Genomic DNA, 72,089 nt, shown 5'->3' on the forward strand with positions numbered 1-72,089 from the left:
ACTATTATTTAGATAAGTCAAAACCGCCGATGTCCTCAAGCCACCAACAACAAGCTTACTTAAAACCTGGAGGGGCGTAAAACAGAATACATGAGTGGGCAAAAACAAATGTTTTACAAAATCGTTTTGCTTATCAACATATCTTACCCCTCGCTGTAAAACATGTATAAGTTTTCCTAGAATCAGAATATAAGCATATACATAATATATAAATATATATGAAATCATATCAATTCAATTCATGCTTCACATAATCATATTCAAATATATGTCATGCTAATATATAACAGAGTAAGCAATTCAGGTAAGAATAAATTCATAGAATATGATACGTTGGCTGGAACCCCTGTGGTAGTCTGTACGGCTAAATTCATAGCTTTAAGTCAATCTAGCCAGAGTCACTACAATGACCTATACGGCAATATACTGCACATAAGTCGGAACCCCTAAAAAGGTCTGTACAACAAGATTAGGTGTAATATAGTTATGCTTAATTTTATTCTCTCATAGTAGCCAGGCGATAAATCGCTAGTCACCTACGAGTCGGAACCATAAATAAGGTCTGTACGACAAGACTGTGCACATAATTTGGATCCAATATGAGCATATAGTGCGGGAGGTGACATAAATAAACAGGCATGTACTTCATATCTCTGACTAAATCACAATCACCCTAGGTGCAGTTTTATGAGTTCAACATCAATCAATCATATATCACACCATCGATGATTCACATAGCCAAACATAACTTACTTGAACTTACATGTGCCTCCACAGCACCACATTTATATATATATATATATATATATATATATATATATATATATATATATATATATATATATGCAACCATGAAATGCATATTCAGAATATAAAAGCATTTGGCATATTATTTCAAAGCATACTTTCCTTAAAAATGCATTTCTGGGAAATATACCAAGTATATAAATATATACTGAAAACAAAAGCCCACTCATTGGTATGTCGACGGGTCGTAACCCCCGAGTCGCCCGTGGATACGCTCGTTCTCGGGATAAGTCTCACCTATATGCGAATTAATTATAAAAACGTTATTTTAAAGCACATGGACAAAACTAGCTAATAACTTCTCATACATTGCTCAAAATGGGTATATGAATATACCATAGTGACCTACACAACCTCAGGATATCCCCAAATTTTTAGATAATTTTTTCGAGCTCCCACGCACCACCACGCGCTGGCAAGGGCACTAAAAAATGAGCCCCCACGCGCGGCAAAACCTGATGGATTCCCTAACCACCATTAGGGAATATTTTGTTAAAGCCTAACAAATTCCGTTAAAACTGACTGACGGCATCAGCATATTCTGTCCAAACTAACCGAATATGCCGTCATCTTCTCCGGCGAGTTGCCAGTCGCCTGAAAACTGGGTAAAACTTTAAAACGTCTATTCTCACTCGTTTCTTAACCATTTTTCATGAAATTTATACCAATAGAAAGCTGAAGATGAGTAGAACAACGTTATACCTGTTTAAAGCTCCAAAAATCACGAAATCTCGTCGGAGAAATTCGAGGAAACAGGACAACTTCGAAACTAGCTATCCTAACGTCTAAATCTTTCCAACGAAGCACTCCGAGCCTCCTTAGAACCTTCTAAAGCTTTCTATGGTCTTGAAATTCCATAAAAATCAACATTTTACGTGAGCATGAATAGTACCTTAAATCGGGGTTGCGGTTTCGACGTGAAAAAGATGGAGTTCTTACCTGGAACGTGTACCCTAAGACTCGTATGGTCCTCACGAACACAATGGTGGTCTTAAAATCCTCGATCCGTCACGATTCAAAAGGTTTTGGGCTTGAGTCCGTACAGGAGGGAAGAGAGAGAGTCTGAAAGATAGAGAGAGGACACGGGAGGGAAGAGAGAGAAGGTTGTGGGTGTGTGTGTGTGGTCCAAAGTCACCAATCACAACTAATAATTTTCTTACTTCCAATTGGGTCCAAAATAATAGGGACTTAACACATTGGTCCTCAACCACACATAGCCCCACGATGTCACAAACGCTCAAGGGTAAATCTGTCTTTGCACAACCACGATAATTAATTCTCGGGACGGGCTGTGACACAACTTGTATGCAAATAATAACTTGATGTGTTTTTCTTAATGCGAATGTACATCTCCACTTCCTTAAAGGGAATTTGAAACTCGATTGTTATGCCATCGTGAAGGCATAGTGGATGCTTTACCTTACAATTGAACTGATCTTCTTTCTCGATTTGATTGCTAACTATACAACTATTCAAATGGTCCTGCATCAGTCTGTATCTTCTAACTAACCCATTGGATGTTATGTTCTGTTCTTTACAGTTATATGTTATGTAATTGGTGTATGGGAAAGCTTTGAGCTTGAAGACTTGAAGAGAAGAAGTGTGTACAAAGACATGAAGTAATGAAACCTTGAAGGTTTATTTGATTTTATTGTGTTGGAAGACTTGAACTGGGATTGTGTTGGAAGACTTGAACTGTGATTGTGTGGAAGACTTGAACTGTGATTGTGTTAGAGATGTTAAAATTTCAAATTTCAAAATTTTTCATTTTTTTGAAAAAAAAAAAGGAAAAAAAAACCGAAACCGAACCGAAAAAAAATGGGCCAAACCAAACCGAAATTTCGGTTCGGTTTTAGTTTTGTCAAAAAACCGAACTGATTTGAACTGAACCCAACCCTAGTGTATACATTATGTTTGTACCATACTTGACCAATCCCGAAACTACTGAGCACCGGTCAACGTTATACCGTCAAGGACCCAGAAGAGTTTCCCTCCAACCAGGAGGCCAATCATAGCGCGACACGTGTCGACATCAGAAGCCAATCATAGTGCGACATGTGTCAACATCAAAAGCCAATCACAACACGACACGTGTCAATGTCAGAATGAAACTAGAAACTCTCTTCTATAAATAGAGATCATTCTCTCACAATATTTCCTAATGTCATTTGTACTAAATCATTCACTAGTACTCACTAAATGAGAGCTTGAACCTATGTACTTGTGTAAACCCTTCACAATTAATGAGAACTCCTCTACTCCGTGGACGTAACCAATCTGGGTGAACCACGTACATCTTGTGTTTGCTTCCCTGTCCCTATCCATTTACATACTTATCCACACTAGTGACCGGAGCAATCTACCGAAGGTCACAAACTTAACACTTTCAGTTGTACCAAAGTCCTCACTGATTTTGTGCATCAACACATTAAGTTGAAAGTATACATTAAAACATGGAAGAGGGGGAAAACAAAAGAAGGAAAACAAAATACTATAAATCTAAAAGTAATACCATATTCATCAAACCATTTCCCTCCAATTGCAATGACTATATACGTAATGGAGCAACAGTATTAAGCTGAGAAAAAAGACTTTGTATCCATACTAATCTGAGAAAAAGACGTTATTCAGAATTTCGAATCAACTCTTCCTCTTTTTCAGCATCCTCACCAAATTAATTCTCATTAAATGTTTCTAAAGAGTAATGATAGGGAGACAAAATTTGCAAACTAAATATTGTGTCATCAGGAATGAACACGTTTATCAACGATTAAGTAATAAACCAATCATCAACTTCCATGTCATTTAGTTTCCAAAATTTAGTCTACAAATTTAGTCTCCCTAACATTATCCAATCCTAAAAGCACAACAAGATGAAAAACTGCTTCTAAGTTCCATTTTCTTCGTTTGCCTTTCAGCAACTCAACAAGTATGATCAATACTGTACTAGGCCTACTATGAAATATTGAAGTTCATACAAATTGTGAGTTTATATTTACATTACCAGTTAACATGGAAAATGCTTAAAAAAAACAATATAAGTCATATAAATGACCATGTATTCGAGAAATTAAAGCACCTTTTGCTGTTTTGAACATGGCGGAAACGTCAATCCAGCCGTGGAGTGGAGTGCGATTGTCGTAGTCGCGGGCGTGCACACCATACTCTCAGGATATATACAGTAACACAAGCACATCGTTGCCCTCCTCATCATTAACTACCATATTAAGAATTTTATCATTAATCACCAAAATGTATGCAGTTTGAGAAAAGTGCGGGAGCAAATTCTTAACCTACAAATGTCGCATATATACATATATATTTCATAAATGAGTGGTCCTCAAAACCAATTCTTGGTTGTTTCCTAAATTTTCTTTAATCCATCTTATTTATGCAATATTTTATGTTATAAACTAGGCCCAATAGTGAAGATATAAATTTTCCAACCCTAAATTAAAGAAGAATTGCCCCAAATGAAAATTGCAACGATGTAACCCAAAAGAAAATTGCAACAAATTCCTCTAATTCAAGAAATTCTTCATAACATCAAACACAAAGTACATTATACTATCAACTTCGATTCTCCTAGTCAATTCCAATCACAATTATAATATATAAAAATAAATAACAGCAAGTGGCCAAATGGTAAGAGCATGGATTGCATTGCGGCTCCCTAGTAAACAAAAAAAGTGTGGGAGGTCCTGGATTCGATGCTTTGAACCGGTGAGTCTGCTTGATTGTAGCCACGGACAGAGTGAAATTCTCATAGCCTCTCAGGATTCTGAAGGAGTGAATAACCTTGACTTGCCATCAATTGTCTTCCTCTTTCTAAAGAAAAAAATGTACAAAAATAACAAAAACCCAACTCAAAGATCATAGGAATTAACGAAATTAAAAATAAATAAATAAAGTTAAATTCCAATTACAACATGCAAAAATGGAGAGATTTTTCAGTGTGACCGGTATACAGGGTGGTACATCGAGTGTTACTATACAAATGGTGGGATATGTGTGTTAAAAAGTTAATAACTTAAAAAATAAAATGTTCTATCACTTCTATTAAAACACATGGTATATCATTTATGTTCTTGTCACAAATAAAAATTTCTCGCAAAAAATGGTAAAAACCCGCGTCAAGGTTCAAGGGATCAATGCAAGAAAACCAACCATTTTCCAGAGATTGCGTTGGGAATTGGCGGAGCCGTCCTCAATTGGGCTGACGGAGGAAGAGGTGAAGACCTCGAAAGGAAGGAGTAGTATGTCGATCCAGCCGTGGATTGGTACATGACCGACAACGTCAATTCAGTAGTTGAGTGAGGCAACGTGGAGCGCAGTGCGGCTGTCGTAGTCAAACGGTGGTGGTGGTTTATGATCCGTCTGCAAACTCCGCATCACCCACCACTCCTCATTTTTCCTCCATCTTTCTCCCTCCCAAGAATTAACCCAACATCAATATTTTACGGGTCCTAAAGACCCGATTTTAGTCATGAGCTCGGCTGATTTCAGTCGTCTGATTCGGTTCGGTTGGCAGGCAAGGTCTGCACCTTAGACACGCCCATCAGGCTTGTCCAATTGCATCTAAACACCTTTGCAATGGATCAAAGAAACTTGGAACCAATGTTGTTACAATCACAAAACTCATTCCCCTAAATTGTTGAGAATGAATCTCACGTTGACAAGAGGAGAGACCTTACATGAGTTTATAAGAGGTTGGCTTATTCTCCATATTGCCAATTAGTTTTATGGTGCCCTAGCTTTCTTCATGGTATCAGAGCAGGTTATCCCACATGTGAAGTCAAATGACCATACGTACTCTACGTCACCATGTTGCGTTGTCCACGTATGAGGCTTGAAATGTTGCCACACGTGAGGGGGACATGCAGAGAATGAATCCACATTGATGAGAGGAGGGAGTCGAGGGACCTTGCATGAACTTATAAGAGGTTGGAAAAATACTCTCCATATTACCAATTAATTTTATGGTAGAACCACTTTCTTCATAAATGACTCGTAATCCGGTGGTAATAACAAACTCGTCGGCATAGCAATGTTATTGTAGGTTTCACTCTTAAGACAATCAGTTAAGGAACGTGTAGTTTTCAAGGCCATGCAGGTAGAAGAAGGGTGAATATCTAAGACTGATGTCATGGTCGAGGAACCACTTAGGGAAACAGTTGGTGGTGTCATTGATCGATATGATTTGGTGCCAGTAGTCTATGCTCTCAATGATGAAGTCCCATGTGGATGCAAATTTTTGTCTTCTTCTTCTTGGACAAAATTGCACCTACAAAACAATTAACACCTTAGGTCAAGGCCAAGAGCCTCACGCGCCCACGATGAATGGGGGGCTTTGGCCGAAGAACCTCCGATGCCAAAGTTAGAATTTAGAGAAAAAAGTATTTGGAGAGTTTTTGGGAGTTTTGCAAGAGTATGGAACTTAGCTTTTTAGAAGAAATAGGGTCATATATATAGGGAATGGGGTGTGGCCGGCCTTTAAGTGTATTTTGGGGTGTTATTTGGTGATTCAATTAGCAATTAATATATTAATTGGCTAATTGTCACAATAAAAGAAAAGTTTTGGGAGGTTTTTAGAGGTTATGGAATGAGGATGGATGAGACAAATTTGAACTTGTTACCTATTTTGGGTACTCCTAATTTGGTTGATGGATGATTCTCCACTGCTCGCGTGTAGGAGATTCAGTATGCCTCGAGGGTAAATTTGTCATCTTCACCCAAAAATCCATGTGTCGCCTTGTGATTATTTTTTGCTCCACAAATGCCCCCACACCTGCTGGGCTGCTCGTAGGAAAAGGCAGCAGGTGTAAAGATCTTCTTGCTTTAGGAAATGCAGGACTACTTCCTATTTTGATGTAGATTCCCTCTTTAATAGGAAATTAGGTCCTTCTAGGAAAGGGAAATAAATTTCTCTCAAAGCCTATTTAAGTCCACCTTAAGTGGGTTATTAAATCAACTTTGGAGAGCGATTTATTCTACCATACAAGAGAGAGAGCTTAAAGGATATTTGTTCCCCCTCCTCTAGCAATCTTCTACATCTTTCTCGTGCAAAGGACCGTCTTTCGTTGATTTCTTCGTCTTCTCCGTGTCGTACCGACGTAAGAAAAATTTAATTTTTTCTTGTCTTCTTCTTGGGAGGTGCTGCCATGGAGCAGCCATTGGGGTGGTGCGGCGCGTCGGCTGGTAGGGGCCAGGAATCGGCTTGTCATGGGCCAAGGAGGTGGCGTGGCATGGGCAACGGTTTAGGCTGCCATGTTTAGGCTACTTGCCAAAAATAAGGAAACTGCTTGAGTTTGATTTCTCAGCTGCCGTAGATAGAGCAGTCAAGGATAAAGCTGTCAAGATCCGAGCTGCTGAAGATAAAGTGTCGGATGAATGATCTGTTAAGTGCAAAAGTGGCTGCTACCCCTGACCATTTGCTGCCTAGTTGATCTTCAAGCATTCGATCTTTTAAGCTATGTGGCCTCTCACACTGGAGAGCTTACCCAAATGGGTGTCGGGGAATTAGTTTACCCTCTTGCACTGGAAAGCAATTAGTTTACCCTCTCGCACTGGAGAGCAATTAGTTTACCCTGTCACGCAGGAGAGCAATTAGTTTACCATCTCGCACTGGAGAGCAATTAGTTTACCTTCTCATGCTGGAGAGCAAACCCATATGGGTGTCGAGGAATTGGTTTACCCTCTCGCATTAGAAAGCAATTAGTTTATCATCTCGCGCTGGAGAGCAAACCCATATGGGTGTTGGGGAATTGGTTTACCCTCTCGCACTCGAGAGCAATTAGTTTATCCTCTCGCACTAGAGAGCAAACCCATATGGGTGTCGGGGAATTGGTTTACCCTTTCGCACTAGAAAGCAATTAGTTTATCCTCTAGCACTGGAGAGCAAACCCATATGGGTGTCGGGGAATTGGTTTACCCTCTCGCATTGGAGAGCAATTAGTTTATCCTCTCGCACTGGAAAGCGAATCCGTATGGGTTTTTAGCAGTCGTTGTGGACAGCAGTTGAGCCCTGCTTGTGAATAACTTCTTGAATCTTCATTGAGAATAAAGAAATAAATCAACTGTGCTGGAAGGCAGAAACTGCATAACAAACTAGATAATCTTTGGCTTGTGAAGCCTTGTTCGTCGAGCTGCTTGAGACTTAAAACTTATTTGGAAAAAATCCAAACGAGGTTTAGGGGGTGATGGAGACTTCCCCTGCTTGTGTAGGCCGTTTCGTTGACTTGTCAAGATACTCGTCGCATCGACCCTCATTTGTCAGCTTCTTAAGATACTGCTTCCACTTTAGGCAGCCGTTGGTAGTGTGGCCTGATCCTTGATGGAATGCGCAATACTTTGTATGATCCAACCTGATAAGATCGCCTTTCATGGGTGGCGGCAGTTCGAACTAAGGTTCGTTCTTGAGGTTGCAGAGAATTTGGCCGATTAGAACTGTGAATTTGGTGAATGTTTCAGGCGCTGAGTCTTCTCTGGTTGGGGAACGTTCCATGTGCTTCTTTTCTGACTCTGTTTTGTTAGACTGCTTGGCCTCGTCCCATAGTGCATGTTTTTCTACCAAAGCATACGAAGCTGCTAGGGTCAGTTCTTCTCCCATTATCAGTTTTCCTAATAAAAGATGTTCGGTAGGAAGTCCATTTCTAAATGCTGTTGTTGCTATGTCTTCGTTGCAACCAACAATCTTAGCCTTCTCCGCTTTGAATCTCTTGACATAGTCGCGAATTGTCTCCCAAGGGTCTTTTACGATGCTGAAGAGATGGTCAGATGTTCTTTTGATTGAGCACTTATACAAATAGTCCTTAGTGAAAACAAAGGAAAGTTTATTGAAACTCCGGATTGACTGCGACGGTAGAGTGTGAAACCAGTCTTATGCCTCGCCTTGTAGAGTTGTGGTAAAAAATTTGCACATAAGCGCATTATTGTTCCTGTAAAAGATCATGGTACTGCTGTAGTGCTTGAGATGTTGATCTGGATCTTCGTCTTCCTTGTACGGAATGAAGTGAGGCATAATGAACCCGCGAGGTGGATCTGTCCGCTCGATCTCATTCATAAATGGTGACATGCTTATGTTGGTCATGTCTCGTCAAAGCGCATCGTCAGTAGCCTTGTTATGTTGGAAATTGTGCCATCGTTCAGTTATGAGTCTCTCAACTTCTTTTTGAATTTGCCTCTACTGGGGCAGTGGAATTTTTTGCTGCCTCCAATCGTGACCTATGGGTCTAAACCGCTCTTCCCTATGCTCAACTCGTCCATGTTGCAGCTGCGGTGCATGTGGCATGTACCTGGCAAGCGAATAAGCTTTTCGCAGGCTACCGGTTGAACTTGAGTCGGATTGAGTGACTGCTTCTCTCCGTCTACCATGCTGCCTACTCCGATGTGAGGTGGAGAATGTTTCTTGCGATCTTAGTTGTGAATGAACATTTCGCCTGGAAGGTTGTCCATGTTAATAATCGGAGTGTGACCTCAACCGTGAACGTATGCTCGACCATGGGCTTGATTGGGAATGCACGCTCCTCCGCGCGCTAAGACGAGAGTATACGCTATCCCAAGGACCCAGGCGGGAGCGTAAACTGCCAGAACGCTTGGAACGTGGATGGTTAAAGGGTTGTTTGTCGGGACGCTAGTTGAGAGGTTCGTCTGCCCTTGTCCTACTTCAGGACACCTCGTCAAAGGCACATTGGATCTTGGTGCGTTGCAAGAGTTGATTCACCAAGGTTATCTGTTATGCAAGGGCGCTCGTCAACTCTATGACTTGTCGAGATAAGTGTTGTTCGCCATTTAGATTGGAAAAGCTTGGAATGAATGTGCCTCCTTGAGCAGTGGAAGTGTGGTAGACTCCGGGTGCAAGATTTGAGTTGGAAAATATCAAATCTGCGAAGAAATGTGGTGAAAATGCCTCCGACTCGATGGTTGCTCCAGATAGTTGAGATATTCTAGGGCCAACTTGAGCTGCTTGGGAAACCATAGGAGGTAGGGCTGTGAGAACAGGTTAGATTACTGGAGCATGCTGGGTCGCAGGAGCAGGAAGGGCTGAGGGAGCAGGCAGGGCTGTAGGAGCAAGCTGGGTCACGGAAGCAGGCTGCTCAATGCGTGGTGCATACGAATGAGAGGCTTAGGCTCGGGCCTGTGCAAGCTTGGATGGCATGGCTTGGGCCATGGTGAAACCTTGTAGTGGTGGTGCCACTCTGCTTACGACCGCATTTTGCCTCATGGATCTTCGCGATCCCATTTCTTGAGTATTGGAATTTTCACTTATAGAATTTTCTAAATTTCTAGCCATTATATTTTTCATATACGTTTTATCAAAGAACCTTTGCAAATAAAAAATTCTAATAATAAGAATGTATGAAAAATATTCAAATGGACTAGAAAATAGAGAAAAAAAACATTTTTATGCGAGAGTCTTCTACGAGTGTGAATTTCAACTCTCAATGAAAGCACTAATTTGTGGATGCAAATTTCCGCCTTCTTCTTCTTGGACAAAATTGCACATACAAAACAATTAACACCTTAGGTCAAGGCCAAGAGCCTCACGCGCCCACGATGAATGGGGAGGGCTTTGGCCAAAGAACCTCTTATGCCAAAGTTAGAATTTAGAGAGAAAAGTATTTGGAGAGTTTTTGGGAGTTTTGCAAGAGTATGGAACTTAGCTTTTTAGAAGAAATAGGGTCATATATATAGGGAATGGGGTGTGGCCGGCCTTTAAGTGTGTTTTGGGATGTTATTTGGTGATTCAATTAGCAATTAATATATTAATTAGGTATAAATATATTAATTGGCTAATTATCATAATAAAAGAAATGTTTTGGGAGGTTTTTGGAGGTTATGGAATGAGGATGGATGAGACAAATTTGAACTTGTTACCTATTTTGGGTACTCCTGATTTGGTTGATGGATGATTCTCCACTGCTCTCGTGTAGAAGATCCGGTATGCCTCGAGGGTAAATTTGTCATCTTCACCCAAAAATTCACATGTCGCCTTATGATTATTTTTTGCTCCACATCCCTGGATGATGGCAGAGTGAAAATGGTTTGGGTTTGGTTGTTACGTACATATGAGAGATCAAACCTTGGATACCCACAATTTGAGGGTTGAAGATTGCTTAGCCGAAAAGGGAATCAAACCGGCTTAGCTGCCGTCTGTAAATTTGATCTACCACGGGTGGTAGCTCGTAGTGTTTGAGGGAGGAAGAGAACAAGAAGAATAAGCAGGTGAAGATTTCTAAGTTAGCCATATGATAGCCGCTAAAAACCAGACTAATATAGGAAATTGCCATAGCAAACCCAATAAACGATCTCGTTTGATTATAATAGTAGTACAAAACAATCATTTGTCTCTAGCTATCACAACCATATACATATACATATGCAAACATATACATATACAAATCAAATCACAACCATACCTTATGGCAAAAAATAACACGACCATCAAAATCTATGGTGATGCTAAAGAAAAAGTTGAAGAAGACATTGAGAAAGAATGGGTAGCAACAGATGAGCCCTCTGGTGAATTCCTACAAACGGGGCATGTTGCATTCATTTTAAGCCATTCGTCTATGCAACTAGCATGGAAGTAATGATTACACTCTGGTATAGTCCTCAACACCTCCTTGGCCTCGTACTCACTTAAACATATTGAACACATGTTGTCGTTGGGCTTGGGCAATCTCTTACTCTCTCCGAGCAAAGTCTTGGGGTATGATTGAATGGTTGGGCCATCAAGCCCTATTGTGAAGAAGGTAGGTTGCCGAGAAGCTAAGGTGGAGAGATCCATGCTTGGCTGGTGGCGATGAGCGTGAGCCTTTATCCTGCCGAAGATATAACTTGCGAGTCCAATGATGCATAATAGTCCGGGTATTCCCACACCTATGATTATACCATATTTTGCGCTTCTTGGAAGACCTGAACGTGAAAGATCATAGGAATTGCAATTGGTTAGTTCATATATTCAGTTCATTTTCAATGGAATGGACATCACTATTATTAATAGAAAACTTTCGTTAGTATATAGATGGCAGATGAGTTTCTTTTGGAGTGTTTGACATGTATATGTGAACATAAGTTGAAGAAAAAATTAAATAAATTTTAATATTTTGCAACTATTGTTGTTTTCTCAACTAACACTTTATTTGAATGATGGGTGCATGAATTCAGATCATAAGTGGTGTTTAATTAAGAAAAAAGCATTTTTATAATCTAATCTATTGATCACACTCTAGATTACAAAAACCATTTACTATTGTACAAAATGTTTTATTGATCACTAGGTGATTCCAATGAATGATGGTTTCACTCGCCTTTATATTTATGTCAAGGATATGCAGAAGAAGTGAATTATGTGCATTTAGTGTTTTAATCTCAATCTTTAATATTAAAAAGTGAGTTAATTATCTTAAATTATTATGATCAAATGATAATTTAGGCATTTTACTTCTCAGACACCCATTATAATTTTTGTCCGTTGATTTTCTTCAATTCATCCGATTCGACGGTTGAAAATTAAAAAGGTATATGAGAAGTAAAATAGGATGTGTGAATATCACATCTCTAAATTTATACCTTGCTAACATCATGTAACGTGATCCACTCGTTTATACTGTTAAACTATGAGAATTGCACTCAGGTCAACACACTGAATTTCTTTGATAGGACATGATTATGACGTTAAAGATTTTAAAAGCGGTAGGTTGGTAAGCATGGAACTTTCGGTCACTTTCCGCGCTTGTGCATCCCTTATTCCCTGTTTCAAGAACATTGTGATCACAATAATCTCAAAAATCAAAGCTGACATTTAATAAAGCCACCATGGTACGCGGCATTACCTAATGGATGTGCTTGTCTTCTTCTAATGACCGATAGATATGTCCAACCTCGAGGGACACATGCAACATTACCCCTCCCCAAGCATTGACTTATTCAATATTTGCTTACTTGGCTAGACACAGTGTCCTTCTCTCTTGATCGAGGCTCGTTCGACTCAGGTGGAATGTTCGTATTCTATGTCACAATAGTCAACTAGTTACTAAACATTGAAGATGCAGAGTGATTTCACATTTCTCGGTTAAGTTCAAATAGCAGCACCTTTTTGTCCCATATCACCGATCGAAGATGTATAAAAAGTTCTAAATAATTACGAGATTGTAAGAAATCCCAAGTACAATAAGTCAACTCGGTTTAATTGTGCTGGCCGCACTTTAACAAGATTAGTTATACCATAAATTAAGTAATTTTTATGTATCTTTCGTTTTTTTTAATTTTCTTTACTTTGATGAGTAAAGTTTATGTCTCCTAAACAGCTAGATGTAATTTTTTTTTTAATTCCTTTTGCACCCTCAAAGTTTATAAAAATAAAAACAAAATTTAAAAAATTGTCTTACTGCCAACCTGAATCATATTTTTTGACAAAACTAAACTTGATTAAAAAAGTTATGTCTTACCACCAATGATTTAGATGAATAAGATCTAAACAATATATATATATATATATATATATCGTACTGGATAATACTTGCATCTGCTAATGTGGGGATGCACATATTCCCTCATTTGTAAATAATGTATCTTGACCAAATAAATCAAAGGAAAACTAATGAAAAGGGCTTGAAAACTTTGAATTTTAATGATAAGGACAAAATAAAGGGTAAAGTGAATACTACCAGGATTGACTTTTTAGTGTAAAAATGTGGTTTTTCGTTAAAGTGAACAGTACCGAGTGCTTTTCGTTAAAGTTCCCATAAATCAATGATCGAATTTTCATTTGAATATCATTCCTACAAAAAAATAGTTCGAATTGAATTTCATTTTATCATCCAAATGTATCAAATAAATGGACGGTTCAGTATGAATATGTTTCTTGGTAATTACACTGTTGATTTGTTCTATAGTATAATTAAATGATCTCCGATTGAAATGATTTGTTGTAGAGATATCTCCAAATAAAAATAAAAAGAATTGAACGGGTCCAATTTGATTCTATTCATAGTGACCCAAACTTGTATATTATAACCAAGAGTGAGTGTTATTAATAACTTTCAAGATGTGTTTAAAGATAAAAGATTTATTTGTATAAGCCATGAAAATCAAGAGCAGAGGTAGCAGCTTAATTATATGCAAGTAACCTATAAAATAGTGCATATAGTGGAGTAATTGGAAAATTAACCTACCTTCACTCTTAGCCTCAGGAATATTCGAGCACACAATCCGATCAACATCTCTGTTAAACCCACAATCTCCACCACGGGCTTCACAATCAGGACAGTCAGGCGTTGACCAAGTCAACCCAACACCACGCCAAACATCCCCAAACAACTCCAGCATCTCATCAGCAGCTGTAGTCGGAACCACAACACTCGAAATCACCGGACACAAAACCACTGACGGTAACGGTGACGGTGACGGTGAAGCTGACGAAGACGACGTTGACTGAAGCCAATTTTCGTACACCCCCGACCGAACAGCAAACACCATGTGATTCTCAGTGCTGAGACAGGAAATAATCGTGGCTATGAAGGGTATCGACGTCGCGTGGCTTGCTCGTGCCAGAGAGGAGCAGTTGAGGAAGGTGAGGTTCTGGACTCTGTCGAAGTGGAACGGCGTGCCGTGGAGGTTGAAGGTGTTGTTTAGGAACCGTTTGGGGAGGCAGTGGTTGGGGTCGTTGATGTAAAGCGTTTGGAAGTCGTAGTCGATGCTTTGGACTATGAAGTTGTCGGAAGAGGCTGGGAGGGTGAGTGTGGTCATGAATGGGGTTTGGTTGCTGCATGAGAGGTCAAACCCTGGATTGTTGTACCGACAGCGTGGGGATTGGAGGTTTCGAAGCCAGAAAGGGAATCGGACCGGAGGTCCGCGGGGGCAGTTTGATGCAGGGCAGATGGAAGAAGCCCTTGTTGGATGGAAGAAGATGATCACGAAAAGTAAGAATAATGAGAAGAGTTGTAAGGCAGCCATTTGATAGTACTGGAAGTTGTTTTTTTTTTTTTTTTTTTTGGATAATACTGGAAGTTGTTTGGTGAAAGATTTAGCCAGGTAGGCATTGAGTGGTGGTTCATATCTGCTATATATAAGTGTCTTAGAAATGAGAGTAAAATACCGACACGAAGATATTTAGGTAAAGGCCATGATATTGGGACAAACAAACATGGTATTTGCCCAAACAAAATAAATATATATATATATTTTTTTTTTAAACAAATAATATTATATACACTAAAAGAGAGAATAAATGCTTAGCCTCATAATGGACTAATAATAATATGGTTTAAATTCATCTTTAGTGAATATTGAACATAAAACTTTTCACTTATAGATAAAAAGGAATATCATTAGATCATAATAAGTGGCAACAAAATTAATATATTTATTTCATTAAAAAACCAACAACCAACATATTTATTAATATACTTTAATATAAATTTTAGTAAATTTATATATCTATATAATTTAATTATTCATTTCGTCTTTCACCTAAACTATATATTTTGATAATTAGTGTAATAATTGGACTAGTCCAAATACCTAATGATGTGACAACTAAATGTAAATCGTTTGACATTTTAGCATTTTGATGGACGCAGATGGAGCTCGTGACGTGCGCGTGGGTGGCGGTGGAAACTGGGGGAATGTCATCGGCTTCACACCGTAAACTTATTGGGAGGGGCATGGAAGAGGTCAGCGTTTGATTATTTGATAGAAAAATGACATATTAAATAAGTTGGGTCATTGAAGGCATTGAATGTCTTTCAAACTCATATGGAGTGATGGGGAGTCTAATCTTTGTTTTGTCTTGCACGGGTTTACAGTTTACCAAGACCCTTTTTAATTTTCTAGATAAATACCATTAAGAGTAGACCTGTAAACGGATAGGGTTTATTAGGTTTAGATCGAGTTCAACCCGATCCGTTAAGCTAACGGGTCACCCGTTAACAATTATTATTATTATTATTTTTTGCATAAAGTTTATTTTTTGTTATTAAGACTTTACTAAAATGACTAAAATATCATCAACTAACGGGTGCTAACGGGTGTTAACAAGTCCTAACGGGTCTAACAGGTTGACCTAAAGTGACCCGTTATTTAACAGGTTGTTAACGGGTTCATCCGTTAACGACCCGATCCGTTAAGCATCCACCCAAATACAAATATTAACGGGTTGGGTCGGGTCGGGTTAACGGGTTGGGTCCAAAATACCATGCCTAATTAAGAGGGTTAATATACCCACCTCATAATCTTATTTTTCCACCCACTTGTTAATGAAAATTTTAATAACGAATTTAATCTTATGTAAAAAGACTTCAAAGGCCTTGTTAAAAGTTAATCCTTTTATATATTCTTCGTAGTCAAAGAAAAAAAAAAGAACAGAAAAAAATTTAAAAACTAAAATGTGTTGTAAAATCGACTGTGGGTGCAGTGGAATAAATGAAACAAGACACAAATTTTACGAGGTTCCTCTACAGTCAGTGTGACTGGAGTACGTCCTCGGGGCAGCAGTGGTGCTTTCATTATAATTTAGAATAATAGGAGTACAAAGATAACTCTCTCTATTATCTCCTCTTATCTTCTTCTATTTTCTCTCTTCCTCTTCCTTCTCTCTCTTCCTCTTCCTTCCTTCCTCTCTTTCTTTCCCGTGAACCCTTCACATCTATCTATCCCTTTGTTGTGTTTCATAAGGCTTGTTTTTATACAAGTAAATCACATGCTAAATAGTGGAAGGGCAACTTGCCCATTATTTGAGTGGACATCCATTTCTACAACACTCCCCCTTGGATGGCCACAAGTCTTCGATTGACTCGTTAAAATCTTGATCTGTTTTGAATGCTCCCACTGATGAGTATCTCCCCCTGATTTCAAATCATTTAGGTTGATCGTTGATCGTTCTGCTTTAGTCTCTTAGTAAGAAGAGTTGCTGAAAGAGTTGCTTTACTTATTGTTAACTTTCCACAGCCTTTTTCTTGAACTGGGTTGTAGGACTTTCTGCTAGACTAGCATCGAAGATCGGAATTTACTCCTTTTATCTGGAGCGGAATTTGATTCAAAAGTGGTGGACACTTGATCTTGAATCGGACTTGTGATTTCTTCAAGGACTTCGGGGCTTGATCTTGAATGAAATTGTACCGTGAAGAGCTTCTTCGACTTTGTCGGGGATGAATCAGCACGTGTTGGTTGCGCTTGTCTCCACATGCTCCAATGTATCATTTTCACTTTCCTTACTTGCTCCCCTTGCTTAAGTAGTATTTTCACTGCTTTCCCCCCTATGCATATGTGGCATCTTCTCTTGTAGGATTTGTCCCCTGGTGCAGAAGTGGAATGCAAACCTTTGCATTTGGATGGTTCATCACTTCTTGGTGACTGGAGACCCAACTCCAACCGTTGAAGATGACTACTCGAGAGCAATACTAGGTAAGCAATCAGGAAAGGTTCCAGGCAATCGGTTCCTTACCGGGAGTTTGAGTGGAGGTTCCGACATATTGATTTCCTTATCCTTGTCTTTGCAGGCAAGAACATGGACAAAGGAAAGGACAGGGAGATTGCATGATATGAGATAATCTTGCTCTGGTCCCTGAAGATATGTGATAATCTTGCTCTGGTGTGACATGTTTGAAGAAGTATTCTCGGAGAGGAAGAAAACTGAGTATTTCGAGATGCTATGTTGAAGATGCATTCTCGGAGATGAGGAAGAGTTAGGTATTCTTGCAGTGTTGCAGGTCTGCCTTGTTATGGAGAACAGAGGTCGACATATATAGAGATTTCTCAATAGCAAGTGGTGGTGCTGTGCTTTTACTCTTGTCAGCAACTGTGGTGTAAATAGAACAGTAAGATTTACGCGTTTGCAACTTTGTCAGAGATCTTTGACAAAATTGCACGCGACATCTGAAAAAGTTGGGATTACGTCTGAAAAATGCCAACGAACTTTATTCAGGAAAATCTGGCTTTTGAAATTCGGAGAGCGGTGCCTCTTCGATCTTTGAACAAGTGGCTCTGCTGCCTCTTCTTTTATAGAGACATCAATTGTGTTCAAGAGTATGCTCAGAAAGTTGCTGCCTGTAGAAATTTCCTCTATCTTGCACTTCTGAAATTTTATTTGACCTCTGTTTTTCCTTCATCATTTCTGAAAAATGACTTGCCCATCTAACATTTGCTTAGATTTGAGTCTTAGGAGTGATACAGATGAGCATGGTCAGGATAATATATGGCGCCCGTCCTTCTCATCTTCTAATGGTCCTCTTACGGTTGGGGACTCTGTGATGAAGAATAACATAACTGCTACTGTGGTAGCTAGGAATCTTCTCACTCCAAGGGATAACAAGATCCTTTCAGAACGGTCTGAAGAGTCGGCCGTTCAAGACTCCTTGGCTCTCAGTGTTCAGTGTGCTGGCTCTGTGTCCAATATGGGCCAACGCCTACTTGCTCAAACTCGCCAAATTAAATCATTGATGGCGGAGGTGGCAAGTCTTAAACAAGAGATCAGAGGGCTCAAGCACGAGAATAGGGTGTTACACGTGCTTGCAAATAGTTACTCTACGAGCATGAAAAGAAAGCTCGACCAACTGCAAGAATCCGAAAGTCGGATTCAAAGTGATCACCAGAGGTTCGTTGCTAGATTCCGAAAGCAACTGATGCCTTCCCCTTCTGGTGTTTTGCTAAGTACTGGGGTGCCACATGATCAATCTCCAGTGCCTCCCCCTTCTAGGGTACTTCCGAGTACTGAGGCTGCACATGAGCAACCTTTGTGAAGGCTTCATCCTGTTTGTTTATTTTAACTCATGTGTATGTATATATCTGTAATTTCTTGGAGATATTAATAAATAAGCTTTATTTCATTCAATGTATTGTGCCAAATACAATAAAGCATATACTTCACTAAGATGTGGTACTTCTGGACCAAGTATTAATTTATCTTTACCCTCACGAAGATAAATGATTATTCTTAGTGTTTTCATCATATGAGTATTCAACTCATAATCTTCAATCCATATGGTTCTTTTAATATCATAAATATCATGGATAAGATTCGTGTTGGTAGATTGTTCGATCTGCAGCTCGAGACAATAATTCCTTCAACACTTTATAATTTTTCTAGACTCTTCAGGAGTCCCAATTTAATATCATCAACTCTTCAAGAGTTCTAATTTAATGTCATTGACTCTTGCAAGAGATTTTAGTATGTTGCAACAATATCATAATGATAGTACTCACTAAGGCAATTTATATCATCCATTGATATTGAGTACATAATTTATGCTTTACCCTTCGGGGCCTTACTTCAAGCAATTTGAATCATTCAAGGATTTTCTACACTTCATGACACATTTTCCTTTGGAATTTATACAGAGCAATTTGCTCCCATGTATATTTGAGGGATTTACTTATGGAGATATGATGTGGGTGACTCACAACCCTTCATATATAATTCTCCATTTATATGAACTCGTTTACAACCTTGTGTCATATCATGTAAGTGTATTACACTGTATTACAAATGCCCATATATAATCTCCTTGGTTCAACATCTTTTGGCTATTTGTATTGTATTCAAATATATATAGGTTCATTTGCCCACGTTCTTACAAAATTGTAATGGAATTGCCTTTCTCCATTTTGGCCAATAATTTTCCTTTTGTCGACGAACAAAAGAACGTGACTCAATATTAACACAGCTCATTGATGAATTTAGTAGCTACTTGTAAAAACCAAAATTACCATTGGTTATCATCAATCCGTGATCCCATATTCTCATGTGTATGCGCATGCATAAAAGCTTTTCATTTCTTTGGATATCCATTGCCTCTTCAAGGGCATTACACTATCTCTTCCAGGATAGTCATAGTTTAGAGAATGCGGATCTTCTTGAGCGTTATAGAGCTTGGATTTTAATCTCCACTTCCAAGAGTTGAGTCATTTAGAACCTATACGTCAATCATGCTTCATGCATGAGACATCAATATTCCCATGTCTGTGGATTGTCCTATCTGGGACGTGTATCCACGCGGCGACTGTCATGCTTCTGGCATGCAACAGTTATGCTTCGGGAATGCAATAGTTCAGTAGTGCCATATTATTCTTCTTTCGAATAACTGAACCTTTTGAGTCTAAAAATCTGCCACGCTTCAGGCGTGCAACAGATAAATCATTTACTGTCTCATTATTTTATCCAACAGAGACATCAATTCTTGTAGGCACATTTGCAGTAAGTATATATGATTTCATCACTTTCGTTGCATCATTCAATTATTCATATTTCATTTTCTTATTGATTGCTTCGTGAATCAAAATAAGACAAATTCTCTTCGTTCTTCTGGAACGGTCTTTTCTCATTATTCTTTTGGAATGATATTTTCTCATCGTTCTTCTGGAACGATATTATTTTCTCCCCCTAATGGCAGGAAAATTGTCTTATCAAAATGACAGTCCGCAAACCATGCGGTAAACATATCCCCAATCAAGAATTCCAAATATTGAATGATAGATGGTGTTCAACATCAATGCCTAAACTGCAATGATGCCTCATTTCAGTACGTTGTGGCAGTCTTACAGGCACATAGACAACACAACCAAAAACTCGTAAATGTATAATGTTTGGTTGGTTCCAAACCCGAGTTGTACTGAGAAGTATTGATGGTCGGTAACATGTCTCAACCGAATTAATAATGCATCATGTAAAGTTTACATGTCCCCATGTAGAAAATTGGCAATTTCGTTTTCATGAGTAGAGCGCGGGAAATCAATTTCATTCGCTTAATAAAGGCTTCTGCTAAACCATTTTGAGTATGGACATAAGGAACTTCTGGTCCTTATTTAATAGTCTGTAAACTGAGACTCTTATGGCTTTTATTACAATTAAGTTAAAGCACTGCGGCATTTCAAACTTATGGTACTCATCTAGGAACTTCATGTCCTGATTTTCAGGATCAAGGGACTTCATGCTAGATCCTTTTGTATGATGGAACTTCGGGTCCAATCATTTTATATGATGAGGATCAAGAAACTGCAGGTTCTGATCTGATTAAGGAACTTCAGGTCCTGTATATACTCATAGTAACAAAAGATAAGTACAATAAATAAATTAAAGCAATAGACGGTAATTCCAGCCATAATGAATAAATTGCATTTAAGTAAATAAAATTTGTGACAAGGGCTTTAATTCAGCACCATCAAAACTTAAAGCAATAGGCGGTAAAACCGTCCATGGTAAATAAATTGCTTTAAAGTAAATAAAGCTTGTGACAAGGGCTTTGATTCAGCACCATTCACATAAATATCAAAGCTTTAAAGCAAAGGGTAATAATTCTACCCACTATAAATAAATTGCTTTAAATAAATAGAACTTGTGACATGGGCTTTAAACCAACACCATGCACATAAATAAATATATAATTTTATTATTTCTTCCCTTCACTTCTGTCGGGGCACCCATCCAAATTGTCCTTATTTTATTAATGTTTTCATTTCACAACAACAAGTCCTTTTAGTTACTCAGGAAGTAAAAGTAACAATAAGTTCCAATTGGTGTTCCTCCTCCGGTGAGTTTCGAAAAAGTCGAAACGGTTCCCATAAGTTTTGGAGTCAAGAGTGTCTGCAACTTATGAGAAGATCAAACCGTTAGATTTAGTTCAAAATTTAGTATGATATGGATAAGAGGATACCAAACAACTTTCGTGAAGAAACAATTTCGATTTGAGCTACAGAAATAGAGTTATGGTACTCATAAGGTGGCTGTCCAGTTTTCTGCGGAAATTGGAAACTGGTTTAGTATTTCAGACATCTGCAACGATCGCACCGTTAAAGTTTTCTGAAATTTTGATATGTTGTAGATACTGAGTGGACGAACAACTTTCAAGAAGAAAGTATTTTAATCCGAGGTCCGCAAGTTGGAGTTCAGAGGCTGTTTACATGGCTGTCAAATTCTTTACGAATTTTGAGTATGTACTCTTTTGCTTCTGCAAAGGATGATATACAGTCATACAACAATATATATAGTTGCTTCAAGAAAATCAATTGTACTGAGATTTGAAGATGAAATGAAAATTGTTTCTTATCTGTAAGATTCCAGCTGAAGGAGGTGAACAGGATTTGTGGCGTTGTGCTTTCCACTGACATGAGAGCTTCTCGTGCTGATAACGTGTTGTAAAATCGACTGTGGGTGCAGTGGAATAAATGAAACAAGACACAAATTTTACGAGGTTCCTCTACAGTCAGTGTGACTGGAGTACGTCCTCGGGGCAGCAGTGGTGCTTTCATTATAATTTAGAATAATAGGAGTACAAAGATAACTCTCTCTATTATCTCCTCTTATCTTCTTCTATTTTCTCTCTTCCTCTTCCTTCTCTCTCTTCCTCTTCCTTCCTTCCTCTCTTTCTTTCCCGTGAACCCTTCACATCTATCTATCCCTTTGTTGTGTTTCATAAGGCTTGTTTTTATACAAGTAAATCACATGCTAAATAGTGGAAGGGCAACTTGCCCATTATTTGAGTGGACATCCATTTCTACAACAAAATGAGAAAAGAATCAAATCTTCCCATTTTGTCTCTTCATTCCCCGCCACTGTCAACTCTTTCTTCCTCCTCCATCTTCTATCTTTTCATTCCACCCCCACCCACCCCAAATTCTCTCTCTTTTTTCCCCTACTTTCAACCCTTAATTCTAAATTGGAATCGGAAAATTGAATCTTAAATCCAGATTTGGTAGGGGGAGAAAGAAAGAGGTAGAGATGAACATAGAAAGGAGAAGAAAACAGAAGGAATATAACTTCCCCAAGGACAAAGGAAAAAGGAGTTGCCGCCGTCATATGTAGTGCCTGGTTGTGGTTTTTTTTTTGTAGGTTAGGCAGGGACATTCACGGCTGTTCCATTCTCTTAAAATCGATTCAATCATTTTTTATATTTTATTTTATTTTATTTAGGAAACTGTTAGGGATAAGTAGGTGGGAATAAAGTGTTTGATTTTTTTTAAACTTTTTATGATGGATAAAAATATAACGTAGGTAGAAAAATAAAATTATGAAGTTGGCATAGTAGAACTCACTATTAATAACTCAACAAATAATTCACAGAAATGATTAACATTACTAAGAAAAAAAAAAAGGAAAATACATGGCAATCTACAAGCGTGCATGAGTGATTGATCAATATGTTTAATTTTCAAAAGTCTTACCTTTTTTTTTTTTTTTTTTTTATTCTAAAATATATTGATGTTTTGTTACTTAGTGTTACGATCTAATAATATTTCTCTTCACTTGTCAGTGAGAGGTCTTAGGTATGATTTTTGCCTCAAACGAGTTTGAACCACATTAATGCTAGCTTATTGTGAGGCCAAACTCACCCTCTCTTCTTTAGTGTAGATACTATCGTTTGTTAAAAAATAAATAAAAATAAAAAAAAAATTATATATATATATTGATGTTTTTGTTCTCTAAAGGGCGCATCCAAGTATTAATGGCGGAGCCACATATTAAGCTACTTTCACGCTCCTAAGTGAGACATGTCATGGCGTAGAGTTTGGCTTTGAAATCCATGCCATGAGCATCGATGTTGGCGAGAAATTTTTTATTGTGACAGGAATATAAATGGTACATCACGTGTTTTAATAGAAGTAGTAGTAAATTTTATTTTTTAACTTATTAATTTTTTAGCACACATATCACATAATTTATATAATGACACGTGATGTATTACCTCGTGTAACGATCACATTGAAAAATCTCTCGATGTTGAGGCATGGCACCAACGAAATTGACAAGGTCAAGGAGCGAGGGCTCGAGGCTTTGGTAGCATGGAGGCATTCTAGCTATGCGAGTACCATAAATAGGGGATGTACTATCCACACACAATTTTTTACTTCTCACACACCTCTTGTTAATTTTTGTCCGTTGAACTTCTTCAATTCATCTGATCCAACGGCCAAAAACCAAAAAAATGTGAGAAAAGTAAAAAAGGTGTGTAGGTATCACATCCCTAAATAAGACATGGCATCGGCAGCCGAGAAGAGTGGAGGTCATAGTTGTGGCACGTTGTTAGATGACATTAAGGGGAATGCCATGAAGGAATGGACGTCATTCATAAACAATGAAAAGAAAGAAAATGTGGCATTGAAAGTTGGATTAGGATCTTCTCCCTTCTTCTTTTTATCCCCTTCAGTCATCTTCTCTCACATTTTCTATTTTTTCTTTTTTTTTCTATAAAAAAATTAATATAAGATGTTGACGTGACTTAACCGTAATCGTTCAAATAGGAAGGCAAAGAAGGAGAAGTGAAAAAAAAAAAAGTAGAGAATCCTACTCCTTGAAAGTTCTGCATAAAACAGAAAATTTTCATACGATTGAATTGACAAAAACACAAATATCTTTTTATTAATTGATATTAATTGTTTGGTTGGAAAAGATATTGAAGTCGCGCTCATGACCAATGTTTTAGTATTGAGACTAATTTAGACGGGTTTTGTTGCCTGTGGGAGTGGACTACAGATTAGCCTAGGCATTTGGAAAGTGCTCTTGAGGTGCACTTGAGGCATTGTCAAGGCGCCACCTGGGCGTTTAAATTATTATTATTAAAAAAAGGAATTTTTTTTTTTTTTGGTGAAATATCATATCAAACTTTTAAATATTTTTTTAAAATGTCATATAAACTAAAATTTTAAAGAATTTGTCATATCAACTTTTCAAAATCATTAATTTGTCATTTCACCTTAACTTCATTAAGTTTATCATCCAAAATAAGCCATGTTCCTTCCACATGACTTGGTTTCAAGGTTATTTCAAACTTTTTAAATCCCCACACTCTTTCAAGATTATTTTCAAGTCATTTTTTTAAGAATAAGTGAACCGTGTTAAATTATCAAAGCTTGCAATTAATTAAATTTCATATTAGTGAGCCTAATATACTTGTTTAGTAGTTCATCATAAATTTTTGAAATGAACATGACATGTTTTGTTTTTTTACCCACCAAAATTTTTGGTTCTGTATCAAAGAGAAGTAACTTGTGAAAAAGAGGTTATATGTCTAAAACCAATTTATTACTCCACCTTCTAGCATGAATATGTTCTTGTATAAAAATAAAAAAATAAAATAAAAAAATTAAAAACTTGTGAAAATGAGGTCAAAAGTCCAAAATAATCTGGAACACAAGTCAATGAACGTGACTTATTTTAGATGCAAAACTTAATGGAGTTGGGATGAGATGACAAATTAATGATTTTGAAAATTTGATTTGAAAAATCGCTTAAAATTTGAGTTCATATAACAAATTGAAAAATGTGTATAAGTTCATATGACATTTCAAAATATTTAGGGTAAATTACACAAGGGAAGTGTTGTTAACACACCAAAAATCTCATTCTACACTCGTCACAAGTGTATTTTTTTTTTTAAATATAAAAAGTTTGGAATGTAAAATGAGATTTTTGGAGGGCCAATAACAATTATCATTACACAAAACTACCTCAACTATAGGTCGAACTACAATTTCATACATCATGTTTTAAACATTGCAATATCATACCTCAATTTATGAATTCGTTTCCATGTCAGACATTCGTTAAAATTTCTGTCAATTTTGTTGATAAGTGATGACATGGCAGGTGTGGGTTTCACTCCTCACTCAACTGAATTTAAAAATTAATTAAATTTAATAAGTTAAGATTTTTCTTTAATCTGAAAAAATTAAAATTTATTAGAACACTTTCTCTCTTCTCTCCCTCATCTCTCCCTCGTCTACTTTATCGTTAAGGTTCGTAAGATTGGCAAGGGAGCTATGGAATGCGTTGTGTGCTTGAGCGAGTTCGATGACTTCGAAACGTTGCATTTGTTCCCAAATCCGACCATGTCTTCCATCCAGATTGCACCTAACACCTGACTCGCACTCGACGGGTCAATCGCTGATCCAACCCAGATTGGACACCGAGTGGTACACGTTGAGACTGCTGGAAAAGGTGAGGAGGCAACTGGTTTCGAGCGGCAACAGCAAGAACCCGTGCCCGCTGGACCACCTTTGGGAGCTGGACGATTTCTATGAGCCGATCCACCACCACAACCAAGCAAGGCAGCGAAGTTTCAATCATTGTCATCAGGCTCGAACACAAGATTTTCGAGTTAAACAGGTACAAGCTCGTAGGGAATCAGAAACAAGAGACAACCAATTGGGCGGCGGCTAAACCAATGGAGAAATGAAACGGATTGGTGGTGGCTGAAGCGGGGGAGGTTAGATTGGTGATGGCTGAAACGGGGGAGGCTGCAAAATCAAGAGACACCCAAGATCAAATGTATTCATGTTCCTCCAAACTAAACTTACAGATCATTGTTTATTTTTTATTTTTTTAATTTGGGAACGTTGCTGCAAATCATGGAGAGTGTTTTTTCAATTATCTTAATTTTTTCAGACCAAAAAAAATTCTTAATTTTTGATTTTTTTTCATACCAAAGCCGATGCAGTAAACGAGGGAGAGATGAGGGAGAAAGGACACTAATCCTCTCCATATCTGAGCCTAGGGATCAATAGATATGGGCTATTGAAATTTAATCCAATGGTTACAATTATATAACTTTTAGAGAGATCCCTATTTGTAGTAGATCAAATTTCAATGGTCTGGATATATTGATCCCTATGCTCAGATCTAGAGAGTGTCTAGAGAGAAAAGAGGCAAAGAGACGTGAGGAGATAGGAGGTTTTCTTAATAATTTTTTTTTAAAACTAAAATTTCTTAACTTATTAATATTTAATTAATTTTTAAATTCAATTAGGTGATGAGCACCATGCACCTGCCACGTTATCACTTAACAAAAAATTGACAAAAAATTTAATAGATGTTTGACATTGCAATGAATTCATAAGTTGTTGTATGACATTGCAATATTTAAAACATAAGGTATGAGATTGTGGTACCCATAGTTAAGGTAGTTTTGTGTAATTTACCCAAAAAATTTCTAAACAAAAACGGACCAAATCCAAAACAACGTCATTTAGGCAGATTTTTTTAGAACCCAAAACAACGTCGTTTAGGCAGATTTTTTTAGAACCCAATAATTCTCTTTCTACAAACGAATTCCAAATTTGTCATGCAAATTTTCCAGTTTGCCCACAAATAAAAACTCACTGGATTGGTGACCACCTACCACGTCTAAATCACCTCAACCAATTTTCTTTCATCTCATCTTTACCTCAAGTTCAAATAATTAAATTCAATAATTCATTTTTAAATTAATTTCAGGTTTAATTAATCTTTTTATTTTTCATCATACTCATCTTTTCAAATGAAGTCTGAGAGCGTTTGAGAATGTATGAAAAATATATGTGGAAAAGATGAAGCCACACACCCTTTGCATTGAACAGTCGCCTCCCAAAAATATGCATGTTGTGAACAGGCATATGATTATTATAAATACATGCATCTGCATGTATTCAAACCATTGAAAATCATCTATCTTTTCATTCAAAGCATACTGAGATAACCATAAAGATATTTGCCAGAAGTCTAATGTGAAGTCTAGACCTTTAGGTTTGGCTTTCCTTGTCAACGTTGTAATTGTACCACATTCTCAATCCTGCTTTAGGTTTTTCTCTATTTATGGGATGTGTCAATTGGGAGAAATGTTCAAGAAGTTGGTGGTTTATGTAATTGTAATTGTAAACCACTGAAATTAATGCAGATGCATGAACAAACCTTTTCACGTATACATTCTTATTACATTCTGACTATCTTAGTTGTCTTGTTAGCCTTGCGCGCGGATTTCCAGCGAGCTGGGCATGCAATTTAAACTTACCCACGTGGGCTAACTAACAACTTTTTGGAGAATGTCTATTTTCCACCCTTGATCTTTTCAGATTATTTTGAAGCATGACATGTGTCCCTTGTTGGTTGAAAAACACACCAACGCTTTGGGGTTAAGATCCCTAGCAAGATTCATTTGGTTTTTGGGGGTTTTCAAATTTATTTTTCTAGAGAAAGAGAGAAGCATTAAGGCTTCATCTTATTCTTTGTTCTTCATTTATGAAACCCTAGTTGCAAAACCATTTTCATGCATTAAACACCCAATCATTGAAGAATATGGTTGCATTGTCTTTAGGGTTTTACATTAAATTTGTGGTGAAGTTATTCAAGTTTCAAATCTGATTATTGACCCATTTTAGGATTCACGTCAATTTCTTCCTTCAATTGTTTGACAGAAGAAACTGACTGGACATTGAATCCAGATCTGCAAATCATTATCATAACATCATATACATAGTTTGTGTTGGTTTCGGTGCCACAAGGTAAAGAGCTCAGGATGAGCTGCCACTTCGTGAAGATTGAAGGAATCCTCAACTTGTGCAAAGTAAAGTTGCACAAAGGTAAAGTTGCTCCATAGACTATGTCTAGTAATTGACCTTTGCATGGTACTTTGTAAGAACCTTATTTGTATTAGTGGATTGAACTTAGTGGAGAGTCCCCAACTTTTTAACCCAGAGGTGGGTCTTTCTAGTAAAAAACTTCTTGTGTTGATAGCCTTTTATTACTTGTCGCATATATCATCTATATGCACATGCTACATGTACCTTTTAACTTGTTAATATATATGTGCATGAAGTCATGCTCACTCAACACAACAATAACCTAAAGTAAACTAGTGAAGTGTTGACTAGGACAATTATTTGTGTTTTAGATTGGAATATATAATCTGTGTTTGGTTGACTAACAAATCTGTCTTAGTTTATTAGTATGATTGACTAGTCAGTCCAACAGATCGTATTTTATTTACAAGATATTCCACCTATACTAATTTCATCTAGTTTTTCGGTACTGGAATCTCAACCTAAATCATTGAATCCTGGTGAAGTAGGTGTCCATCAAACTACAAGCACAAAGTATGTTTCTAAGACAATGCAGTATGCAAGCCTTGATCACTGTTCTTACATGTTTAATATTAATTTCATTTTGTTCATACTCTGCCAAGCATTTATTGTTATTAGCATATTCGAATTTTTTTATATATATAAATTTGTCATTGATTGTTGATATATATCCAACTATGCACTCTTCCACTCATCCATCCAACTTGTATTCTATGGTTAAGATCTTCATCCACTTCTCCGTTATCTTGCAAAATAGATCCAAGATAACGAAAGCATTCACTATGTACATCTTGATCTCCAATCCTCACCTCTATCTTGTTTGGACCCCACTCCCACTGAACTTGCCCATATACGCTATTTTTGACCTACTTAGGCGAAGACCTTTAACTTCCAACAGTTCCCTGCAAAAAGTTAAGCATCGAATTCACCGCCTCCTGTGTTTCATCTATCAGCATAATATTATATGTGAAAAGAATACACCAAGGGAGGTATTATCTTGAATATGTCCCCTTAATTCATACATCACCAATGCAGAAAGGCAAGGATTTAAATTTGAGTCTTGGTGTAAACCTACGATTAAAACTTTCAGTTTGTCCTTCATGGATTCTTAGTATAAAAATAATCAAAGTTACAATTGTTCTTCAATAGTTCATTTTTGCTCACCACCTCATTGATTAGTATTAGATTAGTTTGATGTAGTTAATCTACGATAAAAATATCAAAATTTAAACTTATATAATGATCAATGTAGTAGTAAATATCACCACCACTTAGGGATGGTGACAAAAAATATTCCTCAAATCGTTAAAACAATAACGAAATTCCACATAAGCCTTTGCAACAAAACAAAGTGTTGTTTTGGTACCTAAATTAAAAGCATGGATTGATTTATAATTTTGCACACTCATAACTCCATAAGCAGAGGCAAGTTGAGAACCTGACACATCCATTATACTAAAGAAATATTGCAATTGAAAAACAAGTGAAAGATGGCATTAGCTGAAGCCAATTGTTGGTACATGAAAAACAATAAACAAGATGCCTCCGAACCCCCTTCCCCTCTTTACAACTCAATCATAAATCAATGAATCACGTGGTCATCTTGACAAAATCTACATTCGAAAGAAGAGAAAACATGTTGCACAATCTATTTTGCCCCAAGCAACTGAATCCATTGATGCTTGAGCACTCTTGTATAGTTCCAGCCTCTTTATGAGGACAACACGTATTTCCATTACTACTGAATCCTCATTCAGTACGTAATGGGGACAATTGCTTTGTCTGTTGCAAGAATTTAGAGTCAATCCAGAGTCAGTGCTAGTTTCTTTCTTCAAAGATAATCAATTTTCAACACAATCACAATAAGAGAAGACTACTAGTGAAGAAATGGTCAAGTAAGCTTCGTCTTTCCTATCTCCAACTTCACAATAGACTGCAAAAATGGGAATGGTTGTACCATTACACAAACTTGCACATACCATATTGACATAAAGCCAACACCATAAATCCTCATGTTAATTCAAGACTGAAAAACTTACCAACAAAATACGAGTGTACAAATATTGGTCTAATAGAAGATACAACAAAGATTCTTTATGCAATGCTAATTTTTAATTCAAGAGACTCACCAATCCACTTAGATATGAATCATCATTGTGTATCTATCACAAAAATTTAATATGAAGGGTTTCCAACATCTTGAGTAAGTTTACTTAGAACCAAACCAAATGCATATGAATCATTGGTCTAGTTACCTATATACTAATTAATTTTTGAAATGTACGTAGGTACAAATAACTGTAGAACCTAATAAAAAATAGGAAATAGAAAGAAAATAGATTATGTAGGAACTAGATTGGTAGGAGCACAAACAGGTGCTTAACCAATGATCTATTCTATCAAGACAGAAGTAGATTTTGCAAGGTTGAGGTTTGGGAATATTGTCCCTATTTTTGAAGTTTTAGGTCTTATGTATCAAGGATGACGCTTTGGGCTATGATGTCAACTCTTGGCGGGCTCTGATTCTACTATATATTGTAAAACAAACCCTAGAGTAGGTGAGATATAGAGACAAGCTTAGGTTCTAAAGGTTTCACTTGAAACATACAAGTCTTTTTGGTATATCCCTGCTAAAGCAGTGCATGTCGTTCGGTAGGCTCCAACCGAAACTACATTAGGCCATATGGTAGAATCCAACTGAATTGGGTCTACACCGTTCAAGTACCTTTTAGCCGAATCATTAAGGTACCTATCTCTCACATTTGTGGTAGTAACCAAATTTGAGAATTTGGTAAACTTCCGCTCTCTACAATGTTGCTTCAAGAGTATGTTAGAAAAATGGAAGGACGAGAAAACTATTCTCCAGTCAAAATTTAACCGGATTTATAAACTTCAAAATCGTACTCATTCATGGATTTAAAGGTTTCAATTATGTCTTGCTTCGGGAAAGAGATCATCTTTACATGATTAAAACAGTTCGTAGAGTGAGCCAAAGAGCCATGGAATCCTTGTTCAGGAGGTATTTTTGTTTGTAATGCTTCGAGCATAAGTCTTCGAATGAAGATCATGGTTGAGGCTTATTCAGCTCTTCCATGCCATTGTTGGCTTCAATGGTTTCTTAGCTTCTTGATTGTTAAGTGGAGATTCACGTCTTTTACCCACATAAAGTGATTTTTGTTGGAAACGTCCAAAATCAGTGAAATCGAACTTGTCACGGTTCGTCCATCCACTGATTTGTGATTGCTATGAGAAATAATACATCATAAGCATCAAAGTTAGAAAATTTCAAGTTCTTAGATATAGGTTACATGAAAAACTTCGGCTTTTAAAGGCACTAAATCTAAACTACAAGTTCGAGTTTAGTTATGAATTTCCGGTTCTAAACGCGGGCACCTGTAAGAACACAGAATACAATATATAACTAAGTGTAGTGGATTTTGGTTGCTTTAGAAACTAAATATGAGTGCTTCGGGACTACGAAAGTGAGTCAACAATTTGAAGAAAAGAATAAAATATTGAATTGTTAATGTCTAAAAGTGGACTTCAAGCCAATAATTTTGGATGTCTTGTCAGATTAATCGATTACTGGTCACTTTAATTAATTCAATAGATTTTAACCATTCAGCTTTGATTGTGGAAGCAAAATAATGACGTTCGGGTCATATTAGCTTTGATTGGCTTTGGACCAAGCGATCACGAAATTATAGCCTAATATGGCGTTAACCAAAAATGTCCCAAAAATATTTGGGTAGGTAAAAAAGCAAGGTATGCCAAATTACAGCATTGGGGTCGAACAAAAGTACGCAGCCTAGCACACTTGGGCTGGCTGCAGTACACAAGGCCCTGCAGCAAAGTTGTAGGCCTATTGGTTCGGGGGAAAGGTTGCAGGCCAATGGGTTGTGGGTTGGGAAGAGTCCTTGAGTGCAAGGTTGTTAACTTTGCGCCTAGTAATGAAGAAGCCTAGCTTTTATTGGCTTCAGGTTTGACTGAGGACAAACCCAGCAAGCATTGGCTTGCTGGCTAGTGGGCTTAGGGCGTGGGACAAGCCCAACACATGTTGGAATATGAGTAGCCCAACAAAAAGGTTGCTGGCTTTGTGGGCATAAAAAGGCAGTAGGCTTAGAAAGTCAAACCTAGGCCAGGGACCTGGTCTACGTATACAGCAACGCCCAAATGGTTACCGCCTCACGATGACATCAGAACGACGTCATTCCAGCGCCCAAGCCTCAAGCTGCAACCTCGACTTGGTGTCAGATTGGCGCGGTTCCGAGCCATGGCTCAGCCGCAAATTTCCCAAAATTTTTATTTATTTTTTTCGAATTTCCTAGGGTTTTAAAAACCCTAATATGAACATATACACAATATATATATGCATGTGTGTGTGTGTATATATATATATATCAGAAGGTAACTATAAATGTAGAGGGTCTATGCATCATGAGAAATGTTTTCATGCTTCATGGTCGTTTCAAATATCTTAATTTATTTTAAAAGAACTTGATTGGCAGAAAACAACTAAGCCTTTGAATTTGTAAATGATCATTCTCAAAAAACCGAAATTGCATCTCCAACGCATTGTATCACGTTCAACAAAGAAAAATTAAATTGAATCAATAACAAGAAGACCAATTCAATAAAATAATAAGTTCATCATAAAAAGAATGATTAAAAAGTAATACTCCCCTTGATTGAAGAACAAACTCTCTTTAGCTCAGCGTCAAGAGTGTGTTGATAACGTGTTATAGACCTAATTTACTTAACAATATAAAGGACAAAGAGAAAGGGGGTGCGGTGACACATAGGAGAAGAGAGGTGTGATCTGAGGTGTGTATTCTCACCCTCATTGTACCTTTATTTATAGTAGTAGGGAAGGTAAATTTCTTAGCCCAATAGGATTACAACTCTAATAGAATAATATCTAATCTAAGAGATATGGTAGAATGCCACAAAGATATCTCATATAAGATAGGATTTACACAATCACATTCTTGAACTAATAGGATTGGAACATCATTTTTTTTTTCCCGTTGTAAAGATATTCACATATTTCGATGGCAGTGGCACCCCCTTGATTATGACGTTATAAAGTTAAACTTTGATGGTTCTGTCCCTCCGAAGAGAGCTATTGCTATCTTTGTGTTAAGAAATTATGAGGGTCGGGTTATTAGTGATGGTACTTTAAACCTAGAAGGAGTCATTATTTCAATGGCTGAGATTATGGGTTTGAGTGAAAGATTAAGGTTTGACGTACACAAAGGGCTTCAAAACATTATGGTAGGGGGAGATTTCACTGTTAATCATTGGCGTGGTTCAAGACAGATGTGATATCCCTTATCATCTAAATTCTATTTTTGAGAATATTCGTGAGATGGCCTTAGAGTTCAATGCATAAAAGAGAACCATGTTTTCAAATAAACAAATTTTATAGTGGATGCGTTACTTAATCTAGGTTTCACTTTTAAAAATCCGCATTGCATGGATCATTGTCTCCCCCAGGCAATGGTTGCAGTAGAGGTTTTTCCCTAATTTCCTTTTCTTAAAAGAAAAAACAAATATATTGGACGGAGCGGGATGTGAAACTCTCACCAGTCACCACTCTTGGTCTATAGTCTCTAGTCTAGTGGATCATTATGGCGGGAAAATGTCCTTTTGGTCCTTACAAGGTATAAAATCCCTAACCCCTCTTTCTCTCCTTCTCTCTCTCCGAACCCCGTCTTCCGTTCTTCAATCCCACACCCGCTTCACCATTCTCTTCGACCTCTAAGGGCCCTAATCCACCTCGCCCGAAAAATTGGTACTTTTCTCGACATCCCACTTCCTATTTCTCGAAATCTGGGGTCTTTCTGTTCTACTGCGAATTAATCCTTTTGTTTGCAATTATGTAATAGTCGATTAATTTTGTGCTTAATTTCTTGTTTTTAATTTTGGGTTTTGGGTGCAGAGGCTTTTGACCGAAGCAATCGGTTGTCTTTGTGAAGATGGACAGTGCATTCGAGGATGAGGCCGAGCACACCGTTTCGATCCAAGAGTATCTTAAGGATGTTGAGGAACAGGAACTGGTTTGCCTCTTTGATCATAATTAGTGGCTAATCTGTTCAAGTTTAACTGGCTGGAATTGATTAGTGTGATTAAATGATTAATAATGTAGCAATTTTGTGTTTCTGGTGTTTTGAAATTGAAGACAATTCTGTGTTTTTTTTTTCTTGTGAATTCAGCTCTCGAGGTTTCCTTTCAAGTTTGATGATTTTCTTTTAATATGAGTTGAAGAAAATTGTTTCTTGTAATGCAAAATAAGTATATGGTGAAAACGACACTTTTAAAAGACAATAAACTTTTTAATGAGGGTTTAAGTTGTGAAAAATTGCTACTTTTGAGGTTGTAGTTACGTTGGGAAATTGTGATCTCAGCTTGGTAACTTAGTAGTCTAAGAGCTTGTCTAGAGTTTTAGCTAGGCTCAGAACAGCCTAGCTCACAAGTCTTAGGTAAGTTAACAACAGCCATGTGTGGTTCTCTAGAGCAAGACGATTAAGCCATTGAAATGTTCAACTGAAGAAAGGGTTGGGACCCAAATATTTGATTTTATGAGGAATTACAAGATTATCGTCTGAGGAAAGATTCAAAGAAATATCAATGGATTCTGCAATAAAACATAAATCAGTAGTATGTCTATTGGGAAATCTGTTCTTAATTCCACAATTCTCAGCCCCTCTACTTCTCAAATTGATTAAATGGATGTTTAGTCTTGGCTAATATTACTGTTGAGCTTCAAAACAATCCTGTTTTATTTAATCAACAAGCCAAGACAAATCGTTCAAGGATCAGGACAAAAATCTCCCCGCACTTCTTTGTCTCCCTTTGTAGTTTTAAATTTGAACAGAATACAAATAACGAGTCCCTAATTTACCTATTAATTCATACTTTTTGGTGTTTGATCACTCATAGGAAGCTGATTTGGTTTTGGGAGGCGACGAAGGCAAGGAGTGTACCTATAACAATGGTTATATGAAGAGGCAGGCAATTTTCTCATGCCTGACTTGCACCCCAGACGGGAATGCTGGAGTCTGCACAGCTTGCAGCTTGTCTTGCCATGATGGCCATGAGGTATTTTGATATCTTTACCAGTATAAGCCATTATCTAAACTCAATAAAATTAAAGCTGGGTCATTTCTTTTGTGATGTGATTCCATACTAGTTGCACTATTTGATTCACTCCAGTCTCCAACTGAGAAAGAACCTCATTTTTACCTTGTTGACTGAAGGGAGTGATTAATATCCTTACAGGGTTCACAATCTTTGTTTCCTCATTGGCTTGAAAGATTTTTGGTCTAAAAATACAAAAAGGTGGTTAGTGCCTTATAATAGAATATGAATTGATTCAAATTTAAGACTTAGAGAGTAACATAGATAATATGGAGCAAGACAGGTGGAGTTTATGAGGCTGGGTTAGAAAGCATCTTAGATGGTTGCCTCTTACCCCACCGAGTCTCAAAAGATACCTTTGAAGTTGAACCATTTGGTGTTCTTTCCATTCTTTCTAACCAAACCTACTAGCTCTTGCTCCCCCATTTTAAAGTCGTTCAGTTTTTTTTGCCTCCTCGATAGTTTCTACCTCTTGTGGAGAAAATGACATGTAATTTTGGGATTTGGGATTCATGGTGTTTTATATGTATTGCTTTATATTCTATACTGCCAAATTATTATACATTGATGTTTTAGCGCTTTTATTTGACTAGGTTATTCTATTTGATTTATCTTCCTATATCTAATGATGACCATTATTGGTACTCAAAGCAGATTGTAGAACTGTGGACCAAAAGAAATTTTAGATGTGATTGTGGTAATTCAAAATTTGGAGAGTTCTTTTGCAAGCTTTCCCCAAATAAAGATATAGAAAATGTTGAAAATTCTTACAATCAGAATTTCAAAGGATCATACTGCACCTGCAGTCGCCCCTATCCTGATCCAGATGTTGAAGAACAAGTAGAGATGATACAATGCTGTGTGTGTGAAGACTGGTTCCATGAGGAACACATCGGTCTTGACTCTTCTGATGAGGTTGGTAGTTTGGAATACATGTTTGCCATGTTTTCTGCTTTGTATCATGTTGTAGGCTCTTGTTTTCTGCTTGTTTTGTATTATGTTGTAGGATTTATCTCAACATTATGTGCTTTCGTACTAATTAGCATAATGTCATTGGGCTTTTGGGTATTGCTGTCATTTTGAACTGTGAATATTTAGATGTAACATAAAGTAAACTCATATTGATGAGTTTGTTGCAATTTGAAACATTGGATAGGCCTCAAAATTTCTCACTGTTATGCTGATTAATAATTGGTAACATTGAATCTGATATTTTGGGGCTCATCCTATGCTGCTGCTGATATACTATATCAATGATATCAGATGACGAGCTTTATTCTGATACTGTACTGATCAGTTATTTCTCCATCAGTCTGGAGGAAAGTTGATCAACGTGATGGTAATTTTTGTATAGTTGTGTAGATCACCAACTTTTTAGCCACTTTAATTCTGAAGGTAGTTTCGTACTTTTATACCTATGTATTTCTAGATGTTATGAATATTTGAAATTTTGTGTGAACGCTTATCTTACTATTTGTATATGGTTACAGTCTACATTGTTGCGAATATATATATATATCTCTCCTCTCTCAATTGCTAAGGCCACATCCCAACTTTTTAATTTTCAAATGCTGATATTCTATCCAAAGTACGTTGCTAACATCCTACTTGTCCCCTTATGCACTACAGATTCCAAGAGATGAGGAAGGTGAACCTCTTTATGAGGATTTTATTTGTAAGGGGTGCTCAGCAGTTTGCTCTTTTATAAGACTCTACAATCAAACCATCTTGGCATCTGGGAGCCAAAAAGATGCTCCCGTTGAGACTGCCAAGGATAAAAAGGTTTTGAGCGATATGCCTTTAGCTTGTAGATCTGGAAAGCTAGAGAATGATATTTCTCAAAGTTCTGATACTATTTCTGAACCTGTATCTGGTGGGGATAGCTTGCTCCTTGGAGAAAATTCTGGGAAGAATACAGATTCGGATCAATGCATTACAGATGCCAATGCACCTGTTACTTGTGTTATTGGAGTTAATCTGGTGGTTGCTTCCCCTGTTTTAGAGTGTAAGCCAATGTTTCTTCTGAAAAACTGGAGGGATGCACTCTGCAAGTGTGAAAAATGCAGTGAATTTTACGAACAGAAGCATATTAGGTTTCTGCTTGACAAGGAAGACTCGATCATGGAGTATGAGAAAATGGCAAAGCAAAAGAGAGAGGAAAAATTGCAGCAACAGGAGGGGGCTGAGTTGACTATGCTCGATAAACTTGGCCATGTCGAGAAAATAGAGATTCTGAGTGGCATCGCAGACATGAAAGATGAGCTTCGTTCTTTCCTGGTATGTCCTTGATGATTATAAACTTTAATTTTGTTTCAAGCGTTGCTTTTATGATATAAAATCACCTAAGAAACCATTTTAGAATATGACCTTTTGTATTTACATGATTTTAAGTTCTGATCGAAACTATGCTTCCTAATTTTGCAGGGATCATTTGATCCATCAAAGACAATCACCTCTGCTGATGTCCACCAGATTTTTGAGAATCTAGCAAAGAAACGCAGGCGTGTAGAGTGAGATATAACTGGATCTTTACTGCAGTCATATGCACTTGTTAAATTATTAACCATGTATGGTTGCTATTGAAGTTAATCCTGGTTTCAGTAACATTAAAAAAGCCTACAAAGCTAGGCGGAATGCTGTACTAGTATCAGTGTTGCTACCTTGCAGACTTATATCCTAACAAATTATGATGTTTAATTTGAGGTGCTTATTTTCAACTGTCCAACACGCAATGCTTCTATAGGTAACTGGATCACATAATTTTGCATGATTGTCTTGCAATCTATGAGTTACCTTCCACTCTTCGCAGTATGAAATGTTAAACATTTATGCATATTTTTGGGTATGTGCTTCGAACCGGTGCATGCGTCAGGGTGTTTTGTTTAATCACGTGATTGTTCATGAAGCATGTGAAACTAAAGTAGGTTGCAGCACTAGCAAATTATCTAACCTTGTGAAAATAGTAGGAACCATATCTGGCTAGCGAAGCTTCTGCATTCTTTATTGATTATGGAGAATCTTAAGTTTTGGTTGGTTTCAAACTATGCATCCTCTGAATGTGTATATGACAGTCAGTGCAAGACTCAAAACTCTTACGATAGTCGGCTACGTGTGGGTGACTCCCAGCCGTTGATATATTTTTGTGCACACACCGCACCACTGTTTGTGAGTCACCCACACGTGCAACTGTGTAACTGGCCGGCCCGTAGCATTCTTCTTAGAGCTTGTGGCACTTAAATACTGGGGTGGGGCTTTATTGTAAATCTTGGGGCCGTGATTTTCTGATTGACAGAAACTATTCTCCTTGTAAATTGCAAATTTGTCAAACACCCTTTCAACAAGAGGGGACAAAAGTAGGTAGTTTTTTACTCCCATGGGAAAGGGCAAGGGAAAGGGAAAGGGAAAGGGTAAGGGTAGTAAAAAAGAAAAGATAAAGTGCATGCTGTTAATTTTGATTTTACAGTAGATCGAGTCTTAATCGATAATTAAAAAAGTAAGTCATTATCTTACCTAAACCATGGAGACTGTCGAGTGCCTCTTTATTTTTCAACCCCCAAATGGAGAAAATTTTGTATTTTTAATTATAATATTTAAAATTTTAATTGTATATTGTGGAAGATTCATATAATTTATAGTTATGTGGTTGTTGAATCTTGTGGTATTACTCAATATTACGGTCCGGTGGTATGCCTCTTCACTTGGAAGTGAGAGATCTTATGTTCGAATCTCGTGGATGGCGAATTCGATACCAAATTATGCCTGCATATTGTGTGATTTTGCCGAACTCCCCCTCCTCTTAGTGTAAAAATATCAATGTACTAAAAAAATAAATTATGTTGTTGTCTGTCGTCTAGTTATATTTTAGGCAAGTCAAATTTTTTCTTTTTCAACTTGTTATGACTAATATTTATTTTCTGCAATTACTATATCGTCATCTATTGTTATGATTACTTCAAGTTTTCAACACAGGGAGTTGAGAAACTTGCATGCAATTAGCGATATAACGGACGATAGCCAAAGACTTTTTCCTTAATTAGCTCATTTATGTAAGGGACTTACGACTCATATGCAGCTTCGATGCTCAATCAATGAAATATTTAAGCCTCGGACAGATTGGAAGTTTCGATTCCCTCTAAAAAGGTTGTACCCAGTGCACAAGACTCTCGCTTTACGCAGGGTCTGGGAGAGGTGAATGTCGGCTAGCCTTACCCCTATTTATGGAGAGGCTGCTCCCAAGTCTCGAACCCGAGACCTACCGCTCATGGGCGAAGGCACTTGCCATCGCACTAAGTGCGACCTCTATTCGATTCCCTCTAATGTAACAAAAAAATATCAAATATCCATCTAGCAGAAAATCAAACTTACGTTTGAAAAAAAAAAAAAAAACAAAATCGACCGAGCTTTCATAATAGAAAAATGATATCTTCAAACTTTTCTTTTTCTATCAACGTAAAATAATGATATATGGATGACTCATGAAATTCATATTCACACCTCTTTTAAATAAGGAGCATAAAATATGAGACAGGACCAGTTGATTTTGACAAACAAACAAACAAACAAACAGGTAGATGTTGAATTGCAGACCAAATTGAACATTCTGCACTCTTGATTTCAAAAGCAACTTTTATCCAGAATTCTTATGACATGGTTCTTCTGTTTGTTACAACTTTTGCACTATACATCACTAATCACTTTAAGAGTGACTAAAGTTGAAACTCCTTTTAATGAAATAATTAAGATTCCTTTTATCATTAAAAAATAATATAAGCTTAAGCTCCCCTTCTTTTCACCAGATCTATTGTCTTCAATCAAAGACTAAATCTATATATTGTGTTGTGGTAAATGGTAATCATTTTCTTTTCTTGCTTTACGATTTTCTGGTTCTGCCTTTGAAATTCTTTTTTCTTTCACAAAAAAAGGGTATCCAACATATCACTATCGAAAGTGGCATTTCACTTAAAAAAAAAAAAAAATCTCAATTAGGTAAATCCCTTGGACTTTTTTCCACGTAAATTATGCCACAACACATGCAAAGTATGAAATAACGGACTCAACTTTCTTTTTCTCTTTTCTTTTACCTCAGTGGAATGATGACCTATTGTCTTGAACGTTAAAAGGGATGAAGAAAAACAAGAAGAGAGAACAAGTCTAAAGAGATGGAGGGAATTGTATAAAGAATACATTGTCAAACTCATTAATTAGTATTACATTTTAATGATATTAATCTCTATTTATAAGAAAACGATTTTAAGTTTGAATCTTGTAAATAACGAGTTTGATAGCAATTTATATTCCATAGTATGTAAATATATCATTGTATATATAAAAAAATAGTACTTGATTCCTATCTTGTAAGGAGTCTTTCTTCTGCCACACAAATCACAGCTTCATACATGTACAACATCGTATCACTTATTCTTATGGCCTTGTATGGTATTTTAGGAGGTCTTGAGTTTGAATCTCTTTAATGACGAGTTCGATACTAACTTTTTTGACCAGCCCATTGTGTAGCTTAACCTAAAGCTCTCACGATCTTATTGTAAATATATGATTGTTCTTTAAAAAAAAAAATTCTATAATTTTAAACTGTGATTTACTAATAAGAATAAATGACATGTAAAATTCACGCGATTAAATCATGTAAATTTTTCAATAGATCCTCATGCTTGCTTTTGAGGTACGGGAGACGGAATTGGAGATTATTAGAGATACATTGATTCCACGAAAATGAGGATGGTGCTGGTTAGACCTTAAAATTTGATGGAACAAAAAACAGGAGGCATGGCCATAATTTTGGCAAGATATATATGATTCTCATTAGACAACAAATAAAGTAAATCCTGAATAAAAATTGAGACGACGTAGGCAAAACTATAGAATAATAATATAAATGGTGTCGGTGACTGCATTATTTTCAGTAATTTAAACAAACAATTTTGCATCTGTGATTCCGTGCATAAAACAAAAACTAATTAAATATGAAAAAAAGACAACTTCTGGGCCTGGCTGCGGCAACATATATCTATAAATTTTGGCACCTTGTATTATATGTCATGGTGGTGGTGGGAAGGGAGGTTAGGTTTGCAGATTTCCTGTATGCCCGTGACATGTCGAGGAATGGGGTCTCTAATCTATGAATATACACATGAAACTTCTACTGATTTAGGTTTGCAAATTCCACGAAAATGTTCATATTGTCAACTGTTAATTTTTAATGTTAGCTCCAAATGGAAAAAAAAAAAAACTGTTGTCACACTGGAAAGAAATTGACAAGAGATAAGAAAAAGAAGAGTAAAGTTCTTGTACTGTGTCGGTATCTAATATAACATTTCCACACTTTTAGTGTGAGAATTCGGCATAACAATGTATCTAATACATATAAAAGTTTCTTCTAAAGAAAGTTGTGTACTGTTAGATTCTAATTAGTCTCTCGATCTTGACCAAGAGGGATTTTTCTCTTTTCGTTCGTTACAAAGAGATGCTATGTTCTCCTTGTTGAGGACCTGATGTAACTTGTTGTATGTTTTATATTGCGTCTTTGAACCATCCTTCGTAAGCTCTTTTGGGTTTTGAAGTCATTTTGGCTGAATGAAATACCTATCGTTGCATCTCACAGAAAAAAAAAGAAAAAAAGAAAAAAAGAAGAATGATGATATGTTCTTTCCTTTTTGTTTTGTATCCTATATATCCTACATTTTTCAAGATTTTCGACCAATTATTTGGTGATTGCAAGTACCTTCCACTATTTCATATTAAGGGAAAAAAATTAACAATAACAAATCAATCATCAGAAAATTGGGTCCGACGTATGATGATGTTTCTTTGATTGCTTTTAATCAAAGACATCTGTTATGATCTTTGAAACACGGTACTGGAGCGGGGAGGATCGGCGACTCGTGAAATTCAAAACTTTTTAGATTTGGAAGCGGCATGGATTCCGCAATTAGAAAAATAAAATAAAATAATTAAGTTATTCCGCTTCTTATCATACCACAGTAAATATTCAAATTCAAAATAAAACCATTGTTATAAAGACGGCGCTAGGCAGTTGGTCACCGTCCTAATTCGTTCGTCTTTCGGCATTTGAAAATGACGAAACTGTGTCTAGACATGCTTAGGCGCTTGTCTAGCCTGTCTAAACTTGACTAGGTCACGACCCTGATTTAAACAGAACATCGATAACTTTCATTTTGCATTTTAATTTTTCAATAAAATGTAAGAAACTTGTTGAATATTTGGATGAACACTCATTATATGTTTGTTCCCCATGTTTCCAATATGTTATAATATTTTATAATTTATATATCATTTAATTTTGCAATAGATGTATCTTAATATAATTATGTGTGTGTTTTAAGTATAAATCGACACTTATTTATACAATAAACAATCATTTACTTAAATCTGCTTATTCCTCCTAGGCCCCCGTCTAGCCGCCTAGGCACTAGGCCCTAACCTGCCGTCTGACTAGCGCACAGTGTCTTTTAGAATTTTAAATAAAACTATAAGTAGTGGATTGTCTTAGTAATTAGGGTATTCATTTTCAACTCATTACATCGTAGGTTCAAACTCTCCCCCTCATTTAAGTAAATTATAAAATAACTGAAAAGGTTTTTGAAAATTACAGTTACACCCTCATTTTAAAGATTTTATTTCAAAATGATCCCTAATGCTCCTGAGCCGAAGTACGCAATTAGCTCCCAACGTATCCCGCTCCCGCACCCAATCCCGGACAATAGTAGCGACTCGTGAGAGCTTTAGCAGTACATCATGGTCCCTTAAAATATCACACAAACAGACAAATATTTACATGACATGGGCAGTGAGCAAATAATTTTCTCACTATATTTAAAGTAAGAAGAAGAATCAAGACTCGTGAACAATAAAACATGTCTACATAATATTTTTCTTTGTATTTTACTGTTAATTATTGGATTTTCACACCTATATATACATGTTCTCCTTTCACATGCACCAACTATATATAGTGGTTCTCTTGTTGCCAGCTAATGCTTTTCATGGTTTGATTTAAACAAAAAAACAAAAAAAGTTTTATAATTTCTCATAGAGGAATTAAGGTGGTTAATCATGGGAAATTGTGTGGAGACATGCAAACAAAAGCAGGAGCAAGAAGATGGTCAAATGCAACAGCAACAGCAGCAGCATGAGCAAGAAGACGATGAGAGAGAAAATAAAGATAGATTTATGAAGGAACAAAATTTGGGGAAAGATGGAAACATAAGAGTAAAGATTGTGTTGAGCAAAGAAGAGCTGGAGTGGTTGATGCTTCAGCTGAAAGATAGTGGAGGGAAGAACTTGGAAGATGTTTTGCAGGAGATCCAGAAAAGCAGAGCCAAAGCTATTGAGGGGTGGAAGCCTTCTTTGGAGAGCATCATGGAATGCCCTGAAGTAATTGAGATGGATAGATGAGTCTAATATTTCAAACTTTTCCTGCTGCTGCTCTGCTGCTTCTTCCTCGTCTTCTCCTTTTTTTAGTTTTGTCTATTTTCAACTTGTTTTTAGGGTTTTGAGGTGGCTGATTACCCAACTGTGTAATTAAGTTTTTTGTTTTTTGTTTTTTGTTTTGTTTTTCTGGAATGGTGAGCCCTGATGTTGTTTGTGAGATGTAAAAATAACTTTTTCAGATTTTTCATCGGGACCATCTAAATATCGTAATGAGAAATGCTAGATACTTTCTTCATTTGCCTTTTTCTGTTTACTTTTTTTACTCATTACTTGATACATGCTTTTTATTAACAAATTATATGACATAACTAATGCATTAAAATCATAAATTCTATTTTTTCGCTTTTTTTTTAACTAAAGATATTATTTACATTAAATGGAAGGGTGGACTTAACCTCACAATGAGTTAGCAATAATATGATTCAAATTCGCATTTGACAAAAATTGAACCTAAGACCTTTCACTTACAACTGAAGAGAAATATCATTAAACCGTAGTATTAAGTAATTTTGCAACCTTGAAAACATAAATTACGAAGTTTAATTTGTTAGTGGAATACACATGTCAAGTGATGAGTGGAGAAAGTAGATGGGAAAAGCAAATGGAGAAGATAAATGTTATATATTTGTACACGCATTTTATCTCCTTATATATTAGTATTGTGTTTCTTATTATTTAATTAAATAATAAAAAAGTACCGAAATTATTTCGCCTAATTAATTTCCTCTCGCCATTAAACCATTTGTATTTTATTATGAATATTTGCATGTATTTACCGATAGGCATTTGCTCATGCAATTAGATATCCGTACAAATTCAACTTAAAAATTGGTTTATAATCTTCACGGTCCAGGTTGACAAGTCCATGACTAACTTTTTATCTAAGAAATTCATCCCCCATAAATTTTGTGGTTGATTTATAAGAATTCGTGTTTATGATCTGAATCGTTTATATTATGTATAAATTACTATGTAAAAATCATTTATGCAAAATATCAATTAAAGCTATTTTTGTTTATTCAGTCAAGTATAGCAAATAGATAAACCGTTGGTAATATACTTTTACTAATTCTGATCATCTAGTTTTATACAATTCAATGACTAAAACAATCTCATAATTTATTATTTTTTGGAGAGATAATCTTTACATAGTGATTTGTAATATTAACAGTTCTGATCATGAGCAGCGATTTATGTGATCTGACACAACCAAACCTAGAACGTTCACTAGGACTCTGAATCGAGCTGTGCTAGTCGACATTTGGAAGGTGACGAAGCTATAAAGTGTAGTGATATGACAGATGTGAATAAATTTAAACCTAAAAGTGCCTAAGTACACGAGTGCGTTGTGAGCGGGAATGCACCCATTTCACACGTGATTACAGAGCATAAGTAAAGTACAATAAGGTAAGATAAGGATTTGTTGGAAATGTGCCCTAAATCCAATCATATGATGATACTTTACGGACATTTCACATGTTAAACTAATCTAGTTTAACTATAAAAGGCAAAGATTATTGTTTGAGCCGTCTCATATAAATGTTATATGCTTAAACGATAAAGTCCAAGGAATATGTGATTGGGAGAATGTAATCTAATGAAGTTAGATTCATGAGACCATTCTTTCGTAGACACATCCTAAATGTTCCTGATCATAGGATTGCCAATTGGGCATTGACAGTCCGTCAAGATCGGTACGTGCTATGTCTTCTCTCAGGGAGAGTGACTAGTCTCGAGTCATTGGTGTGTGTGACATCAAGACAAGTACGTAGGTGCTCAGTAGAGAATGAGTTCACTGAACGCGATCAACGAAGAGTTCTCATACTCATGTCACATGAGAACTCATGGTTGGGATAATGCAAAGTAGTCATTTGACCTGAGGCATCACAGTTGTCTTGTGGTTAAGTCCTTGATCTTTGATTATGTCAAACGTCATTCCATTGGAGTGTCCACGACATCGTTGGGGTTAAGCCACTTAGTCATGGAGGCAAGTGAATGCGCAACAAGGGATCTCTAACCTTCAAACTGTTTGAGGGAGAATATTCTATGATATGATTAAGAATCTTTGGCCAAAGTATGAATGAGATTTAGGAAAACGTTCCAAATCACATTCAAGGTAATCATATAAGCACACGAATCACATTGGATAGTAGACATGAATAAATAAACTATCAAACCAAACAATGTGGTCAAGAGTATTGTATTAGAGAAAGCCCGTATTGCATTTGTAATCCCAAACTGAATAGGTTTTCTCTACCTCTTCTGATTAGCTTGGGTAACCATGATATGCTGTAAGGTGTCACTCATGGTTTGTGGAAGCCCTAAATGTATGTAATCACTAAAGGGAGAATTGAAAGTAAGTTTCAATTCACAATCGATGTAAAATGGTTTTAATCGCCCACTGCCTCGCTAAAAGGAACCTAATGGATCGCACACCGTGTAAGGAGGAGATTGAAGAAACAATGGAGATGAGTAAGAATGATTAAATGGTTTAATCATTTATTTATGGCAAGGATTAATTAATATGTTAATTAATCAAACGAATAAGTTCGTTAAAGACCTCGGGATAGTTTTGGACCTTAAGGCCCAATGGGCTTCGAACGTCAAGCCCATTAACTTAAGTTGTATGACAACTTAATGAATAATGATTCACAAAGGCCCAAACAACCCAAAAATACCCCAAGGCCGGCCATGATGTTTAGGGTAGTGAACTTGGACTTATTTACAAGTTTGCCACTCAAATGAATAAAGGTATAAATATGACTTTATAGCCAAAATTCATTAGGGTTTGTTTTGGAGAAAATTGGAGAGAACATGTCTCTCCATTTCTCTCTAAAGAGGCCGGCCACCTTGGGGGGTGCATCTTGCAATCCCACTACTCCAAGGTCACTCATTTCTTCTCCAATCTCTCCTTGGTGAAGAGACTTAGAGGTTCTTAATTTTGGGAACTTGGAGAAACCTATTCTTCCATCCAAATCCATAGGTTTTAGATGCAAGGAATGAAGGCCCTCTCTTTGGGTGATTAGCCTTTGCTTATGCAAAGAGGAATCTACAAAGGTATAAATCTCAACTTACTTTGTTTTGAGTTGATTAATGGTTCACCAATCTACTAGGCTTTGAATTTCTTGGTTAATGTTTTGTTTTTGAATGCATGCAAGCATGATTCCGCCTTTTAATTGTTATTAGCATGCTATAGATGTTATTCAAATGAACATGTTTTCACAAAATATTCCTTCAAGTGGTATCAGAGCCTAGGCCTAGTAGTTGGTGAATCCTTTTGGGTTTTGTAGTTCATAGTTTGTGATTTAAAAGTTGTAATATGTTATAAGCTTTATTCTTGTTTTTGAATGTAAATTTTGCTAGGAAATTTGCCATCTCAAATGTTGTAGATGTAGTTCATATGAGCATGAATATTGGAGCTAAAATTTGGTGCCATGCTTTTGGGAATTTTCGGCCAAATACAAAGGGTGATTTTTTGGGTTCTTGTTTGACTTGTTAAAAGTGTTTTCAAGTGACTTTTGGAACCCCTATGTACCCTAGTTTGGTTAGATGTTATTTCCCTTAAGTTTAAATGGTTTTGGAATGTTTTTGGGTGAAAAATGTTCATGGAAAAATTTTGGGTTTTTCATGAATGTTCTTCATTGTTCTTGACATTTTTGCCAAGAACAAAAAGGTTTGTGTTTTGATTCAAAGTTTTGATTAATTTCATAAAGTCTTTGTTTTGTGTTGGTGGGTGTGACTTATCTATCAAAAACATTTATTGAAATTTTGAAAGGTGATAGAAATGGTGATGGGTGTGTAAGAAGTACTTCTCTTACACACACACCACTTGCAAGGCTTTGTTCACACCAAACTATTTCCACTTGCATGGCTTTATGACTTAGTTGAAATTTTTTCAAAAAATTTTTGTGGACTCCTCTCTAAAACCGGCCCTCCCTCAAAGGGAGTGTTTTTGGGTCTTTTATGCAATTACATAAAGTTTTGATACTTTTGTGTATTTGCACTTTGGCCCAAAAGTTTACGTTTTTACGTTTAGGTCCAAAAACGCTAAAGGACAAATTGTTTTGCTCCTTTAATGAAGTTTTTGAATTGATTAAATTTTGGGTTCTAGTGTAATTACATGAAGTAGTGGACTTTTGTGTCTTTACAAAGTGACCCCAAAAGTTTTGCAATATAGCCCAAAAGTTGAGGTTAATTGCTTTATAGCCCAAATGTTGTGGTTATTGCAAGATGACCCAAATTAAGTAGAGAACAAAATTGTTTTGTCTCTTTAAATGAGAATTGGATTTTCATTTTGTTTAGCTCCATTTAAATCAATTTTATGGATACAAAAACCAAATGAAAATGTTGCATTCAATTTAATTAGTTAAAGTGTTAATTAATTAAAGGGTGATTATGAACCTAAGCCTAAAATAATTGAGCTATGTGAAAGGCCGTTTCAAATTTGTTTGAACCATGGGAATGTGTAGATTAGATTTTGGTTGTAATTTGATTTGATCAAATGTTGTAAAAGGGCATAAGCTCTTCTTTACTTTAAAGTAATTTGTTTTATGCAAATGTTGTAATGAGTATAAGCTCACCTTTACTTTGAAGTACTTCTTTCTTGCTTTATATGATATGCATGAAAATGAAGTAGTTGGGTCCAACGCCATAAGACAACACGCCTTAATGTGATTAAACGCGTAACTAAAATCAATCACCATCCCTAGACCGAGATTCAACACAAGGCTCGTGTTGAATCTAAACAAAGGTTCATAGTCATCCTAAGGCCCTAAGGCAACTATATAGTCCATCAAATGAATGCAAAGGTTATGTTAGTAGTATCATATACTCTTGCTTTAAAAACCGTTTTATAAGCATAGTGGGAATATTATATACAACTAAAAACAATCATATGGACCAATAGTTGTAATAGGACCAAAATTGTTTTAATAGAGATTAAAATGTATATTTATATGTGATGAGACCTAAAACCCTCAACCAAACCATTATTAAGTTGATAAGCGTGACAGTGCTTAGAACACTCTTTCGTAGGCCTTCCACCGTGGTGGGATCCAATCGTTTATGACTTGTACACCGGCTTCACCCTATCATGGGGGAGTACAAAGTGCATGCTTATACTCAAGAGGAATCCATACACATATGATGAGGTGAGTGTAGGCAACGAGGATGGCCGACATCGTATCATCGTGAGGCTATTCTTGAACCCCTTCACGCACTAAGCATGGTGGGAATGACTTAACTAAGTGCAATGGAGCCAACATCATATCATTGTGAGGTTACATTCTCTAGAGGCCAAATAAGATGGGTACTTGCATTAGTTGCAAATGAGTAAGCGTACTCTCTCATTATTATTGTTGCTAGCCAAACATCGTATCATCGTGAGGTGGGCTTGGTAATAGTGAGCCTCCCATAACCTACTAGGAGTTTCATCCAAAACTCTCGAATTCCTTTGAGGGATATGGAATTTGCCAAAAATAGTGGGTGGTGCTATTTGATTTAAAGACCCGAATCAAATGGCTTAAAATCAATCAATTTATATTCGTTATGTATTTGTTTACCAATATATTTGCAAACGCTATCCAACACTTGACAAATAAAACCGAATGTTTTAGTTTCCGAACTTAGTACCACAATCCCAAAGAATGTCTTATAAAGATTGCATATGTATCTAAGTAGTCTCATCCTCACAATCTTCCTAATGATAATGTATCATTGGAAGAACATGTTAGAAAAGTCTATCATGAAGAGGACAACACAAACAACCAATGCTTAATCCTTTGTTAAATGAACAAAGGAACTTACGAAGATTAGCATAATGACAAGGACACTTTTAGTGTTATTAGTTCTTCACTTACAAATTGTTGTATGAAGAAATAATAGTTGCTTTGAACAACCCTTAGTCAATGCAAACACTAGTGCTTGTTTCTTTGTTAAATGAACAAAGAACTTGAGAAGAAAGCACAAAGGCATGGACACTTTATGTGCCATGATTCTTCACTTACAAATTGTTGTATGAAGAAATGAGAGTTGCCTTGTACAACTCTTGAAGGTTTGTAATTATGTTTAGAACATAATGGTTGGTTGACAAAAATAGTCCATTAACATGGACTTATGATGATTTTGAATCATTAAGTGTTGAAGTGATAAACCACTTAATGAGACGGAAACTAGGCAAGGACTTCACATTTGTGTCCCTATCCTTATGGTTCACTAAGTTTATTGTAAACTATATAGTGAACAATAACCACATGCTCTCCAAAATGTTTGATGTGCATAACACAATTGAAATAAGTTTCAAGAGAGATAGTGGGAGTTTAGGGACCATGACTATTGTAGTCAAAGGAGAAGTCAAATGAAGAAGATAAAATTAACTCCAAGGGAACAAACTTTCTTTATGAAAGGATAGACATTGGAAGGGGTATTTGCAAGAAATGTCTTGCAAGTGTCAAGAACACACCTTTCGAAGGTGTTGTAAATTGTTCTTGAATAGTTCAAAACAGTTGGTTCTTCTACTTGAATGCTTGATTCCGTATTAGTAACTATGTTTTACAATCGTTGTAAAAGTATGGCTAATAAGAAGTAGAAGATTAATGAGAGAAGAGAAAGTACTTCACATTCGAAACGTGAATCAAATGTAGATCTCTGCGAAAGCAGATGGTACTTACTTCCTCATATGAACTACCAAAGAAATTGGAAAAACATAGATTGTCTTTATATTCCAATTTTAAGGAACTAAATTCCGTCACTATGTGAAATGGATAAATGTTTTGTTTGACAAAACAATGTTCTTTATTAATCAATGATTGGATTATGGTAATCTAATTGATTGTCTCTATAGTAGAGATAATATGGTGGTGTTAACTGTTTAGAATATAATGATGCTTAAAACCCAAAAGGTTGCAAGGTAGTGACTAATCCCAACTAAGTTGTGATACCTCTAAAACATAAGTTACGAGTTGGTGATAGATGGATGCTTTGGATCGTTAGATCCGGATCCAATACCTTCTTGTTAAAATTGTATAGAGGCGAAATGTTTGAATCTTTTTTCTTTTGGAAAGAAGAAAGAATCACAAAGTTGTTGAGGTTAATTCACTTAGATGTTAGTGGCACTTATCCACAACATAATACTACTCATGTTGGATGACATTCACCGAAGATCACTCTCGGTTGGACTATAGTTTATTTTGAATAAACACAAGTCCGAATACTTTGCAAAATGTTTCAAAGAATTCAAGAAATGTAAGTTGATGAGTAAGACATCTAAAGTATTTACCTCCTTAGATTTGATCCAAGGAAAGGTAACACTTTAGATGAGTTTCCTTGAAAGATATCAAGGAAAATAGCATCAAAAGATAATGGATTTCTCCATTAGGAGAAGAACGAACTCGAATAAGATTTAGTTCGTTAGATATTATCTATTACCCATATATATAGGATATATACTTCTAAAAACAATATGATTGTAAATTAGAAGATCTTCCAAAATTTTCATAACTCCATAAGATGTAGTTGGAAAGAAAGACAAATCTCAAGCATGTTAAGATTTGGGGTTGTGTGCTAATAAGCAATATTTGTTTGATAACAATCTTGTGGGATATCCTTAAATTAACTTTTGGATATCGCTTCTATAAACCAACTAACAAATATTGTTTTGTTGGGTAGTTCATTGTAATCCTACAATGTGATTTGCCTAAGAGCAAATGAACGAGGGATAGAACTCAAAGAATGGTTCTTTGAGAGACAAGATAATAATCAACAAATATAACAACCTAGTTCCTATACCAAAAGCTCCAAGATAGTCGAGAAGGATTTATAAACCGTCTCAGTTGAATGGTTTGAACTTTATGACTATGTCATAGAGTTGCACCTCTTAATTCGAAAGAAATAAGAATGAAAATACTTATGACTACATTGAGTGCATATACGATATATACTCATGGGAATGGTAAAGTACCATTTGACCCGAAATAATGAAACCTTCACAAGCTAATTGGTAGCTTAAGGTGACTACAATCAAAGAGAATGGTTGACTTTGAAGGAACCATTTTTGACGTAGTCTTAGTTTCAATTAATTCGAAGATTGCTAGCTACAATTAAATGGTGATTCAATGTTTGGACATAATATAGGTTTCCGAAACCATTATTAAGATAGTCTTGATAATATATGTCTAAAAATATGAATCACAAGACATGTAAGTTGTAGAGATCCATCCATCATGGATCTTAGCAAGCTAGTGGGAGCTATAAGCGTCTTATGAGAGAAAGGTCAAATCGTTTGCTTTCTCATAAAGATGTAAATGAATCTTTTGTTTACTAGGTTTACAAAAGATTAGTGGGAGTTAATCATATTCCTAAATTTGTATATATATATATATAAATATATATGTGATATGTATGAATATATATATGATATATTAATTTTGGAAGTGAAAAGAATATTTCTTCGTTAAAGTTATGACTTTAAGCATTCTATAGCGATAGAATGTATATGGGAGACATAGTCTATATACATGGGATGGAAATCTATATTGATAGATTTCAAGATATAATTTGATTATATCAATCCCTAATAATAGACAAAAGTTGCTAGGAAGTTTCTCATATGATGATAAACTTCAATTAGAAGGATGACTCTAGTGTGACTAGCAAGTTGCCCTTCTCAAAGGGAACGTGCCCTTTTGACTCCCAAAGAAATAATGCATAAATAGAATCCTTTATGCATACGCAGAAAGGTGATTTATGTATTTCATATTATATGAAAAACATTGATATGAGTTGTACCTGGAAAGGTACAAGACGATATCAGTGCAAGCCCAGGATCAGAACCATGGCAACTGTCAAGTGAGTCCTTAAGTATTTAAGAAATACTAAAGGATAGATTCCTCAAAGAATGAGGAAGAATTAGAGTAACGTAAAGGAAGCGTAAATGTATTAGATTATGAATCTAATCCATCATTGGATGTTTCTTCATTATGAATGATGAGATAAACGGATATCTCTTTATTATGACTAAAGAGATATTTGGATGGAAACATTAAAGTAATGACTTTAGTGTGTTCTATTATGAATGCAAAATATATTGCCATAAAGAAGCTTACAACAATGTTGTTTGGATGGGAAAGTTCATTTATGAACTCTCTATTCGGTTCCAACCAGAAAGTGTATGACACTAATGGGGCGATAGCTTAAGCCAGGGAATCAAGGTCTCATCAAGGTCCGAACTCAAATGAGAGACTGAACCACATGATTGAGAATCATGTATAATGGTGACGTCGTTATTCTCAAGGTTGCTTCTATGGATAACATATAGATATTCATTGCCTAGGCCTACTACTCAGCCATTTATGAAATGACTACAGAAGAGGTATCATCACTGATGACCAAGCTGATTGGCTCTAGTGCAAGTGGGAGATTGTTGGAAATGTGCCCTAAATCCAATCATATGATGATACTTTACGGACATTTCACATGTTAAACTAATCTAGTTTAACTATAAAAGGCAAAGATTATTGTTTGAGCCGTCTCATATAAATGTTATATGCTTAAACGATAAAGTCCAAGGAATATGTGATTGGGAGAATGTAATCTAATGAAGTTAGATTCATGAGACCATTCTTTCATAGACACATCCTAAATGTTCCTGATCATAGGATTGCCAATTGGGCATTGACAGTCCGTCAAGATCGGTACGTGCTATGTCTTCTCTCAGGGAGAGTGACTAGTCTCGAGTCATTGGTGTGTGTGACATCAAGACAAGTACGTAGGTGCTCAGTAGAGAATGAGTTCACTGAACGCGATCAACGAAGAATTCTCATACTCATGTCACATGAGAACTCATGGTTGGGATAATGCAAAGTAGTCCTTTGACCTGAGGCATCACAGTTGTCTTGTGGTTAAGTCCTTGATCTTTGATTATGTCAAACGTCATTCCATTGGAGTGTCCACGACATCGTTGTGGTTAAGCCACTTAGTCATGGAGGTAAGTGAATGCGCAACAAGGGATCTCTAACCTTCAAACTGTTTGAGGGAGAATACTCTATGATATGATTAAGAATCTTTGGCCAAAGTATGAATGAGATTTAGGAAAACGTTCCAAATCACATTCAAGGTAATCATATAAGCACACGAATCACATTGGATAGTAGACATGAATAAATAAACTATCAAACCAAACAATGTGGTCAAGAGTATTGTATTAGAGAAAGACCGTATTGCATTTGTAATCCCAAACTGAATAGGTTTTCTCTACCTCTTCTGATTAGCTTGGGTAACCATGATATGCTGCAGGGTGTCACTCATGGTTTGTGGAAGCCCTAAATGTGTGTAATCACTAAAGGGAGAATTGAAAGTAAGTTTCAATTCACAATCGATGTAAAATGGTTTTAATCGCCCACTGCCTCGCTAAAAGGAACCTAATGGATCGCACACCGTGTAAGGAGGAGATTGAAGAAACAATGGAGATGAGTAAGAATGATTAAATGGTTTAATCATTTATTTATGGCAAGGATTAATTAATATGTTAATTAATCAAACGAATAAGTTCGTTAAAGACCTCGGGATAGTTTTGGACCTTAAGGCCCAATGGGCTTCGAACGTCAAGCCCATTAACTTAAGTTGTATGACAACTTAATGAATAATGATTCACAAAGGCCCAAACAACCCAAAAATACCCCAAGGCCGGCCATGATGTTTAGGGTAGTGAACTTGGACTTATTTACAAGTTTGCCACTCAAATGAATAAAGGTATAAATATGACTTTATAGCCAAAATTCATTAGGGTTTGTTTTGGAGAAAATTGGAGAGAACATGTCTCTCCATTTCTCTCTAAAGAGGCCGGCCACCTTGGGGGGTGCATCTTGCAATCCCACTACTCCAAGGTCACTCATTTCTTCTCCAATCTCTCCTTGGTGAAGAGACTTAGAGGTTCTCAATTTTGGGAACTTGGAGAAACCTATTCTTCCATCCAAATCCATAGGTTTTAGATGCAAGGAATGAAGGCCCTCTCTTTGGGTGATTAGCCTTTGCTTATGCAAAGAGGAATCTACAAAGGTATAAATCTCAACTTACTTTGTTTTGAGTTAATTAATGGTTCACCAATCTACTAGGCTTTGAATTTCTTGGTTAATGTTTTGTTTTTGAATGTATGCAAGCATGATTCCGCCTTTTAATTGTTATTAGCATGCTATAGATGTTATTCAAATGAACATGTTTTCACAAAATATTCCTTCAGGATTATACCATCATAGGTAGCCACCTATACTGGGATATGCCAAGAATCTTCGTCGATATGAAAACTCAGCTACTATAACCTAGAGGGGCGAAGAACAAGGGTGAGTGGGCCTGAAAATAAAGTTTTAATAAAAACCTTTTGAAAACACTATAACCTCTCGTTATAAAACCTGTATAGTTTCCAGAAAATAATGCTACATAGGTATGAAAACCAATGTACAAGACCAGTGAAATCCGAAGTAGGCCATGTCATAATATCTCAACAATACTAAGTGTAAGCCAGGTGTATAATCAATATAAAATAACATGTCAGTCGGAGTCACCTAATGTGACCTGTATGACTGGAACTATAGCTCATCAACCTAGGCTAGCACACGAGTCGGAGTCACCTGATGTGACCTGTACGACAGGCTAGGTATAAATATATACGCTTAAGTGCTACGATAATGTGAAGGCTGTGCGAATAATCGTGGGTCACCTACTAGTCGGAACCACCTATTGTGGTCTGTACAACAGGGCTAGCACCAAACTTGGATCTAAGGTGAGTGTGCGGTGCGGGAGGTGAACAATCATGCGAAGGACTGTGCCCTGGCCTAGGGCGGGAGCACTAATAACGGGGTGCAGCCGTAATGAGCTCTAAATAAATACATGCATACCAATCATTCACATACTAACTCACCTGAAACTTACCTGAGCATCTGCAGCGTCATTCCATATGATGCATAAAAATAGTAATGAAATACTAAAAATATAATTCATTCACGACATGGCATTCAAATCATAATTCATATAAAAACGTTTATGGAAATCGTAAAGCATACACACACACACACACATTATAAAAAGGAAGAAGACCCACTCACTTGAGGTCCGCGCTATAACTCCCTAGCACAAATATCGAGACGTCACGAACAATCATCACCTAGAACAAATATTCAGTCACATCTCAGAACTCTTATTGATAGAATACGTAACTTACATAAAACACATCCTAAGGACGTTCTAGAATGATTTGAGACCCATTGAACAAAAGTCAACCGTCGGTCAAAGATCGACGGTAGGGTCCACAACCCTAAGCAACTCAATCCGGAAGATCTGCATCTCAGATTTTTTATCTGTAACTTCTAAAGATCCACATTATGCTTCTAAAACACCATACTAAAGTTTCATTACGATCCAATGGTTGGATCTCCGCCAATTGTAAATTCAAGTGGCGGTTAACGTTTTATTTTATGAACTTACAAATCCGATTCAGGATGATCTGTTCGTCGGATTCCCGATCCGTAAATTTCTAATATCCTCAAATATTACGTACTATAATGTATTAAAGTTTGGTGACGATCCATCAGTCGGATAGTTGATTCATAAAATGGTCAAGTGACGAACTTTAATCAATTAGGTTCAAATGACGGAAATTTGCCAATCAGACTTCACATACGGAATTGGAGAATCAAATTTAGCCTAGGAAGGTTAGGGAATGCCTCGGCCTATGCACTACCGTACAAGGTGGTCGGCCGTCCCGACTTGCCGGAAAATCCAACTATTTCTAAAAATTCTCAAACTTCACAGAAATGAAGATCTCAATGAGTAGATAAAGTTTTATACCTGTGGCCAAGTACAATTTGGCCGGAAAAAGCTTCAATTCGATCAATCTGAAACACACCGCCCCTAAAACTATTTGGGGTTTGCTCCTGACCTACAAAGAAGTGTTTTGGTGGTGGTGGTGGTGGTGGTCGACGTTGTTTTACAATCGACTGATTTCCACTGTGGTACCCTCGGAACCATTGGTTCCGTTCTTCGCGATACGGGGCCAAAACCCCAACAATCTTTGGTGTTGACTGAAGAGAGGATGCTAGTGATTGATTTCCAGGTGGTAGTTAACCTTGGGTCATCGAAAAAATGCCAAAAAAAGGACGGAAAATCATCAAGTCGCCCAAGTCCGGTAGGTGTGTACGGGTCAGTTCGTGTCCTTCTTTTCCTTCATCTCTCATTTCATCTCCTTTCCCTCTTTTCGATTGGCCATCATCTCCATCTCTCCGCCTCATTGGCTGCTCATTTCCCTCCTTCCTCTTCCACGATTGGGCAGTTCTTCCTCCTATTTCCTCCTCTGTTTTTCCCCTTCTCTGGTTCCTTCTTCTTTTTCCTCAATTTTCTATCAACTAATATTAAAATAGTAACAATACAATTATGAGAAATGTATAGAATAATAAATAGTTTCGTAAAACATTAACCGTAACTCCAAATTCACTTTTAAAATTTATAAAATCGTAAAATTAGGGACGGGCTATCACATGATCGGCCACAAAGTGTTTGAGGGAATTCCTCCTCATCCTTTTGAGGAGTCAAGTTAGTTCCATTTTTTACCTACTATATTCTAAGTATGTAGTTAAGGGTTCACCAACAGAATTGTGTATGGTTTCATTCAAACGGTCTTCCACGGCAACAAGTTTTGAAGACATGAGGCTCTGATACTAACTGACACAACAAAAGTATCCGGTTAAGAGTGGACGAACGATTCCCCCTTGATATAATTCTCAAAATCCAGATATTGAGAAAAGCTCTAGTTTAATTCACAATTTGAGGAAAGTTGAATCAATACAACCCTAAAAGTCAATTATAAAGTCTTAGAGAAAACCCTAGTTGCAAAAGGGAAATTACAAAATTACTCAAAACACAAAATAAAATTTAAAAGTTGTTTTAACCCCTTAAACGGTGTTAAAATGACAAAAAGTATCTTATATCACAATAAAAAAAATCACAGTAAATCAGTGAGATAGACTCGTCTTGCCGTTCTCTTTCCAAAAGATATCATGGATCCAAAATGAACACAGAAAATCCAAAATTTACTATTCACCGTAAAACTTTGGCACACGCCGTTCGAATCACTTCTTCCAGCCCCTCGTCATATATACTCGCTAAAATTAACCTTGAGAGAGCTCTCTGAGTTAATTTTAAGGTTTAGAGTCAGAATTAACTTTGAAAGAGCTATTGGGTTAATTTTAGGGTTAGAGAATTTTGACAAAATCTCTTAAGTGTGTTTTATATCTTACAAATTACAATTCCTCCAAAAGAACTAAACTCAAGTTTCTGAATTTTCAATATTTGGTACATGAAGTTTTTTTCATCTTAGAGTAGTACCTAAAGTTAAAATTTTGGAACAATTTCATATATCCATTAAGGTTGCACTTAAGTCAGCCATTAATTGGTGACGTGATGCTCACGTGGACAATGACTGGCGCCACGTGTCAATCTGGCCCACGTGAATGTTAAAAAATTAAAAGCTAAAAAAGTTATATTAAAAAATTAAACCTAAACATTAAATCTACCCCTTTCTTTGACTCCCCCTTTCTCCACCATCTTAACCCTAAATCTCAACCCTCACCCATTGCCCAGATCGTGAGGCGGCGAATTTACTCTTTGGCTTCCTGCAAGTTTTGTTGGCTGTGAAGAGGAAGAACTCGCCGTCGTCTCTCGACATTTTCAGCCTCCTTAATATGTACATCGCCATCTCCGAGAACTTGCTGGAGATCGAATCCATCTTCGGCTTTAAATCCATCGTCGCCGTTTGATCTCAGGCACTAATCTCGCTTATCAAACTCAGCAAGTTGGTGTTATAGCTGCTCTCCGATTTCGAGTCTATGGTCCAGAAAGACTCGTCGAAAGATCGAGGCTGAAGATGCGAACACATGGTCGCAGAAGATTCCCTCATCATTGAAGAGCATGGAGATTGGGATCTTCATCGCGTTTAACCAGCTTTTGTTTCTCAGATCCAAAACCTCATAGTTCATCTTTCCGATCTGAAACGCTCGAGCCGAGCTTGTACATTCCCTCGTTGATGATCTATTTTCTAATGATTGTGTTAGATGTGGACACATTCCTTCGCATATTCCGAGGTGATCATATCCCGATATGTGTTCGACTTCGAGAATGGCGTCTGTGAAGGAACAAGGGAGATAGAAAGAGGGAGTCGGTGAGGACGGAGGATGAAGAAAAGGGCTGTACGATGGCTAAGGGTTAAATTTAGGCTTTAGGTTTATTTTTTCAAATTTTTTAATTAAATTTTTTTTTTCTAACTTTTAATTTTTTAATATTCATGTAGGCCTAGATTGACACGTGTCGTCCAGTTATTGTCCACTTAGGTACCACATCACTCGTTAACGACTAACTTAACAACAACTTTAACGGATGTTTGAAACTGTCTCAAAATTTTGATTTTAAATACCACTCTGCGATGAAACAAACTTCATGTACCAAATGTTGATAACCTATATACTTGAGGGTAGTAAATTAAGATTAACCCTAAATTCAAATACTCCATCAAACTTCAAAGCATAAATCAAATCAAACTTAAGACTTTGGGCCTATAAGTTGAAGCAAGCAGGCAAATGCATGTCGCAGTTGAATTATGACTAATGAAACGAGTGATATGATATGTCTCACAACTATTGCGAGTTTGGCACCAGCATTAACTAGCCACAAACTCAATTTCTAAATACATTAAATTTTTTTGGCTCCAAATTTTTGGTTTAGACTTTGAGACCTCTTTTTTTTTTTTTTTCTTAGTGAAGAAAAGAGGTAGGGGGATGTAACACGAGGACTTTCTAGGAGGTCACCCATCCTAATACTACTCTCGTCCAAATTCGCTTAACTTCAGAGTTTTGATGGGATATGGTACATGTGAGTTGGTATGATCGCATCTTGAGACCTATGTCTTTAGTAACATGTTTTTGGGATAATCTTTGCCGATGCATCAACTAGGTCATAACACTTGTCCATTTTAATTGAAACGGTATGGTTCAAGCTGTCCTACCAAATAAGAGGTGAAGAAAAATAAAATAAATGAACATTGAGCACAAACCCCTCATAACCTCTCACACTGAAAAACAGTAGCTACTTGGCTCCAATTTCATTAGTGGACACCCCACAACGTTTTTTTTTTTTTGAAAGATACGATAGTTTGTTTCATTTCATCCAAATGGTAATACTTAAGTGTTACATAGTAGTTCTCAAAGGTTACATTATTCTACAAGCTCATCAATAATAACCCTTGGTGGGGAGGTATCTCAATCTCAACTTTGGGTCAGAGTGATTCCAATCCGTGCAAGTCGATGGGCTATAGAGTTTACTTTGTGGCGAGTATGGGTCATAGCAACTTCAGTGATTGACTGGAGCAACACCTTGATGTCTTCCATAATTTGGCCAACTGCTGACATATTGAGGGAAGAGTCTTGTAGTGCCTCCACAATCTGAAGTGAATCGGTCTTAAGAACTAGTTTTTTAATACCCATTTGCATTGCCCAAAGCATACTCTCTCTGATGGCCATAGCCTTTGCCTGGATAGGAGAGAAAACATCTTCCAACATCCCACATTTCGCAGCCATGAAGACGCCCCGATCGCCTCTAATAACCACCCCAAATCCTGCTTTCTTTTTAACATCACTCCATGAGCTGTCGGTGTTCATCTTCAGATGCCCAATAGGTTGAGTAAGCTAATGATCCACAATCTAGCCTTTTGGACGGCATAGGTCTGAGTTGCCACTTTTATTGTACTCAAGCCATCATTAGGCTGCTCTTGAAACATAAACATCATGGTGGTCACACTTCCCTTGCCATAACTTCGTATTTCTCTTTCCCCACAATGCCCAGCAAATCATGAGGACCATGTCGAAGTTGGATCTCGGGATTAGTCCAACCATTTCATCCAGCCATAAAGCAAAAGAAGAATGGTACCTGTTTCTCATTGGGACCCCTACTGTGGAAGACATCCATGCACATTTTGTGTATACACAATCTACCATTAGGTGGATGATCGATTCTCCTTGCGTACAGCACAATACAAATTCCATATCTCCCCTCAGATGGTGTTTTGTCAAATTGACTCGAGTATGAACAAACTCATTTGCCAACTTCTACACACAGACCTTGACCTTTCGTGGGACATCTGCATTCCACACCTTTAGCCATAGGGAATGTGAGTTGGAGTTGGATGTTGATGCCCCACCATGTAAGGGCTGCAGCCACACCCGTGCTGTGTGATAAACACTCTTAACTGAGAATTTCCCATTTTCTCATAGTGCCATATCAAGCAATCCAGTGGGGATCAGATGCTAAGGGGGATGGAACGGATAACATTAATTTCCTCATCAGTGAATAAACTCTACATTAACCCTGTATTCCATCGGTTCGTGCATTGGTCTATCAGTTCATCCACTTTCTGTAGTGAGCACCCCGACGGCTTGGGAGAGAAAGGTTTAAATAGGGATGGGATAGGGATCCACGGGTCCTCCCAAATATGTACTGAATCTCCCATACCCACCATCCACCGTGATCTCACACTGATCACCTTTCGAACCGCGCATAGCTCTTTCAACGGTAAGATGCTCATATTTTGACGTCTACATCCATAAAATTACTATTTGGAAAATACTTGGCCTTTAACACCCTTGCTACCAGAGACTGAGGTTCGCTAAGCACCCTTCATCCTTGCTTGGCTAGCATCCCTATATTGAATGCATACAAGTTACGAAACCTAAGTCCACATTCACACTTGGGGCTGCATAATTGATCCCACGAGCACCAGTGTATCTTTCTCCCACCCTCATCCCCATTCCACCAAAATGTTGCAATCAACTTATTTAGAACTTCACATATATGCTTTGCCAGTAGGAAGTAACTCATTGTGTAGGTCGGGATTGTCTGGGCGATGACTTTAATCAACATCTCCTTCCTCGCGACACTTAGAAGTTTACCCTTCCATCCTTTTAGGCGTTTCCATAATCGTTCATTCAGGTAACCGAAACATAAAGTTTTATTCCTACCAACAAACTTGGGTTGCCCCAAGTATTTCTCATGTCTATCTACTCATTGTACGCCTAGGATTCCGGCTAGGCGCCCATGCATGTGTCGCTTGACATTCTTGCTAAAACAGATTTCGCTCTTTTGTAGATTGACCATTTTCCCCGATGCCTGTTCATACAAGTTGAGCATCCCTATAACCTATCTACATTCTATAGTTGAGGTCCGTCAAAACAGTAAGCTATCATCCGCGAACAGGAAGTGGTTCACCGTAGGTGCCGTCGCGAAGATGGCTATTCCAAATAGTTGTCATGTACACTCATTCTGTGAGAGTATGGCCGATAGTCCCTCAATACATAAGATAAACATATACGATGATAAGGGGTCTCCCTATCTCAACCCTCATGATGGAATGATGTAGCCCCTTCGGGCAACCAATAATAATGATAAAGTACGAGATCCTTGAAACGCAGAGCATAACCAGGTTTATCCATTTGGATGAAAATCCCATCTTGGATAAAATTAGTTGTAGAAAGCTCCATTCTATGCGGTCATATGCCTTGCTAATATCAAGCTTTAGGGACACAAAACCCTTCTTCCCACCTCGTTTACAGAACAAATAATTGGATATCTCTAAGGCTAGGATGGTGTTATCGGATATGTTCATCCCTGGCACTAATGCACTTTGGTTCTGGGATACAACTGCAGGGAGAAGAAGCTTGAGCTGATTTGCCATTACTTTAGAGATTATTCTGAAAAATATGTTGCAAAGGCTAATCAACCTTATCTGATTCATCGCCTTGGGGCATTTTGATTTGGGGATAAGTTTTACATGGGTAAAGTTTACTTGTTTCAACAATCTTCCCGAAGCAAAGAAGTTCATGATTGCCTTAGTGACATCCATTCCCATAATATGCCAGTACCATTGATAGAAGAATGGATTCATTCCGTCCGGCCCTGGTGCTTTTGCTGGTTGCATTTGGAATATTGTTTTCCTTACTTCTTCTTCGGAAATTCTCATCTCCAGACATCTATTCATCTCCGGTGTTAACCTTGGCTCCATCGCCCCAATGATTTCTGAGTCCTCCAAACTCCTTGTGGAGGTAAAAATATTGTGGAAGTAGTTGGTCATCGTCCTTTCTATCCCTTCCTCATTACAGACCCAATCCCCATCCGTATTTTTAATCTTCTTAATTGAGTTTTTTTGCATTTCTATTCCTCGCTCTTTGGTGGAAGAACTACATGTTTCGATCTCTTACCTTAATCAAGAAAGCCCGAGACCTTTGCCTCCAGTACTTTTCCTCTTGCTCAAGTAGTTGATCCATTCTCTGCAGTAAAGATTCACATTCCACAATCGACGATTCCGTCAATGGTTGGGCCAAAATAAACCCCATTTTACTTCTGATTGTGGTGATTTCCTAATGTCGCCACCTGAATACGTTCTGTTGCCACTTAATCAGAGCCATCATGATGGCCTTTATCTTACTTACTTACTTACCACCTGATACATTGGCACCCCCACCACTGGTGAATTCCATGCCTCCTTAATAATTTCCTCACATTCCACGTGGTCAGCCTAGAAATTTTTGAAATGAAAACCTCTGCGATCTGATCTTTTACGACTAGTAGTACCATATATCTCAATTAACAAAGGAACGTGGTTTGACTTACTTGGATCTAAATGAGTCGCCTTCATTTTGTTGAACACTTCCTTCCACTCCCTTATTACCAGTGCCCAGTTTAAGTGTTCCTTAATACCCCCTACCTTAGTAGTGATCCATGTATATGGAATCCCATTAAGTCCCAAATCATGTAGATGACAGTCACTGTCAGTCATTCTAAATTCCAAAATTTGGTTAACTGATCGGGGTGGTCTTTTTTCTTTTTCGTGGCTACCCAGCAACTCATTAAAGTCCCCCTCGATTAGCCAAGGAATGGAGCAGGTCGCCACTAGTCTGCGCATGATTTCCCATGATTTACTTCGTACCACTGTGGTCAGGTGCCTATAAAATCCCATGAATCTCCATTGACTTTTATCCCCAATGTCTCCCACTTCTGTATCAATATAGCACTCTGAGCTCGATAGGATCCGTAAGTTTATTTCATCAGCCCACAGGATCCCAGTCCTCCAAATTGCCCCTCAGAATTGACTCCAAAGACCTTATGATACCCTAATTTCAATTTCTACCCCTTCAAAATTGAAACATCGCATTTGGTTTCACAAAGGAAAACCAATTTGGGATCTTTTTGTCGGATAATATCCTGCAACACCTGAACTTTCCGAGGGTTTTCAAGCCTTCGGTAGTTCCATATTAGGATATTCATGGCTGTCGGCGGGGCTGAGCTCCGTCAGCCTTCACCGATGTAGTTTCCATTTGTACATTTCTTCTTCCCAACAACCCCTGTGCTTCCGCATCCTCGAGCTCCTTTGACGGACTAATCAACACTTCATATAAGTCTCAAATATCAACACCATTGATAGAGATTGGAGGTTTTTGCCCCTGAGATCATCCCCATCGATTATCCCCCTAGGTTTGTATTCCCTTTTCTTTAAGTTTGGTGATTATGAAGGTCGTCCTTCCTTTGAGTTCAAGACCAACCGCGGTTTCTTTGATGGTGGTGTTAAAAGCTCCATGTTATCCCTCTTTGCACCACTTTTCACTTGGGCTCCTAGGGCTGTTGCATTCGTAGGAACCCTAATGTCCTCAGTTGCCTCATTAATATTTGCCATTTGGGCCCCTTTTCCTGACCTTACCATATGGGCCGCCCTATCAGCTGCTACAAGTTGGGTCACAATTTGTAGGCTTTGTGCATCAAAATTTTCCCTGTTTGTGCCTAGTGGGAAACATCCCATCATGGAGAAGCATGCTGGGGTCTTCTTGACATTTTCCGCATCATTTAATAGCCCCCCCACATTTTGTAGAGCCCATGGTGGAATCCTACTTGGGTCATACCAATCCTTGTTCAATGACAGCCTATTCACCGTAATTGTAAGTGTGTCGTTGGTGAATTGCGTACCATAGCTATCCGGGTGCCACAAGTGGCCATAGTCCGGGCTTACCTTCCAACTTGTAGTAGGGGGATATTCCTCAACACGATCTGACCCTATTAGGTATGATGTCCTTGTTTGTTTCTCCCGGGGGACCAAGCTTGCATAGGTGCCAGAGGATTCAGCGAATTCAGGACCTGTGGCAGGTCGAGTAGTACGTGGATTGACCTGTTCCTTGTCCTTTTGGGTTGCAAGGAACCAATGCATCAGAATATCCATCTTTGTGTCCAACAACCCATATAAGCCTCCATCTCTACCTTCCCATTTACGGCGCCAATGGGTTTCATGTACTCCCGTCGCCGTGGCAATTCTCCTCTGTAGGAAGAGCAAATAACTCACCCTGGACAACGTCTCTACCTTGAGGGATTCATTATACTTACTTTCTTTGTTTGCCAAGAGTGTTGCTGGGTGAGGACACCCCCGAGCGTGGCCTAGCTTCCCACAGCGGTAGCAGAACATCCTCAAGCCTTCGTATTTTAGATTTATCTTGTAGGATCCCTACCGGGGACAAGGCACAGAGCAATAGGTAACCAGAGGTCTCTGGACGTCGAAGTCCACCCTTATTCGAAAGAATCCCCTAAAACCCACTTCCACCGGGTCCTCCACCTCAAGAACTGCTCTAATCTTCTCTCCGAGGCATCTTGCATTCTTAATAGAGCATAAATTCCTTGGTATTCCATGCGCCTAGATCCAAAAAACAGCCTTATTTGCTTCAATGCCATCCAGAAAATGGTAGGTCGACCACAGCTTCACGGAGAAGGTATAATCCCTAATGAACCAAGGGTTTCCTTCTAGTATCTGTCTAGCCACTGCCGCTTCTCCCACAGTGATGGCATAGACATTCGGTTTTGCCTTTTGGACCCTGACTACACCCATCTTGTTCCAAGCTGATATAAGTACCTCATTCACCACATATTGTGAGGGTTCATTATCCGCAATCAATCTTCCCACCAGATGGATGTTATCCTCAAATCGTTCCTCCAAGTCAAGACTATCCTCAAAAGTGACGTTAAGGCAGTCCATAGCCTTCTCTTCGATTTCCATTATGCGAACCAGCGTAAAGAAAAAAGAATCACTACACAAACTCCCAAGGATATGTTGGCGACTACGAAACTCACGGATATATACTCCGGAGCTAGTAAACCAACTCACAGCTCTTCAGCCGGAGCTACGTTGAACGTAAAGTTGTCGCTGAAGTTGTTAAATGTATATTGCATCGAAGTTCTCTGTTCCAATCCCGTCTCTCCAAATGTCGCTTCTATCAAGAAAAAGGCTTTACAGTTTACATGCACATTGGAGGAAGTGCTTGAATTCAACCATGTGATTAATGGCAGATTAACTTGATTTGGTTGGTTTTGTATGGTTTACAACCAAGTCGTAAGTAGTAACTTACTAGTAGAGGGAAAGCATTTTGGTCAAAATAGACACCCCACAAAGTTGAACTGAAGACAAGTTGTAAATGGTCAAAAGCCCAATCCATAGGTATGTCTTATAATTTTGCCTATCCAAACCATGTTTGGGTAAGTTTGAATTCAATTAATTTCAAATTAAGCCCAGGTGCAAACTGTAATGTTGAAAACGGAAATTACTGCTTAAGCCTGCATGATCCGGTATAATTTATAACAAGTAAAATTCCATTATACAAAAGGAAAGACGGTATCTTATCGGTTAAAATCTATATTACAAGCACAAATTTCATGTGAAATTCCACAACTAATAAAATAGCTACTTCGACTTAGACTAAAGGTCTTAAAAACTGCAAGAAGCATGTAGCTTAAATAGTTAAGATTGTATTCACACACCTACGGTTCTGTGTTCAAATCTCCCCTCTCCCAATACTATAGCTACAAGGAAAAAACAAAAAGGCCAGAAAAAACTAATGATACTAATCAATAGAGGCTAGTAATACCAATAATTATAAATAAAAAAAGCGCAATAGTAAAACTACAAATAAACAACTCTTAGAATTCTTCAGGGATGCTCTTCAAAACTGGACCTGCAGTACATAAAGTGCTAGCCGGGGACGACTCAACACTGATATGACCCTTCGGAATCTGTGCAAACTCACCAGCTACATCCTTGAAATCAAGAATGCCTCCATTTTTGCACTTCGAAAGCATTCGTGCCGCTTCTTGCTTTGTCATCTTGACTTTCACTCTAATCACCCCTCCTTTCCCATCTTCTAACTCCTTCTTGATCAGTGGTTCAGAATTTTCATAGTAAGTGCAGGTGCCATTAATTTCTTCCTTCCTCGAGGAGGGCTTCTTACTAATTAACTCATCTATGTATACAACATTTTTTACGTAGGGTTTCCTAAGTTCTAGCATGTCATCTATCGCTTTGATCTTATTGAAGAAAGAAAGCAAGGAGTTCAACATTTTTACAAGTAAGAGAGAGAGAGAGAGAGAGAGAGAGAGAGAGAGAGAGAGAGGGTTATGCAACATGTTAGGGTAGGAAAGTGTATATATAGAGAGGCTGGAGAAGCTATGGAGTGTTAATTGGGTAAAGAGAAGTCTTGATTGTGTGGTTTGGTCAAGCACAAGTGATAGACTGTTGGGACCCCGAAGTCTGATTAAGTAAAATTAACGTTGGACAAGAAATCAGAACACTTTAGAAGAGGTCAAAGCTCTTTGTATGTAATTGTATTAATAAAAGTGAAATGGTAACACTTTGTGAATTTATCATTATCAACTAAAAATTTTCTCCTACAATACTAATGCTCATTCATATTTTATTCTCATTTTTTGTTTTTGTCTATAATTGTATTTTTTTATACGATAATGCACAAAAGCAGGAAATTAAGAAAGTATATAACTTATCTTGTAGAAATTTCAAAATCAAATTAATTTATTGAAATAATATGAGTGGCTTTCATGTACCCCATGAAAGAAGGCAATGTTTACATTCAAAACTTTAGTCAGTTGGACGAATTATATGATTGATTATCGTGTGTTCTGCCGTTGTGGTCGATTAATACGCGCTTTGGATATATGGTCTTGCAACTAATGACGCATGAGGCTGACTTGACTTGACAATTGTCATGATCAGTTCAGTACTAACTTGATCAAAGGGGCAGGGTGAGGTTGAACAGGGTAAACGAGGTTCGTTCTCACTTCTACTCACTCAAATTACAGACCTTAAATTTTATTCGATACGAAAATTGAAGGATATCTGTCTAATATTACTGGAAAACTCTCCAGTTATTCACATAATTATATTAGTTTTGTGGTTTTATTAAGAGAAGTAAAGAGCAAGAATTAAGTTATATCCTGGTGAGGATAAGTACTCTACTGTTAAAGCTGAATCACGGTATATGAAGATATGTTACCAAACAAAAATTGTAAGATGGGGTGTAGTCAAATAAGGATTTAGATGGATTTTAAAGGCTTTCAAAAGATCTTAGAATCTAGGTGTAGTCGACAAGGATTTTAAAATAATTTAAGAGAGTTCATTCAAATACAGGGTAGTCAACTAAAGGATTTTAAAAGATTTTAGAATTCTAGTGTAGTCAACTAGGATCCAGGTGTAGTCAACTACGATTTTAAAAGAATTTAAGAGGGTCCATTCAAATACAAGGGTAGTCAACTAAATGATTTTAAAAGATTTTAAAATCCTAGTGCAGTCAACTAGGATTCTGAAGGATTTTTATTGAATTTATACAAATCTATATGTATTAAAAAATTTATAGATTTTGAAGGATTTCATTGAATGAGTGATTTTGTAGGATTTGAGAAGAGTTGGTAAGCTTAAAAAGACTAAAGAATCCTACGTCCACCCCTAGGATTTCTTTCAACCCCCTTCTCTCTCTCTCTCTTCCCATTTTATTGAAAATATTTCTTTTTAGGGTAAAAGATTGTTTACTACTCTCATGTTTCATAGTTTTCAACATTTAGTACATCAAGTTTTTTTCGTCTCAGAGTCATACCTAAAGTGTAAATTTTGGGACAGTCTCATACATCCGTTAGTCAAACTGTTAAATCTGTCGTTAATTGTGACGTGGTGCCCATGTGTACAATGACTGGGCGCCACGTGTCAGCCACGTTTTTTTTTTCCTTCTTTCTTCTTCTTCTTCTTCTTCTTCTTCCTCCGACTGCAACTTTTTTATTTTATTTTTTTCTTCCTCCTTCTCCTTCTTCCTTCCCCTTCTTCTCCTTATTCCTTCTTCCTTCTCCCTTCTCCCTTCTCCTTCTCCTTCTTCTTCCTCCAAATCTGGGGAAGTTCTTTTTTTCTTTTTTTTTCTTTCTTCTTCCTCCTTCTTCCTCCTTCCTTTTTCCTTCTCCTCCTTCCTTCTTTCTTCTCCTTCCTCCTTCTTCCTTCTTCCTTCTTCTTCCTCCGAATCTGCCCAGATTCGGTTTTTTTTTTCTTCTTCTTTCTTCTTCTTCCTCCTTCTTCCTTCCCTTCTTCTTCTTCTTCTTCTTCTTCCTCCAAATCTGGGGAAGTTTTTTTTTTTCTCCTTCTTCTTTCTCCTTCCTCCTTCCTCCTTCTTCTTCTTCTTCTTCTTCCTCTGAATCTGCCGGATTTGGCTTTTTTTTTTCTTCTACTTTTTTCTTCTTTCTTCTTCTTCCTCCGACTGCAACTTTTTTTTTTTCTTCTTCTTCTTCTTCTTCCTCCGAATCTGCCGGATTCGGCTTTTTTTTTTCTTCTACTTTTTTCTTCTTTCTTCTTCTTCCTCCGACTGCAACTTTTTTTTTTCTTCTTTCTCCTTCTTCTTCTTCTTCTTCTTCTTCCTCCGAATCTGCCGGATTCGGCTTTTTTTTTTCTTCTTTCTTCTTCTTCCTCCGACTGCAACTTTTTTTTTTCTTCTTTCTCCTTCTTCCTCCTTCTTCCTTCTTTTTCTCCTTCTTCCTTCCTCCTTCTTCCTTCCCCTTCTTCTCCTTCTTCCTTCTTCCTTCTTCTTCATCTTCCTCAAAAAAAAAAAAAAAATCCTTCATCTTCCCCAGATTCGGAGGAAGAAGAAGGAAGAAGGAGGAAGGGGGAAGGGGGAAGGAAGAAGGAAGAAGAAAAAAAAAAAAAAAACCGAATCTGGGCAGATTCGAAGGAAGTAGAAGAAGAAGAGGAAGGAAGAAGGAGGAAGGAGAAGGAAGAAGGAAGGAGGAAGGAGGAGGGAAGAAGGAAAAAAAAAAGAAACTTCCCTAGATTTGGAGGAAGAAGAAGGAGAAGGAGAAGGGAGAAGGAAGAAGAAGGAAGAAGGAGAAGAAGGGGAAGGAAGGAGGAAGGAAGAAGGAAGAAGAAAAAAAAAAAGTTGCAGTCGGAGGAAGAAGAAGAAAAAAAAAACGTGGCTGACACGTGGCGCCCAATCATTGTCCACATGGGCGCCACGTCACAATTAACGGTACATTTAACAGTTTGACTAACGGATATATGAGACTGTCCCAAAATTTACACTTTAGGTATGACTCTGAAACGAAAAAAACTTGATGTACTAAATGTTGAAAACCACGAAACATGAGAGTAGTAAACAGTCTTTTACCCTTCTTTTTATTAGATTGCTTTTTTGGAGGTGTATAACACGCAAAAGCATATCAAGCTAATTATCCACTGCGTCCCTCTCTGATGCAGTAATCTGCGCATTCATTGCTAATACTGAGATCCTTTTCCTATTTACATAGTAGTGAACCTATTTATTTACAGTGTTGTCGCAATACATAGTTAGAGATGGAGTTAATTCAAGTTTTGGTTAAGTATACTGTATATATTCATTTGTAAAATGCATGGATGTTTTTGGAGGAAGCTGACTTGGTAACTGAATTTTCCAATTCATTGTGGCATGCTTGTTCTTCCTGAAACTTTGTAAATACCAATGTGATTGGTATGGGTTGACTATTGAATCTCTCTGATTGCTGTTGTTTGTGCCTCTTCATGGTTGAACAATATATTTTCCTTTTGTGGGGAGGAATGGCACTCGGTTCATCTTGGATGGCAAGGCATTTTCAGTTAATGGGTGGAATTCGTCAGGGAGAATTGGGCATCGGGAAAACAGGGAGGATTGGGAGAACTGGGTAAAGTTCTCAAATTTTTTTTTCAAGTTTTATTTTTTAATCTTTATTTTCTATTTAAAAAATAATTTTTTAAATGACAAAAAATCCATTCAAATCTTTAATCAAAATCCATAAGAATTCTTGAAAATCTATTTGAAAGTTGTAAGGATTCTACAATCCTTTGAAATCTTTCACTTAAAAAAAGTCTTTTAAAATTCTGCAAAATCCAAATTGACTACACCCTATCTTTTCATGGATCATTACAATTAAATCTTGGATATGCCTAATTAGGGTTTTCCTTTTAGAAACGATACGATATTTACGAGGCATTATTAGATTACATTCATAACAAAGCAACACCACAATGACACAACTAGTTAGGTATCAAATTTATCAAAAGTGTATGCTGTCATAGCATCCATATGGAGACAACCACAACAATCAGAAGAAAAATGCAGATAGACTGAGGTCTCAACCACTTCAGCCTCATGGAATTAAGGTCTAATAGAAGCATCATTAGATTGACTAATGTAATCACGTAACGAATACACTGCGAAAAGTAAGCACAATAAAATTCTACACTGCCCGAAAGTGCCCTACAACAGCTTGCACGCCGAACCTTTTTTTATTGGTTAAAAGATATTTACCCGATGAAATATTCGCAGGGCAAACATTCATCGGGCATGATTTTGGCGCTAAGAAGAAAAAAATGACGGGCAATACTTTGAGGTTTGCGGGACGAACTCCTAATTCTACAAAATGTATTTTCGGTAAAAATCTTCTTATAATCCATGTCAAAAAATTCGAAAACAAGGATATCATTAACATCAATGTTATACTTACCATGTTTTTATACCACATTTATATATCATCTTATATGGCATGTGGACAACCATATCATTTAAATTAATCAAAATTTAATTTCAATTAAAAACCACTTAATAAACAATAATTAAAAAAAAAACTAGAATTAAATGGTGATTGTGGCATATGAGGAGTCTTCTCCTTCCTTTCCCATTCAATCTTGCTCCTTCTCTCGTTCTTCTTCCACGCCGGTCCTTTCATGCCATTTTTTCAAGTCAGTCAAATCCACCACAATCTAAATTAAATCTCATATGGCAAGGTTCATGCGCTCCCCTATTTGAATTATTGGTACACATCTATCATTTTTTTCGATGAACCTTGCCGTACACTTGCAGTGGAATTTTCCAAACTCGTTCAATTCCAATCAGCCCTGAAACCCCAATTTAGGAGATGGAATGCCTCCGGTGTCTTGAAATCGACTTTGAATC

The 72,089-nt window shown here is 37.2% G+C and overlaps 3 protein-coding genes and 1 pseudogene across 4 annotated transcripts; 2 read left to right on the forward strand and 2 right to left on the reverse strand.

Moving 5' to 3' along the window:
* Window positions 1-11,077: 11,077 nt before the first annotated feature.
* Window positions 11,078-14,857, reverse strand: LOC126600730 (RING-H2 finger protein ATL20-like). Its single transcript, XM_050267370.1, has 2 exons — window positions 13,986-14,857; window positions 11,078-11,724 (listed from the first exon to the last, which is right to left on the reverse strand). The coding sequence occupies exons 1-2, from the start codon at window positions 14,764-14,766 to the stop codon at window positions 11,258-11,260; spliced, it is 1,248 nt and encodes a 415-aa protein (XP_050123327.1). The 5' UTR covers window positions 14,767-14,857; the 3' UTR covers window positions 11,078-11,257.
* An 18,880-nt stretch (window positions 14,858-33,737) lies between these two features.
* Window positions 33,738-37,999, forward strand: LOC126600327 (uncharacterized). 2 transcript variants are annotated; one of them, XM_050266909.1, is made up of 6 exons: window positions 33,738-33,928; window positions 34,076-34,193; window positions 35,077-35,235; window positions 35,926-36,189; window positions 36,904-37,551; window positions 37,699-37,999. In XM_050266909.1, exons 2-6 carry the CDS (start codon window positions 34,113-34,115, stop codon window positions 37,786-37,788), a joined length of 1,242 nt encoding a protein of 413 aa, XP_050122866.1. In that variant the 5' UTR covers window positions 33,738-33,928; window positions 34,076-34,112; the 3' UTR covers window positions 37,789-37,999. The 2 variants fall into 2 exon arrangements, with proteins under 2 accessions (XP_050122866.1, XP_050122867.1); XM_050266910.1 differs by having other exon boundaries at window positions 33,740-33,928; window positions 35,929-36,189.
* Window positions 38,000-43,196: 5,197 nt separating this feature from the next.
* LOC126598679 (uncharacterized) lies at window positions 43,197-43,978 on the forward strand. The gene has a single exon (XM_050265036.1). It carries the CDS (start codon window positions 43,366-43,368, stop codon window positions 43,705-43,707), a length of 342 nt encoding a protein of 113 aa, XP_050120993.1. The 5' UTR covers window positions 43,197-43,365; the 3' UTR covers window positions 43,708-43,978.
* Window positions 43,979-59,555: 15,577 nt separating this feature from the next.
* On the reverse strand, window positions 59,556-59,674 carry LOC126601024 (5S ribosomal RNA; annotated as a pseudogene).
* Between the last annotated feature and the right edge of the window lie 12,415 nt (window positions 59,675-72,089).

Source organism: Malus sylvestris, chromosome 14 (genome assembly GCF_916048215.2).
Source record: "Malus sylvestris chromosome 14, drMalSylv7.2, whole genome shotgun sequence".
In the NCBI taxonomy this organism is placed as follows: Eukaryota; Viridiplantae; Streptophyta; class Magnoliopsida; order Rosales; family Rosaceae; genus Malus; species Malus sylvestris.

Bases quoted from the DNA above. Each gene is read 5' to 3' on its own strand.
- LOC126600327 (XM_050266909.1), top strand. From the start codon at position 34,113: ATGGACAGTGCATTCGAGGATGAGGCCGAGCACACCGTTTCGATCCAA. The intron at 34,194-35,076 runs GTTTGCCTCTTT...GATCACTCATAG, and splicing joins ATGTTGAGGAACAGGAACTG to GAAGCTGATTTGGTTTTGGG. The intron at 35,236-35,925 runs GTATTTTGATAT...TGGTACTCAAAG, and splicing joins CTTGCCATGATGGCCATGAG to CAGATTGTAGAACTGTGGAC.
- LOC126598679 (XM_050265036.1), top strand. From the start codon at position 43,366: ATGGGAAATTGTGTGGAGACATGCAAACAAAAGCAGGAGCAAGAAGAT.
- LOC126600730 (XM_050267370.1), bottom strand. From the start codon at position 14,766: ATGGCTGCCTTACAACTCTTCTCATTATTCTTACTTTTCGTGATCATC. The intron at 11,725-13,985 runs GTAGGTTAATTT...TTTCACGTTCAG, and splicing joins TCCTGAGGCTAAGAGTGAAG to GTCTTCCAAGAAGCGCAAAA.